Source organism: Sinohyriopsis cumingii, unplaced genomic scaffold (genome assembly GCF_028554795.1).
Source record: "Sinohyriopsis cumingii isolate HCF-2022 unplaced genomic scaffold, ASM2855479v2 utg000426l, whole genome shotgun sequence".
Taxonomy (NCBI): Eukaryota; Metazoa; Mollusca; class Bivalvia; order Unionida; family Unionidae; genus Sinohyriopsis; species Sinohyriopsis cumingii.
The window spans coordinates 9,455,469-9,507,500 of NW_028315897.1; the positions used below are offsets into that span (position 1 = coordinate 9,455,469).

General features: G+C 33.6%; 1 protein-coding gene and 1 pseudogene across 5 annotated transcripts; both read left to right on the forward strand.

The window, feature by feature from the left end:
* Positions 1 to 11,267: 11,267 nt before the first annotated feature.
* LOC149774156 (uncharacterized) lies at positions 11,268 to 23,083 on the forward strand. Of its 5 annotated transcripts, none has more exons than XM_089945779.1 (7): positions 11,268 to 11,383; positions 12,634 to 12,888; positions 14,903 to 15,046; positions 16,980 to 17,401; positions 18,413 to 18,603; positions 18,950 to 19,060; positions 19,463 to 23,083. In XM_089945779.1, exons 2-4 carry the CDS (start codon positions 12,831 to 12,833, stop codon positions 17,126 to 17,128), a joined length of 351 nt encoding a protein of 116 aa, XP_089801905.1. In that variant the 5' UTR covers positions 11,268 to 11,383; positions 12,634 to 12,830; the 3' UTR covers positions 17,129 to 17,401; positions 18,413 to 18,603; positions 18,950 to 19,060; positions 19,463 to 23,083. The 5 variants fall into 5 exon arrangements, with proteins under 5 accessions (XP_089801905.1, XP_089801906.1, XP_089801909.1 ...); XM_089945780.1 differs by having other exon boundaries at positions 18,413 to 18,499; XM_089945783.1 differs by having other exon boundaries at positions 16,970 to 17,401; positions 18,413 to 19,060.
* Positions 23,084 to 29,154: 6,071 nt separating this feature from the next.
* LOC149774157 (small nucleolar RNA U3) lies at positions 29,155 to 29,253 on the forward strand (annotated as a pseudogene).
* The last annotated feature ends 22,779 nt before the right edge of the window (positions 29,254 to 52,032 follow it).

Below are 52,032 nucleotides of genomic sequence, written 5' to 3' on the forward strand. Positions count from 1 at the left end.
CTTTCTTGTCGAATGGAAATAAACTAGGTACAATTGTGAACTACATGGACGGTGAGTCACCTCAGTATACTCATTTAAGATCATCGATGCTCGCGTATGTTTCAATAAATCTATTATCGATGATAAATAAGGTTTCTACGCATGCCGTCAGAGTTGCTACCGATTCGTTTTATATAAGCAAAAAACATTAAATGCTGTTAGAAGGATTAAACATAGGCACTTATGCATCGTGGGGTTCGTGGAGAATAAAAAATGAATATATGCTCGATTATTCCGAATCCGCTGATGTTGCGGTTAAAGATATTTACTGTAAAAAATATCAAACGTTGACAACTTCGTTGTTACCATCGATATACGATCCAATAACTAGACACAAAACGGTTTATCTAAACGGACCTGGCGGCAGTGGTAAAACCACTCGAGCTATCGAACTATTTCAGAACTCGGATATGATCGTGCTAACACCCACACATAGACTCGCTCGAGAGATGAAACAACGCGGTGTTAATTCCTGTACTTATCACAGCTTTTTTCGATGGAAGGGTGATACATGGACATCTTTAAGGATGGGTGAGAAATACATTCCAAGGATTATAATATGGGATGAAATATGCACTGTACCGCAAGAAACATTAAAAACATTTCTTGATTGGTTGTTAACAAGAAATACTGCTGTGATAATGTGCGGCGATCACGGTCAACCACCACCTGTAGCTGGACCATCTCCACATGATTGGCTAAAGAACTTTGTCGACCACGCTGAAGAAATAACTGATGATCATAGAGCACTTGATGCAGCATTAAAGGAATTTAAAAAATTAATCAGACTGCAACCGAATAAAATACAGTGTGAAATAATGCGCGAGATAATTTCAGAAACATCCATGAAAGACTTTATGCAAACGTGGCGACCAAACGATTTGATAGTTGCAAGTAGAAAGATAGTTCGTGATACACTTCAGCGGGAGTTGTTTCAGTTACAACGAGAAAAATTTCCAACGTTGTTAGTTCCACTATGCTATCGACCAGCAGATACGCGACGGCAAAATATCGACGTTGATATACCAGGAGAGTCAAAGAGGAAACAAAATTTTGTATTGAATGATATTGTTGCCGTCGACGTTGATGTTGTTGAAGATGCTCTACGTGCTGATAAATCCCCGTGGACGCTCGGATACGCGATGACGATTCATTCATCTCAGGGATTAACTATTACTGATACAGTTGTTTGGATCGTTGATGATCACATCGAATGGTCGAACTTGGTTTATCTCGCAGTATCTCGAGTTAGAAAAATATCTCAATTGAGACGAATCGTCATGGACTCGTCAGTGATCAATGATGATGTTGACGGTGATATAATAAGAAAAAAATTATATGGTTATAAACAGTGTGATAAAAAAAATAAACGCAATTTTGATCTTGATGTTGATTTTATTAATGCGCTAAAACAACAACAGAATAATCATTGTGCAAGTTGTAATTGTATAATGTTATGGCGGTATCTGAAAAATGATCCAAGACAATTTACCATAGATAGAAAAAATAACAATCTTGGTCATACACGAGAAAATATCATGTTGACCTGTCTTGAATGTAATCGACGCAGAGGCGCCAGTGCTAGTTAAGTGATTTTGGTGGTAATTGTGTATCCGTAGGGATCACTTGTAATTGTTCACGCACAAATCCGCGTTGAGGAGCAGCCGAATCTAGTCTGTAGATTGCGGGTCTACCTGGCGATCTTGTCACGGTGGATATCTTATGCGTGGTAACACTCCAAATAGGATCAGTCGCTCTCGCTTTACCGCCTTCAAGTTCGCCGGGCTCATATAAATATCTAACTGTAACATCACCCAATATTTTTTGTTTTTCAATATCTTTTCGTTGTGTTGGTATATTTGTTTTGGTAATTGCATTAATGGGTTTCATGTTGGTTGTTCGTGTAATCTCATTATTTAATGCAGCTATCACGCTTGGTAATCTTGCCACCCATTCACGAGATCTTTTATCTTGAATCAATTCCTTCGCGTATTGATATCCAAATAACCGCTCAGCGAGTGTTCGATTAAATCGCTCAACAATTGCCTGATCACGATGAATTGCAGTATGCCCTCGTCGTATTTTGGTATTATGTTGTTTCATCAACGATGATACTGGACCAAGAAATTCCTTGCCAGGATCAACCTGTAGCAGCTGTGGCCATCGCAGACCACTTTGTGGTCCACCACCTCGTTGATAAATTCGTTTAAATGCGTCGGCTACTTCAGCGGCTGTTTTAGTCGTTAACGGTTCTGCTTCTTTATATCTACTTGCAACGTCAATGACAGTTAGCGCGTATTTGTACGTTTTTCTACGTACAGTATCATATGGTAAAAATAAAATATCAGCTTGATGAACTTCATTAGGAACACTGACACTGAAATACGCGTACTGAATTTGTTTAGGACGTGGTAGATAAATTTGCCATATTGCCTGCCTGGACAACCACGCGCTAGCGGCAGAATGTTTAACCGCTGCTGCTTCAGCGAGTTTACTAATTGCTGATTTACCCTTCCAGTATCCAATTGGTGAATAATAAATCGATTCCATTATATATTACCAGCCCCTAGCGCTAATTTACTTTTCATCGCGGATCTTACTAACCAATTAGCTAATGATTCTCTGATATTTTTATTTTTTATGGAATTTAATGCATGAATTAATTTCACATCTGCAATATGCCTATCTTGTAGATTTTTACTCTTATAAGCTACATCATGAACATGACAAGCTCGATCAATGGCGTTTATTGGTTCCTCGCCTGGTTTTGGTTGATCCTGATTATCAAGCCTGATATCGAGTCGAGTACCAGGACCGCAATAATTATATCCTGGTAGATGTTTTTCTCCACTGTATTTAGCCCATGGAGCACCTGGAAACTTTGACATCAAATTAGCAATATCACCACCGCGCCTATTAGGTAAAAACGAAAATTTCTTTCTACCGCATACAGAACATTTTCCACCATACGCTATTTTTTTATTTTTTGTTATAACCGTAGCTAAATCAGTGGTTGGAGTTTTAACTTTACAGCGTAAACAATATAAATTCATGTTATAATATATATGGATATAATTGATTTCTCAGCAACTCGGCAGCGAGAGCCAGTTAAGCACCATCCTGCACTACCGAATTCCATCAGAATGATTATCATGGGACCATCTGGATCGGGTAAGACGCAATTATTACTTAATCTGATAATGAGATGGTTGAAATGGGATAAGTTGTATTTGGTAGCACCATCCGCTGATGATCAACGATGTTATGAAGTATTAAAAGATTTTAACGAAAACGCGCGATTACTGGACGAAAATAATGATGTTATAGAGTTTATAACAGATATTGATGAAGTACCGTCCGTTGATGTTTTAAACGGATTTATTAATAATTTAGTTGTATACGACGATGTGATGCTAGATAAACAGTCAAATCCAGCTAGGATTTTTTCCCGTGGTAGACATAAAAATACCGATGTTATTTATGTTACTCAACGATACACACAAATACCAAAAGTGATCAGAGATAACTGTAACATTTTAGTTGTGTTTAATGGCGTAGACACACACACGTTGCGAAATATTCATCAAACCTGGTGCAGCGGTGACATGGATATAATTAAATTCAGAAACTTCTTTTCACGAGCGCAAACTACTCCGCACGGGTTTATAACAATAAATTTGCACGATCCTAGAACAAGATATCGTATTGGACTTGATAAAATATTTGGATAACGGGGGGTGATGATAAAATTAAACTGATATCATTAATATAATGAACAATTGTGCATGGCTGCGTCAAGGAACCACTAACAAATGTGATAAAAAATGTCGTGGAGAATATTGCAAAAAACATAATTATCTTGTAAAGAAAAACCCTCATGCTGGTCCATGAAGATGTGTTGGATGTAACAACGGCGTTAGAGGATTATATCAGATTTGCAAAAATTGCGGTGGAGATCGATACAGAAGTTTGATGATATATTACAGAAAAAGAAAAAACATAAATCCAAAAATAGAAAAACCACCATCAGAACTTGAATATTACTTGAAACATAAAACAAATTCCCAGGATTCCGAAGATTCCCAGGATTCCGAAGATTCCCAAGATTATTCAGAATAACATAGCAGCAGAGGAGGCTCGTCTACAATTATTTTGGGGACAAACAATAATCGTAGACATGGTATTTGACCTCTATGATGGGTCACTATTTTTTTTGTATAACAAGGGTGACCCTTCCCTTAAGTGGTCTGTTCCCCTCCTCTGCTGCTTGATGATTGGGTTGAAATCACTAAGGGTGGTACGGTAGGCTTAGTCACAGGGTTGACGTGTTTAGCTCGGGAAGGTCGTATTCTCTTCGGTCGTAATAAAGAAGTCTAATACATTTGTTTCAAACTTCTTAACTCCGCTAAAATGTCCAACAGTACCGTGACCGTTTGATTTTCACCCTCCTGTTTCTTTGCTGCTACTTCTTCTTGCTGTTGTTGCTGTCGTTTTTTTCTTACCTCTTCTTCTTGCTGCTGTTGCTGTAGGAAAAAAGCCTGTTCCGCTTCCTTTTGTCGTTGTATAAATTTCTCCAATTCTTCTTTCTGTCTCTGTCTAAAATTCTCCACTTGCGGTAATGAAGAAGGTAACGAAGGTTCCGGAACAAATTCTTGCGAGGAGAGAAAATCCACAAAATCCCAATTCACCTCTTCTGAAAGTAAGTCCGGGTTCCCTTGGGCAGTCTCCCCTGTTGGTGCACCCCAATGGATCGTTTTCTGAGTTTCCGTCATGTTGAATCACTGTCGCATAGATTGACTGCACACAAGCGCTAGTGAATGTATATAGACCAACTGATGTCACAGACTGCTCTCTTCGGATTGGATGCGGGCTGACTGAATTTTGTAACGCGTGTTTGGATTGGTGAATGAACTCAATCCGTTTCAATCCTACCTGTACCTATAAATAAGCGCAGTTCACTGCATTGATTCACCTGTTCTCGTTGCTTCAAGATGTGGACCACAGTTGAGTCATCCACCCTTGTGTCTTCCATGATGTTTAGGACGGACATGCTCATGTATGTCCGATCCAAGTGGACCGTTGTCCACAGGACAAACACCAGCCTGTGGATACGTAGGATCTACGTTGAAAGACAAGGATGCCTGAAAAGAGTGCTAATTTACGGACCAACAGTAAGACGCAGCCTAAGGACAAGAAGATGACCAATGCGGTGCCCTTTATGTTAATGAATACATTAACATAAACCCAAAGGCCCTTTTCAGGGCCAGCCATATTTCTCGAAAAGAGAATGACTTTTTCAATTGCCTACCCTTTTTTTTAAAAAAAAAAAAAAAATCCCATATTCAATTCCCTTGTACGTAAAGTGACCCACGATTTATTCCCATGTTAAATTCCCCTTGTCGTTAAACAGACCCACACTTTAGTTCCATGTTAAATTCCCCTTGTCGGTAAAGTGGCCCACAATTTATCGCCATGTTAATTCCCCTTGTCGGTATTCTTACCCACGATTTTTCTCCATGTTAAATTTCCATTGTCGGTATATTTGCCCAGGGGGGTCTGTAATGCTAATTCCCATTGTCGGTATAGTGCCCCCCTTCACTACTGTTACTGTCAAAATATGTTTACATTCATTGTCCTTCCTCATTAAATCTGTTCCTGTCAAAATATTTATACATTCCATATCCTGCCTAATTAAATATATAACTGCAGAAATATGTGTACATTCTATATCCTTCCTCATTAAATATGTTACTGTTACTGTCAAACTATGTCTGCATTTCATATTCTTCCACCTTACAACTATTACTCTCCCAAAATGTCAACATTCCATATTCTTCCAAATTCATTTTATTACTGTCAAATTATGTCTACATTCCATATTCTTCCTGATTAAATTTGTTACTGTCAAAATGAATATACATTCAATAATCTTCCCCATTAAATCTATTACTATCAAACTATGTCTAAATTTCATATTGTTCCCCATTAAATGTATTACTGTCAAAATATTTCTACATTCCATAGTCTTCTCTATTCCTTATTTTTACAACATTGTTGTTTACTTTTCTCTGCCTTTAAATAGACTAGATATATCTGCATATTGCATTGTAAACAGACGTATCTCAATTATAAGAACATGTATCATTTATAAGACCTATTCTATATTTGGACTACTTGGACATCTTTATAAGACCTATTCTGTATGTAGACCTCTTTGCCACATTTATAAGACCTATTCTATATTTAGACCATGTGGCTACATTTGTAGCACTGATTTTATATGTAGACCTCTTGGCCACATTTAAAAGATGCATTCTATATTTAGACCACTTGACCACATTTATAACACATATTCTATATTTAGACCACGTGGCTACAGTTATAAGACCGATTCTATATGTAGACCTCCTGGCCACATTTATAAGACCTATTCTAGATTTAGACCACTTGGCCACATTAATAAGACCAATTCTATATGTAGACCTCTTGGCCACATTTAAAAGACATATTCTATATTTAGACTAATTGGCCACATTTATAAAACCTATTCTATATTTAGACCACTTGGCCACATTTATAAGACCTATTCTATATTTAGACAATGTGGCTACATTTATAACACCAATTCTACATGTAGACCTCTTGGCCACATTTAAAATACACATTCTATATTTAGACCACTTGGCCACATTTATAAGACCTATTCTAAATGTAGACCACTTGGCCACATTTATGAGACTGATTCTATATGTAGACGTCTTGGCCACATTTAAAAGACGTATTCCATATTTAGACCACTTGGCCACATTTATAAGACATATTCAATATTTAGACCACTTGGCCACATTTATAAGACCTATTCTATATTTATACCACTTGTACACATTTATAAGACATGTTCTATATTTAGACTATTTGGCCACATTTATAAGGCCTATTCTATATTCAGATGACTTGACCATGTTAATAAGACAATATATTCTAAAAAAGTAGGTTGTACTTTATGATCAAAATGTGTAAACATGTTTGTATGACCTATTGGCCTTATAATGTTTTGGAAGCAAACTAATGACACATATCCTGGTCATCTTATTGTATGTTTGGTTTGTATACATGGTCCTGAAACAAAATGAATTGTTAATATTCTAGTATCAGTCTAGTGAAAAAAACCTTTAGCTTTCTTCACAATAATGTGAGAGGAATAATTATTTAAATCATTTATTGAAATTACTAAAAATACTTCCTGATTATTGTGAATTCATTCATAAACATTCTGGATTGATACATCAAGACTGTTAATACATTAAGACATTCAAGATTGGAGTTCATTTGAAAGATTTGTATTTGGACTTGTAATAGAACAGTTACGATTATTTGGGATTTAACTTGTTATGCTTTAATTTCCTCATTAATTTTTATTGTATAACAGGGAAAATTAAATTATTTGTGATTTTACAAAACTGTTTGATTTTACTTCTTTGTGATAATTAGTTTAAGACCATAGATTAGTAACATATTACTTTGGTTTCTTCTGCATAATTGTTGCACAGGATTGAAATGTATGCCTAGATTCGATTAACTACCTTCTTGTAAATCTTCTTCAGGGTCCATCATCATATGTGTAGTATAGTGTTGTTGTCTTCTTTACAGTCAATGTTCAATATCAATGTAGCATATTGTGGTTATCTCCCTTGTAGTGTTGGTCAAACATCAATGTATTATTCAACATCATACATTTAGTATACAGTGGTTGTCACCCTTATAGTTAATGTCCAAACCCAATGCATTTAATGCAAATAATTCCTCATCATACATGTAATAAAGTGTGGTTGTCTCCCTAGTATTCAAGGTCCATAATCAATGTATTGTTCATCATTATACATGTAGTATATAGTGGTTGTCTCCCTTGAAGTCAAGGTCCAAAATCAATGTATTATTTATCTTTATACATGTATTATAGAGTGGTTGTCTCCCTTGTAATCAAGGGGCAAGATCAATCAATTCCTCATTATACATGGATTATTGTGTGGTTGTCTCCCTTGTAGCTAGGTTCAAGATCAATGTATTATTCATGATCATACATGTAGTATAGATGGTTGTCTCCCATGTAGACAAGGTTCATGATCAATGTATTATTCCTCCTTATGCATGTAGTGTCTTGTGGTTGTCTCCCTTGTAGTCAAGGTTCAAGATCAAGGTATTACTCCTCATTAAACATGAAAAATACTGACTAAGAGAACTAGACAAGCTAACTTCAACATAGCACAGGTAGTAAAGCCTACCTGACTATTGTCATGGCTGAGGTTCAGGTCAACCCTCTACCTGTTATCAGTTTAAATTACTATAGCACTTCTTAAGTTGGGTCAGTGGATATCAGACTGATAGGGATATCTTTAATGAACAAGATATAATTATTCTTGATTTCAGAACCATTGTATCAGGGGTCAAGGTCATATTTGTATGATGTATTAATAGTTTAGTTCCTTCATATTAATTTTACACTAAAATGAAGGAAGAGAAGAAGAAAGTAATACTGCTTAAATGCTAATAGAGGCAAAACTTCTGTTTCATCTTGGAATGTAAACTAAATATCCCCCATGTTTTGTATAAAAGTCTTAAATTTGATTGGTCAGTGTACCTGCCACACTTTTGTAGAAAAGTCTTAATATTAAAATGGATTTGTCTGTGAACCTACCACACTTTTGTTTGTACAATAACTTCCATAAATAAGTGATTTAACCAAATGTAGTATACTTTCGAGACATGGGGGAGACACATGACGATTATGATTCTCAGGCCTATGGATTGATTAACATGGTTGTATCCCTTGTGTGTTACTGCTGTGCTGTCCTTAGATACATGTAGGTCAATAGACCTGGTCAATTTATTCAATTATTTAACAATTGCAAAGTTACAAATATGTAACATATAGTTGCTTCATTCATTCATTCATTCATTCACTGGGGTCTTGGATGGCAGATTGGTCTATAGTGCTTTCCTTTACCAATCACTGACAACTCACCTCTGTCCTCATGGATTTGAGTCTGGCCTGGCCAATGTTTGCCTTTACGAGTCACTGACAACTCACCTCTGTCCTCATGGGTTTGAGTTTGGCTTGGCCAATGTGTATAATGTGAGATAGCTTGTCAGTTGCTCCTTTTCCTGGTTATTCCTCTACTAACCCTGGTGTGCTGGTTGCTGTATATTTCAGACAATTAGGATTGACATGTACATGACAGTATTGCAATGTGAAGAGCAGATTAGATACCTTGCCCTGTTATGGTTGTTTTACACTTGCTGGTATATCAGTCTCTTACCTTTTATGTTCTGGTGGAATGTACTAAAGTTATACCCTCCATTTGACCCATGGTACCATGGAAACTAAAACTACAGGGTGTTAATCTATTTGAAAAAATGAAATAATGGAAACAATGGGATACAAGAACATTAACATTTTTTAATGGTATCAAAGATTGCAACAGATGACCTGGACACAATGAAAGAAATATCCACACATTTTCTCTGAAAGTCAAAGGCACAGTCAGGCCATATATAATCACTCTTTTTTAATTTTAGTCTCATATATAATTTATTTATTTTTGTTTATTATGGAGATTTTAATTTAGTCTAATATAGAAATTTTAAATGTTAGCAGATTATATAAATTTTTGAATATTAGTCTGATATAAAATTTGTATTTTTTTACAATATTAAATTTATCATTTTAGACTAACAAAGAAATTTTAATTTTAGTTAATGGTACTTTTTTAACTTTTAGTCAAACAGAATTTTTAATTTTTGTTGATTATATTGTTTTTTATTTTATTTCTGTCAAATATAGAACTTTTAATTTTAATCTAATATAGAGTGTTTAATTTTAGTCAGTTACAGGATTTTAAATTTCCTTCTGATTTGGAATTTTTACTTTTAGTCTAATATAACATTTTTAATTTTAGTTGATTCATTTCTTTTACATCATAGCAAAATATAGGTATTTTAATTTTAGCCTAATATAGGATCTTTCATTTAAGCTTAAAATAGATGGTTCAGTTTTAGTTGATTATACAATTTTTACATTTTAGTCCAATAAAGGACTTTTAATTTTATTCTAATATGGAATTTTTAATTTTATTCACGTATAGAATATTTTAATATAGTCTAATAAATATTTTAAGTTTAGTCCAATATAGAATTTTTAATTTAGTCTAATATAGCATTTTTAAAGTTAGTCTAATATCAAATTTTTAATCTTAGGTTAATATAAAATTTATAATTTAGTCTGATACATAATTTTTATATTTAGTCTAATATAGAAATTTTATTTTTTTCTAAATAGAATTTTTAATTTAGTCTGATACAGAATTTTCAGATGTATTTTAATATAGAATTTTTAATTTAGTCTGATATAGAATTCTTTATTCAGCATAATATAGATTTTTTTTAATTAGTCTAATTTAGAATTTTTACTATTAAATTCTAGTAATAAAAGCATTTTTAATGTTAGTCTAATATGGATTTGTAATTTTATTGTAATATAGAATTTTTAGTTTTTTTCTAGTATAGAATTTTTAATTTTAGTTGATTTTAGAATGTTTCATGTTTAGCCCATTATATAATTTGCATATTAAATATTTTGTTATTCTAAGTCCAATATAGATTTTTTACATTTTAGTTTAAGATGGTGTTTAACTTCAGCCTTATATAACATTTTTCATTTTAGTCAATTATATAATTTTTACCTTTTAGTCAATTATATAACTTTTACCTTTTAGTCCACTGTAGCACTTTTAATTTTCCTTGATTAAAGAATTTTTTCATGCTAGTAAAATATAAGATGCTAATTGTGATCTAATACTGGTTTTTCATTGGAGTCTGCTATATAATTTTTAATTTAGTCCAATACAGAATTTTTAATTTGGTCAAATACAGAATTTTTAATTTAGTCTAATATGGAATTGTTAATTTAGTCAAATATAGAATTTTTTTTAAAATAGTCTAAAATATAGTTTTTAATATTAGTCTATTAAATTATATAAATTTAGTCTAATATATAACTTTTATTTTTGGTCTAATATAGAATTTTCAATATCAGTCTAATAGAGATTTTACAATTTAGTCTAATATAGAAATTTTAATTCTAGTCTACAATAGATATTTTAATTTTAGCCTCATATAGAATTTTTTATATCATTCTAATATAAAGATTAAACCGCTCTGGTGGCCTAATGGTTAGAGCATCCGCCTCAGATGCAGGAGATTGCGGGTTCAATCCTAATCCAAGTCATACCAAAGACTTACAAAAATGCTACTAACAGCTGCCTCACTTGGCACTCAGCATTAAGAGGTAAGTGTTAGGACTGTTTGGCCCGTTGTAAGGATAATGTGACTGGGTGGGAAAATCATGCTACATGTCTGTGACATGGTGCCCCATTGTTAGACATCACTATAAACTGCCACAGTGTTGACATCATAGTGATATGACTGAAAAATTGTTAAATCTACATTAAAAATCCAAGTCACATGCACACATATAAAGATTATAATATTGGTCTAACAAAATTTTGAGTTTGAGTCTAATCTAGAATCTACAATTTTAATCTTAAATGAAATTTCCAGTTTTAGTCTAATGCAGAATTTATATTTTTAGTCAAATATAGATTTTTATTTATGTTTAATTTAGATTTCTCAATTTAGTCTAATACATAATTTTTAAATTTAGTTGATTATATAATTTTTATTTTTATTTCAGTCTAATATAGAATTTTTAATTTTAGTCTAATATAGAGTTTTAAATTTAGAACTGTTTATGTAATTTTGACATTTCAGTGCAATATAGGATTTTTAATTTTAATATAATAAAAAATCTTTAAAAATTTTAGTCTAATATAGGACTTTTAATTTGGTTGTATTGTGAAATTAGGGAGATAGATTTGTTTGCTCTTTAGAAGCTCTTATGAAACATTATTATTGTTATTTTTGGCCACCTACATTGTAATATATATTCAGCTGTGCTTTCACATAGACTATTCTGCTTATGATATTTTTATATGGTCATTTCTACTGATCCATAGTCTTTAATTATATATAAAACTTTATTTTTTTTTTCCTTTTACTTTCATACATTTATAACTTACATTCCAGAATTAAACTTTCTTTTGTAAAAATAACCATTGTGACAATGAAATCATTGATATAAAAGGGAATTCCATCTTCCTCCATTATTTTTTCTGAATTATCAACCCCTTGTGTGGATACATTAATATATATATATATATATATATATATATATATATATATATATATATATATATATATATATAGATATATATAATTTCTATTTTAGATTCTTTTGTGCATCTACATTAATAAATATTTGATACATTTCTTGAATATTTTAAGTTTAATATATTTCCCTCCTTGTTTCAGAATTATGGTACAATTTTGTATGCATCTTGTATCCTTTGGCTATTTGTACTGCAATATATTATGAATTATTAATTATTTAGAGCTGGTTTCAGTTTTAGACATAATATTTATCGAATACGTAAAATCAATGTTTTCCTTCATTTATTGTTGTATTATTATGAGTTTCAGCATATACTCTAGGAAGCGAGACAATTGCTGCAAATTCTCGAGAAAGAGCTCAACAACACAGGATTCCGAATTGTTGCGTTATTCCTAGATGGAACCCAACAGTGTGTCATGTGACATAACAAAATGGCGGATCATGGAGACCGGGTAGCGTGTGATAAAAAAAAGAAAAAAAAAAAAAAAGTGATAAGCAATTGAAGATGCCAAATGTTATTTCTCTAATGCCAGGTTTTTACAACACCACAGGCACCACAAACAGTTTGTATAAACACTGTTCTAAAATCATACAGTTATAAAAATAGTATATATGTCATATTTACTAGAGTATTCAGTGTTACGTGAATATTTTTACAAATACTCCTATTTAGTGCTGGTGCGTCTCATATCGGATTAAACACTTTGAATCTACGGTACAGTTTATTATAATCTTAATTTTAACACTCTGATTCTCAGGAAAATTTGAATATAAGTTTAAATTCTTTATAAACCTTTGCTCTTCGTGTAGGCACAGGAGTCTGACGTTTTATCAATAAAGTACGGCGAAATCTCTAACAATATGAAATCCCCTTATCGATAATATAAATATATTATCGATAAGGGGATTTCATATTGTTAGAGATTTCGCCGTACTTTATTGATAAAACGACAGACTCCTGTGGTGTAGGTCATGGAGATTGTACATAGTCAAGTTCAGTTTTTCAACACACACACACATTATGTGGATAATTTCATTTCAGTATTAAAGTCAGAAGTATAGTTATTGATTAGAAATATCACATTAAACACTTAAGACATTATTTCTGTTTTGAATGATTACACAACACACATTTCTAATGGAAATCACTCCTGAATGATCTCATAAAGGAATATCTTTATGGAACTTATAAACAATTGTATTTTTATTTTCCCATACAGTTTATCACATAGGAGTAGTAAAGGTCTTACTTTGTCTTCCTATACATGGGCAGGATAGAGGTGTATTTTTTATTTGATTTTGTTTTAAATTGCATACATGTCAAAGACAATGCCTTTACCAAATATTTTAAAATTCAAAGTTATGGGGTGCAATAATAAATTATAAACTAATACACCAGGTGAAGGTTTCTTTGTTTGCAGCTATAAGTTCTGGTTGTAGTTTAGATAAAAAATAATATATAAGTTAGTATGACGATCACTTGCCCTGAATCTTGGCACAGGTTGAAAATCATGACTTGTTTAAGGTTCTTTCAATTGCTAATAACTTTGCAGTTATAATGAATGAATGTGCCTTGACATAGGTTGAAGATTGTCACGTGTATACGTTTCTATCATTTTCTTACTTTTGTCTTTATTTTTGGGTCTAGTCCCATTAAGGAATAGGTTCAGGAATTAGTAACCATGAAGTAAAAAGCAGATGAACTTTATACCTTTTAGTTTTTTTTATGTTGATAATTTTTTGATTTAAGTTAGTCTGGTGAAACCCCCAAAAATGTAGTAAAATACTGAGCCTATTTCAGGGGACAATATTTTTTGTCTTCCTCTCACAAGCTGTCATTATCTGATTTAAAGGTTTAAGCTGAAATAGCATCATTCTTGCTAGCAGATCAAAATTGTAACTGTGACCACCTCCCCCAATGTATTTGTATGTGTGAGTGTATGTATGTATTATTTATGTTTATATATTGTTATAGGGAGACCAGCCATAATAGAATATATAAAGGGTTGGAGGTAGTTGTAAACTGTTGCATATTCCAGTCTGACATTTTGGTTCGCACCTTCACCAAAGCAGAGTATGTAATATAACTTTTGGGATTTCACTTCAGTCACCTCGGTGTTCAAAGGTGGGAATGGCTGCCCCTGTGTACCTACAGTTGGGGCCATGATGGTGTGTTATTAGAAATATACAGTATACTTTAGATCATGCTATATATATATATATATGTGTGTGTGTGTGTGTGTGTGTGTGTGCCTTCATCATGGAAAAACATTTAAATGACACATAATTTTAAATCACTCTTTATGGGGTAACCCCTGGGTATTAGTTTGGAGACTGATCAGATTTCCACCTGGTAACTGTTTTTAAAAATATTAAAAATTGCAGCATCACATGGGATTTTTTTATTTTTTATTTTCTTTATACCAACATATTATTATTATTATTATTTTACACCAACATTTTATTATTATTATTATGATTTTTATTATATCTTTTTTACACCAACATCATATTACTGTTATTATTATTATTATTGTTTTTTACACCAACATGTTATTATTATTACTATTATTTCAGTTTCCAGACCAAGTAGGATTTATATGTTAGACAATTTTGAAAAATTGGCAATGAATGAATTTGTGCAAATGGAGGGTGGGGTACTTCAGACTGGAGTTAACCAATTACGGGAAGAATGTGGACAGTGCGAGCATAATAAAACAGGTATGGTAAAATCAGGTGACTCATAGCAACATCTTTTCTCTCTGTCCTTTCCCAAAGCACCTGCTCTTCTTTTCCACTCTTTCACTAGATTTTTGTATTTTGTTAGTTTCCTCAGTGACATGGTTATATATATATATATATATATATATATATATATATATATATATATATATATATATATATATCAGAGCTAGATAAGATAGCATCTTAAACTTGATTTTAAAAATTCACCTAGTGTGTATGGGTAGGTGGATATGAATAAAAATATACAATAGAGGTTTATTGGCAGGTGTGGATGGTGGGGTTGTTTGTGACATTTATTGCATTTGTGAAAACGGTAGGGTAATACATTTAATTTCCACTTTTGAAACATTTATGGCTGGAATGAATCTCTGTATCTAAACAATGATACATTAATGTGTCATTAATATACATTATTTCATGTGCCTTATTAGGGTGATAGTATCAAGGTCACTAGACAAGGGTAAACATTCTTCTTGACCTTTCCTTATCCTCATTATGGTGATAGTATCAAGGTCACTAGGCAAGGTTATGGATTCTTCTTGACCTTTCCTCAAGACCTGATAGATATTGGAATGAATCATTAATAAATGTCATGTTTCATACCACTTAGATTTTAGTAGCATCATGGTCACTAGACTTGGTAATTAATTTGTTGTCTCCTCCATAACTACCTGACCCCATGAGATGTTGAAAAGAAACATTGTGTTTATATTGGTAGTACATGTAGGATACGGTTAGGGTCACTAGACAAGGGACCATGCACTATCACTTTTCAGATGCTAAATATTTGAAACATTCAGAGTTGAATAAAATCAAATGTTGATGCATTTATGTCATTGGAATATATCTCTAGTCTAATGTACTGCTTTTCAGATTCATGGTTTTCAAGTACTGTACTTGTATTTTATTTATCAGATACTGTAAATTCGTACAGCAATACTTGGTATGTAATAATGATGCTGTATGCTGGTTGTGGAGCCTTTAATAGAATTTAACCATCATTAACTGTAGACTATTTGTGCCAATGGTATTACGTATATTTACCATAATATCTAAAATCATACATTGGGAACTTTTTCTAACAATATAGACTTTTTGATTTTTCATGCACTTTTAAGATAGTAGATAAATTGTTGCCATTTATTTGGCTTAAATATGTGTATATTTATGTTATAATTGCATCCATTGACTTTATAATCAGTAACATATTTGCTAGCCATGGTTTCAATGTGAGCCCTATCTACAACTTGACCGATCGAACAGATATATTGGTGCTTTGTCATAGCGACATCTATGTGATGTCATGTCTTGTCTCCCTTAATATGTAATGCCAACAAATCGATAGTGTTGTGCATTATACATCAGCCGAGAATTGTTTAGGTGGTTGACCTAAAAGGGATACTTTGTAAGTTTAACAGCAAAAGTATGACTGTGTACCAGAGGGAAGTCATTACATGTCTATATGAGTGAAAGTTATTTGTCCGAACACAGACTCAAGACCAGCAGTGGAAAATTGCTTATTTATCAGTCCATTGAAATTGTGTGCTCCACTTGTCTCATCATCACAGATCCAGTATTGCTGATTCTGGACTTGAGGTATCAACTAAAATTTTGATTGGACGTAGTAGCTTGCTGCCGCATGCAATAAAATTCACAGACCTGAAGCACAGAAGTATCTGCCTGATATGCCAAGGTGTAGATAGGGCTATCACATCGGAATCTTGGCTAGTGAAGATGAATCAGTAAATGCAGTAACATGTTTCCAGGTTAATAACTCCTATTTTACAATATTGTATTACCATTTGGATAAAAACAAACATACTGCAACAGTTATCAACACTATTTAGTGAGTACATAACTTAGTTTGTATTTTACAGTAGTCTTTTATTGAATGTACAGATTGTTTCAGGTACAACATGCAAATGCCAGTATGCAATAGTGAAAGAGCTGTTTGGAAACATAACAATCAAGGACATTGTCATAGTTAGCGACAAGGAGACCATGATGGCATTATCTGTGGAATATCCACACGGACAGATCCAGTATTGCCTATTCTAGTGACAAGGAGACAGTGAAGGTATTATCTGTGGAATATCAACAGATCCAGTATTGCCTATTCTAGTGACAAGGAGACCATGAAGGCATTATCTGTGGAATATCAACACAGATCCAGTATTGCCTATTCTAGTGACAAGGAGACAGTGAAGGCATTATCTGTGGAATATCCACACAGACAGATCCAGTATTGCCTATTCTAGTAACAAGGAGACCGTGAAGGTATCATCTGTGGAATATCCACACAGATCCAGTATTGCTGATTCTGGACTTGAGGTATTCCATTAATATCGGTTTCCATCATATCATACTCAAATGAACCTTTTATGATTTTGAACGATTCTTAAGAAAACTACATTTGTGTTATTTCTCATGTCAACAATACAAACTCTCTTACTATTACTCTCAGTTGGAAGGAATTTTTGTTGTATCTTGATGACCTGATTAGACTTTTGGTCATATAATAACAATGGTTAATTTTTTTAAAATATATTTTTAACTCAGTTCCATGAAAACCTTGTTAGCTAAAATGGACCCAAGTCAGTGAATGGGATAAAATGAAATTCGGTAGTTTATATACATAAGTAGATGACCTGGTTGATGATAAAGATTGAGAAAATGATCTATGTTGCACATAAATATATGGCATTAGGTAATTAAACCTGATTACTATTAGGTCTGAGTGGTCTAAGGCACTTGCCTTTACCATCACTACCATGTCACATCTGTCTACATGAATTTAAGTCTTGGGCTTGGCTAATATGCATATATGAGAAGACTTACTAGTAGCTTCTGTGGGTCTGTGGTTATTCCCGGGGTTTTCACGAGTTCTTCCTCTACCACTTTTATCTCTGCCATGTATAGCCTATCATGTGCTGCCAAATGACGTGAAACTACAAAACTGCAACCAAAATCATGTTTACCAGATTACATTTTCTTCCTTTTATGTCTTGCTTTTGTGACAGTGCACAGCATTATTTGTTCTTATTTCTTTTTATAATTGACATTCATTTTAAGTACAAAATGTCTATATGTATTTCACTGTATTTAATGTGCAACCATTATCTATGATTTATGAAATATTTGGGTACTGTGCACATAAAGTCATGAAAAATAAACAAGGGTAATCATGAACAGCAGGAGAGTTCTATTGTGTATTCATGGGTACACTCATATTTTACATCCATCCATCAATGATGTACATTTTCATGTAAGAGTAGATATGCATCTACGATAGAAATGTTATAACAGGATGACTTCACTGTTTATTTTGTTTTTATTATTTAGGCAATTAGTCTGATGACAAGATGACAGACTTCATGAAAAGCAATGGGTACAGAATTTATCCCACTGTGGATAACTTGGTTGTAAAAGGTACAAAATGGGAATGGAATGTATCCCACTGTGGATACCTTGGTTGTAAAAGGTACAAAATGGAAATGGAATTTATTCCACTGTGGATACCTTGGTTATAAAAGGTACAAAATGGGAATGGAATTTATTCCACTGTAGATACCTTGGTTGTAAAAGGTACCAAATTGGATCTGCCTCAGATTCAAATTCACCTTACATGTCTATTTAAAATTAGATAAAGTTTAATTTTCATATTTAAATTGGCATTAAAATTAACTGTTACTTGCAATATATTTTTTAAATCAGCTTTTTTCATTGTGAGAATCAAATCTCAATATTATGTGTGGCTACAGCCCTAATGTTTATGTCTCTGACACCATTGAACATGTTTAGTTTAAATCTATCATTTTAAGCAGACTATCTAGATGATGAATATATTTCACTGCAATGTATGTATCATTTTTCACACAGCTGCTACAAGAAGATAAACTACCCAAAAAGAAACTGAAACAGGAAAGATGAAAAATGAATTTAAAGAGCACAAGCTACATACTCCAGATTTGATACAAAATGAAGAAAGAGGTAATACAGTTGGGGATTAAACTTTGGCTTCATATTACTGTATTAAATATTTTGTGGATATAACCTTATGCTATATGGGATTACTAAGTACTTATTATTTTCAGTTTATGGTTGGCTTTCTTTTTGGGCCGGGGGGTGGGCTAGAATTTTCATAGGAAAAAAAGGCAACCATTGTTTATAAAGACTGCCAATGCTACCCCCATAAGACACTGAATGTAACACATTACCATTTTATCTTTTAAGTTTTATGCATAAGGGAAACTCACTTGTTATTGAGTACATTTTCATGGCCTCCATGACTAGTGTTATAGTATGTTTAGATGTGTGTGTGTGTCTCTCTCTCTCTCTCTCTCTCTCTCTCTATATATATATATATAATTCTGCCTTTTATTTACCATGCAGTAGAAATCCAAAAGAAGACTCTGCATTGGAAAAGAAAGAGTCATGGAGTTCTGGGAAAATGGTAGAAGTAAGGAATGTGCTGGAGAACAGCTTCATGGGTTCAGATGAGGAAGGGGCAGATGGTGAGCATCCTTGATGGAAATCCTAAGTGAAGAAGATATTGGACCAAAAATACATTGATATATGTTCAACAAGAAGCAAGAGGCTTCTGTTAACAAGATCCAGGAGCATCAAAAAGGTCAAAGAAACCCCTGGTGTCCCAGAAGAATGAAGTAGATAATAGCCAAAAGCATTCAGGGTGATGATGAAGACAGTGTTGAACAGAGGTCTGCTGGATATGGGGGGGGGGGATTTTCCCTTACAGAATTATGCAGTACATAGGGGATTTTCCCTTACAGAATTATGCTGTACTTTGGGGATTTTCCCTTATAGAATTATGCTGTACATTGGGGATTTTCCCTTACATAATTATGCTGTACATTAACCAGTGCATGAAGAAAATGAACTAAACTTGAACTTAATTCATTCATGATAACTACTTGACCTCTGTGACAAACTTTTAGCTCACAAATGTTTTGCTTGCTTATTTTTTGATTTGCCAAAAATAATTATTGTTATGATTGTTGCACCTTGTTTGAATATTGTATATATCTTTGACACGATTTAACAATCATGACATGGGTATTTTCACTTTAGGGTGCACTGACAGTTTATGATATGAAACTGTCCCCAGCACTTGTTGCTCACAGCAGGTGATGCATCATAATGTGTTTTTTCTCTCTGTTTCTCTTTATCATCTGAAGGTTGTTTGCATGATTAATGACTGACAAAGTGGTAAAATTATTTCTTTTATATTTTTTAAAAAATTTAAAGTTTTGATTGTTTAACTCTTAATTTCATTAATTAAACCTTTGTTCTCATGATTATACATAAAAACACTAAATGCTGACAAAAAAATAAACTTATTAGACATTACTGTACATAATATAAACATGCTTTCATGTCATTATGTTAACCTTTTAGTTTTTGAGACTTATTTAGTTCAGGTTATTGCATGGGGGAGTATATGTTGTAAATAACACAGACAACTGGATTTCTCTGAATCAAGAATGTTTTATATTAATTGTGTTATCTCTGTCTCTATATTATAATGCTCATTTCCATCCATCCAACACAATCTCATTGATTTCAACTAGTTTTGATGGACTGCCATGAAAGTTGGTAAATATTATGGTCATGATCAGAAGACAAACATCAACAAATCACTTTAACCTCTGTTCTTTTAGGAGCACCTATTCATTTTGTCCTATTGCTGAATTTAGTGCAAGACAACGTTTTGTTGTAAATGCAATATAACTTGCCTTTGTTATGAACTGCAATTGAACTTTGTTCATACTGTATGATCATCATTGAATGCACATCTTGACAAATCTCTGTCCTTCCTTAATTTATGAAAGAGTTATTGCCCTTTTTTACTTACAGCTTGATGATGTGCATGTCAAATGTTTTAATGCAACTACTATTGTACTTTTTATTGAGTTGCTGTAAAACTATGTATGTACATTGGTGATCATGGGAAAATATGTATAATGGTGATCACCAGAAAATATGATTAAATATTGTATTCACGCAATTTTTACAAGAGTTGTCTTTGGGTTTGGCAATATAGATTTCAATCATGAGGTAGGGCCCATTTGTATGGTTTAAACCAGACCTAGAGTTGGTGTTATATAACTGCTTGGTTTAAATCAGAGCTAGAGCTGGTGTTATATAACTGTTTGGTTTATATCAGAGCTTGAGTTGGCATTATATAACTGTTTGGTTTATGTCAGAGCTAAAGTTGGCGTTATATAACTGTTTGGCTTATGTCAGAGCTAGAGTTGGTGTTATATAACTGATTGGTTTAAATCAGAGCTTGAGCTGGTGTTATATAACTGGTTGGTTTAAATCGGGGCTAGAGCTGATGTTATATAACTGTTTGGTTTAAATCAGAGCTAGAGTTGGTGTTATATAACTGTTTGGTTTAAATCAGAGCTTGAGCTGGTGTTATATAACTGGTTGGTTTAAATCGGGGCTAGAGCTGATGTTATATAACTGTTTGGTTTAAATCAGAGCTAGAGTTGGTGTTATATAACTGTTTGGTTTATGTCAGAGCTAGAGTTGGTATTATATAACTGTTTGGTTTAAATCAGGGCTAGAACTGGTGTTATATAACTGTTTGGTTTCTGTCAGAGCTAAAGTTGGCGTTATATAACTGTTTTGCTTATGTCAGAGCTAGAGTTGGTGTTATATAACTGATTGGTTTAAATCAGAGTTAGAGATGGTGTTATATAACTGTTTGGTTTAAATCAGAGCTTGAGCTGGTGTTATATAACTGTTTGGTTTAAATCAGAGCTAGAGTTGGTGTTATATAACTGTTTGGTTTAAATCAGAGCTAGAGTTGGTGTTATATAACTGTTTGGTTTAAATCAGGGCTAGAACTGGTGTTATATAACTGTTTGGTTTATGTCAGAGCTAGAGTTGGCATTATATAACTGTTTGGCTTATGTCAGAGCTAGAGTTGGTGTTATATAACTGTTTGGTTTATGTCAGAGCTAGAGTTGGTGTTATATAACTGTTTGGTTTAAATCAGAGCTAGAGTTTGTGTTTTGTAACTATCTGGTTTAAATCAGAGCTAGAATTGATGTTATATAACTGTTTGGTTTAATCAGAGCTAGAATTTGTGTTATATAACTGTTTGGTTTAAATCTGAGCTGGAGTTGGTGTTATTTAACTGTTTGGTTTAAAATTAGCTCATCATCGGCAAATGTAAATTAACTAGGTCTTAAGAAGTAATATTGTTAGTTTGTACTTGAGTTGGATAATTACATAATGTATGTAGCTAATCAAGTGATTCATTGATATTATGTGATCCTTTTACAATATAGTTTTGGCATCTGCATTATTGTTTTTTTGATAACTAATGATTGAAAAGGTATTTACATTTTGATAAAGATTGTAACCCAAAAGTGTTCAAGACATTACAATTGTTTTTCTTTTTGTGTTATGAAACACTTTGGTGTTTTGTCAGTGGGAAAGAACTAGAAGACCATTCATATCTTCTGCAATTCTAATTTGCATCATTGAAGAAAATCCAGTGTATTGCTGTCAGATTTTACTATAAAGAAAATCCAGTTTATTGCTATCAGATTTTAGCATAAAGAAAATCCAGTTTATTACTGTCTGATTTTAGTATAACAAAAATCTAGTTTATCGCTGTCCGATTTTAGTGTAAAGAAAATCCAGTTTATTGCTGTCAGATTTTAGTATAAAGAAAATCCAGTTTATTGCTGTTAGATTTTAGCATAAAGAAAAAATTAATCCAGTTTATTGCCAGCTGTCAGATTTTAGTATAAAGATAATCCAGTTTATTGCTGTCAGATTTTGGTAATTGACATCCAACCATTTTTACATTTGAAAGTTGCATATGACTGCAACACTTTACTTAGTAACATAAATATCCAGATTGGCAGATAAATGGACATAGCAAGATGGGATTGTTTATTTTACTGTCCTTTGTGCATGCTATTAGTATTTAATTAGTGGGAAAATTAATGTTGTAATAAAGGATGTTAATGATAACTTGTTCCTTTTTTAGTTTCTTCTTCACATATTTGCTTGATAAACTTTTCGATCCCTGAACCCACAGTCTTGTATAGCAGTGAACAGATATCTCCACAAGCATGAAGTATGTATCATTAATAAATTGTATGTGCATCAAATTACTATAAGTCTTGTGCACTCTAGGGCTGGTTGGAAAAAGATGCACTTTAATGTGAGGGAGATTACAAACGTTAAAGAATGAATGGTAACCACTACTTAAAACAGGGGTTGAACCCAGTGTTATGTATATCTATGTTTTTCTTGTAACTCCAGGTACATGATTTTGTCTAATTTTGTCTAATTTTTGTTCATGGCTGTAAACTTGACTAATTATCGTTAGTTAGTTTTGCCTAACTGACCTGAATATGTTAGGTGCATAAGACTGCATTGGCTTTATAGTTAGAAGCTTAATTGTTTGTAACAATTAAGCACTGTAATCTTAATAATAATTTTGGCTTAATTTATCAGTGACTGATGTGGATTCAGCATTTCTAGAATAATTATGTAACTTCCTATTAGCTAATCTAGGTCACATGAATAGGTCAAATTGAAACAAAATGAGTAGTGTTTTCTGTTCCATGGGGTCTGTTGTGAAATACAGTTGGAATGTATGGTGTGTATAAGGAGAGACTTAAGCAATCAGTTTCATTTCAGTTTTGGAGACATTCACTTATTTTCTTCCTGCTGTAAGTCTGCAGACATGTTTTATGCTATACTCAGATATTATCTGAGAGTAAAAATATTAGGGGTGGGGTGACTTGGACTTTTAACATAGAAACATTTCAGTCATATTGCCATGATGTTTGCAGTGTGGCAGTTTATGAGTGTCTAAATTTGGTGCATCATCCTGCAGACATGTAACATCATGTCCCACCCAGTCACATTATAAAGACACCAGGCCGGCCAGCCCTAACACTAACATCTTAATGCTGAGCGCGTAGTGAGGCAGCTGTTAGTACCATTTGTTTAAGTCTTAGTTATAACTTGACCGGGATTCAAACCCATGACATCCTGCATCCATAGTGGACACTCTAACCACTAGGTTACCAGAGTGGTCCTATTTGTTTTGACTGTTCAGTCAAAATAGAAAGTGCTTATTATTTTGGACTATAATATTATTCTAAAACTGCTATAAACTATTCTAAGAAGTTCTTGACTGTGTCATGGTTCTTTTCAGGACCAGTACATTTCCGGTGTTTGAAATTTATGAGGAACTTTTCGTTCATCTTAAATGAATTCTTGTTGTTCTAGGGTTTAATGCCATTTTTCAGCACAAGATAGGCTACACATGGCAGCCAGTATAACTGGTGGAGGAAGAACCCTGGAAAACCCAGGCAAGAACCACCGACTCACGAGTAAATGAATTCTTAAATTAAATTAAATTAAATTCTTTGTTGAGCTTTACAAAACTTGGGGGATTTTGCCTTTTTTCTGTGACCATATAGTTGTAACAACCAAGCCTTTTATTTGTTACTTAGTTTGTGACCGTATAGTTGTAACACCCATGCTCAGATAGGTGACAATGATTGAGTGTAATGTGAAGCATTATTGCATGATATTACATACAAGATATACACTGATGAATGGAAATCAGATTTGCTTGTTATCAAATTTACAGTGGAAAATACTAATTTTTTGGCCAGTAAAGACCAATAAGAGATAATTCTTCATGCAAATTTCATTGATGTAAAGGTAACTATTGACTACTTTAAAGGTAACTATTGACTACTTTAAAGGTAACTATTGACTACTTTAAAGGTAACTACTGACTACATTAACAGTAAAGATTAGCATTATCAAGTTATGTAAAATTTTAATCAGATTTTACGGCTTAAATACAGTCATTTTCTACCTTTTAAAAAATATAAATGGTTCCCTTTAATTATTTAAAGGAAGAATGTACTGCATCTTTATAAACTTAAAAATCTAATTTTATTCACCATTTGTTCATCAGTAAAGTGGACCATTGGTTTTAATTTCCCTAACATCATTTGTAAATATCATCTTTAAGACCTTTAATTTTCTATACAAATTTGTGTTAAAATCAAGTAAAGGTATGTGTGTGTGATTTAGATTTTTAACATAGCTTTAACAATTTTTCAATCGTATTGCTACGTGTCTGTAGTGAGGCAGTTTTTAGCGATATCTATCACTGAGGCATCATGCCGCAGACATGTAGCATGATGTCCCAATCAGTCACATTATCCTGACAGTCCCATCACTAACGTCTTAAAGCTGAGTACCTGGTGAGGCAGCTGTTAGTACATTTTTTTATAAATCTTTGGTATGACACTGTCGGGGGTTTAAATCCGTGACCTTGTGCATCTGAGGTGGATGCTCTAGCCAGTAAGCCACCAGACTGGTTCAAGTAAAGGTCAAGCAAAGTCGGTCTTTTTTCAGCTTTCAAGTGCTTGTAAAGATATTTGTTTCAAGAAGTGGTTTTTAGTTAAAAAGTTAGGAAAAGATTTGTCTTTGATTTGATGTGTATTTAGTATTGGTTTTTGAAATAGATTGGGTGAGAGAACCAGCATTAACCCAATGGCCACTTTAACAAGGTATGTCATTTGAATCATACTATGTCTGTCTCGGAGTGTTGGTAGACCTAGGTCATCTAACATTTCGGTGGTGCATCCAGCTTCAATGGTTTTATTGTTGTTTGTTGTTGGGTTTTTTCAGCACATGATAGGCTATACATGGTGGCCAGCATTAATGCTGGAGACAGAATCTGGGAAAACCCCAGAAAGAACCACCGAACCATGAGAAGCTACTGGCAAGCTTTTTCACATATCCACATTGGCCGAATCCGAGACTCGAACCGATGCAGACAGAGGTGAGATGGCAGTGATCCGTAATGGAGAGCACTTTAGACCACTCGGCCACTCGGGGCCCCTCAATGGTTTTGTATTTACCAGATACAAATCTTGCTGCCTGGCATTGAACTTTTTCAACTCCTTTAATACACTTGGTGTAATAGGGATCCCTGATGACACAACCATACTCCAACACATTGCTGGATACATGATTGTTATGAATGTCTATCGACAGTGTCTGATGACGTTTATTTTGAAAAATGACACTGAAGAGTTTGGTTTACTGGTCGCTTTGATGTTAAGAGATTCTTACTTGAAGTCTTCAGATAATATTAATCCAATATATGTGTTTTCACTTATTGTAGTATATGATTGTATAAGGTGTAGAGATGACTTGATTTTGTTGTTTTACTGGTCATACTCATGACATAGCATTTAGTGGCATTAAAGGTCAACCCAATCTGCCACCCTTTTTTTTGAGGGCTGTAAGACCATTCTGTAGCATATGGTGGTCAATTTTGTTTTGGGTTGTCCTGTAAAGGAGACAGTCAACTGCAAGCAACCTAATCTGAGATTTCACACAGTCTGGAAGATCATCTAAGTGTCAAAGGAAGAGGAGTGGTCCTAGCACAGTTCCCTGAGGGATACCATATTAAACAGTAACTGCTTCAGATGATTCAGCATCTAACACCACTTGGATGTGCCACTTTGTCAAAACCTCTCTAGCCAGCATTACAGTGGCCCAGTGATTCCATAGTCTTCAAATTTGAACAGTAATTTATGATGAAACACAGTATCTAAAGATTTGAAAAGTCTAGTATAACCATGTCGGTTTGTATTTGTTTGTTATTCTTTTGAAGATGGTCATTCATTATTGTTGCATTTCAAAGGAGTATCCCAATCTTATGCCATGGTTTAATTTAGCTAGTTTTTTTTTTTCTCAAAGTGGTTAAGAAGATGCTTATAAATATATGCTCAAGAAGTTTGCGTGTGGCTGATAAGAGTGAAATTGGTCTCCATTTTTCAACACTGGAGCTACATTTGCATTTAATTTTAAGTTTAAAAAGTCAGCCAACAATTGGTAAATAGCTCACAGCCAAGAGGCGAGTTGGTGGGCACAGCATTTTTAGGATTAAGCTGGCAATGTTGTGTGGTCCAACTATTTTAGAAGTCTTTATATTTGACAACAATTTTCAAACACATTTGTTGTTGTCTTAAGGTATGGTACCAGTAGGTTGTATGTGTAAAAAAATAAAAAATTCTTAGTGTTTTAAATATCTTTGGTGAAAACTGATTTAATTTTACCAATAAGTATTTGAACTTGAACTTTGCTATCATTTACTAAGGTTCCTTCTTTCTTTAGTGGTGGAATGCAGAATTTGTATTTTATTTAACATATCTCCAGATCGGGTATATATTTTTATTGTCAGGTCATTTTTGAATGAATGGTGTTGTTTATATAGTTGATCTCTGCTAGTTTGGATTGTTGCTGAAATGATCTGTATTCAGTCCATTGGTTTGTTGTTGTAGCTTGGTTGTAAAGTCTTGATTTATGTTTTGTCATTCTCTTGATTTTGTGACTAAGCCATGTCACAGATTTGTGTCTATTACAGTTTTGATGAAAATTTTTTTGTCCATCAGATCACAGATGATATTCTTAAAAAAGACTAGATTTTCAACATTTATTCCAACAATTAGTTAAGAGTCCCTTACTCTTCATGTACAAACTAGCTTTATAAACATTTACCTATTCTAACGCTTTACAACATTGTAAAGTAAGACAAGATGTCCAATCATTTAGTTCAGTATTGTAACATGGTAATGTTTTGGCACATCCCTGATGGAAGGCAATATTATGGACAATGGATGTTGATTGAATTTTAGCAGTGTATGTAGATATGCCAAATGACACTGTGTTTGTTCAATAATGTTTTAAAAAATAATGCTTGATTTTATTAACTTATCACTGAAGAAATATATCCTTATGCTATAAAAATATAACTGGCTGCCTGTGGAAATTGTAATAATTTAGCTAAAATTTCTAAAACTCGTCTTTCAAAATTAATTTTGATAGCACTTTCTTGAACATCTTAATAGAATTTACAAAAGATTAAAATCGATGAACAATTTTAACATTGCATCCAGCATTGTCCTGAGAATCTCATACAAATCATGATATGTTGTTGATTTCCTCTTGTCCTGTTATGCTCCAAAATAAATAAATACAGCGTGACCCCGCTATAGCGCGCTTCGTTATAACACGAATTCGGATATAATGCGGTCGTGGTATTGCGCCCGAAATTTCATATACATGTATATTTCTTGTACAAAAGATATTAAAATTCTTAAAATTACGAAAAAAGGTAAAAACTATTATCATTTTGGGGAAGAGATCTCGTATGAATAATACAAAACGATCGTGGCGTGGCTCCTGAAATTTTGTATGTTTTGTCGTACACGAAAAGGTAGTTTTTTCTTCTTAAAAGTATGAAAAATAACGCATATAAAGTGCATTCTGGGATCGCGTAGGTCTTCGCCAATGTCGCAAATTTAGATTGTTTTTCCTTATTGGCGGCAAAACATACCATGTGACGATTTTTTATATTGGCGACGTTGTTGGCTGTTTAAACTTTTATATACAACCATTGGTTTGGAGTGCAGAAATTCAGAGGCCACATGAAAGTAAGCCGCAAACTGGATATAAAATGCACTGAAATGTATATATTGTTACATAAACAAATTCTTTGTCCATATTGACAAACCATTTAAACAGTGCATTGTTGTATTATAATCCGCTTATCATGACATCTAGCACCTCTACTATGTTGTGAAATATCCGCTTTTTGTTGTTGACATTTCTGGTAACGGAGATCAACGGGACGAGACATTATCTCGTAATCTATCTTTCATCGGATTTTCGGCCGCTTACCATTAATTAATATACTTACAAACACTGACATTTGTATGTGGATGGTAAGTAAAATTCATCTTCTTTTCTCTCAGAATTAAATCATTCAGAACACTCACATTTTCTGTAATAATCCCTCTCATCAAACCTGAACACCTGCGTCTCTATCGTCCGTTGACCCTTTGTTAATTTTCAGACGCATGCATGGAAGGCAGCATCACGTTGCTACCACAAACGTATAAAATAAAAATAATAAAAATAATAAAAACTACATTTTACGTATTGATTTATTCAAAAGACATGGAGGGACATTAACTAGAATAGTCCAAACGACGATCATACTGTTAGGGATCATTTCTATAGTATGATGCGCCAGGTCGGCGGGTAAAACTGACGAGAGCGAAAACCATGAACCTAAGCAAGCAAGTGGGAGCAAAGTGATTAACACTCAAGACAGGTCAGATGTTTTTGTATAACCTTTGTATTATATTAAATTGCACTGTGTTTTGTTTCCCCCTTGTGGGGAAACAAATACTTAATTTTTTCTTGCTATATCTTTTTTTACATTCATTTTGGACTAAATTCTATATTTGTGAACTCGGGACCCTGAGCGACACAAACATCTGAATTGACAATCTAGTGATAAAAATATTGTGCACAAAATTAGTTCACATTGACTGCCTTGTTTCTTTCGAACCAATGAAAAAGTATACTAACTTCTAATAATAGTGGTGTGAGACCTCATTGTGCAACTACAATCAAAATCTGAGTAATATTCAAAAGATAAAATGGATCAGGAAAACATGGACCTAGGCATAATAGGCGCCTCAAGCAAACACAGTGGGTCACAACTGAGCGACTACTTTCAAACAAAAGTGGAAAACAGGGTTTTATTGGCTTACCACCACCACCACTCCCACCAACCCGGCTGCCAAACTATTAACTTTGGAAATATAAGCAATGCTCCCAAGCAAGGGGAGATTTTAACTGCCCTCAACACAATGGGAGTAGATATCGGAAAGATTGACGGTTTGCAGAACGGAGGATACAATAAATATGTATTGTATCCTAAGGAATACAAGGTACCATAGCTCACATGGAAAACTATTGAGGTGAAAGGACTGACAGCACAGGTAGAGACAACTCCGCATTTAGCAGACAAATTGAAGAGAAGATCATGGCAATCTTTGTATCAGGATTACCGCTGGAAATCGGTACAGAAGAAATAAAGAAAAGATAGAGAGGAAATTGGGAACTAAGGTCAAAACACACAAATTTGCAACCATATGGGGCTTTGGACCCATACAGTCCGGGGTGAGAATACTCATAATGCCAAAAGAGGAAGCACGGAAAATACCTACCTACTTCTATGTTATGGGGTTTAGATTGAAATCTTGGTATAGAGGGTGCGAAATGGTTAGACCATGCCCCAAATGTAAATCAGTCGAACATAATCCAAACCAATGCAAGGCCCAGCCTAGAGTATATAAAGAACCCACATACGCGAGTAAAGCAGCAACACCAACATCAATAGTTCAACAACAAGAGAGTAAAGCACACATAATATAACTAATAGCACAGACCAGAAAAGATAATGAAATAACAAGCCCATGTAGAGAAATTGAACAAAGGGAAATAACCAGTCCAACAGAACAAGTACAAGAAAACAGAATGAGCAAACATAGTGAGCCCAAATGAGACTGGCACCCAAGCCTTCCCCAATAAGGGGCAAATTGCTCTAAAAAAAGGTTTGCACTCCTGTAGGAGGAAGGAAACTCACTACAGGAAGAGAAAGAAACGGAAGACAAATTAGAGATCTCTGGGATGACCCTGATAACGTCAACACCAATCCACCAAACGATGGAGAGGAAAAGGAAAGTACTATCAGGATCAAGTTCATCACAGGATGGAGTGTTCGAGGAAATAAGAACTGACACTCCAGAAACAGCACATAACAACAATGAGGAGAAACTCTTACGAAATACAACACGAAAGAAAAAGAAAGCAGAATGGAGAAATGACACAGATGAACAAACGGATAACAGAAGTGACAGCGATAGCGAAAATGATAGTGAAATAGAAGATGAAGAAGACAGCGACGAGAACAACGGAACTGGGTCAGAGATTGAAAGTGACATGGACGGAACGCAACAAACGGAAAACACAAGGGAAACGATAACAGACATAGAGACAGTATGCATTATAGATAACACAAATGAAACAGACGAAAACCTGACAGATACTCCGCAAAACAGCACAATGAAAACCTAAATTTTGATATCTTGCTTTTTCAAGAAACACACAAAGGATTTACAAATGAACTGATATCAGTATGTGAGGAAAAGTTAAACGGAATTTTAATAAAAAAATAATTTTACTGGTAACGACTTGAGAGGGGGAGTGGCAACTTTGATAAAAAGTAAAAAAGGGACAAAATGGGAAAGAAAAGAGGAGGGACTATTTTTTACAGGGCGATTATTGCATATAATAATTGAGGGAACACATTTTGTCAATGTTTATATGCCAGCAAACAAATATAAAAAAACACGAATTCATAGACAAACTATCTAAATATCTCGAAAAATATACTACAGAGAATGTAATTCTAGGGGGAGATTTTAATTGGGTGGGGGACTTAATAGACAGGACAGGAAATTTAACAACCAACGATTTAAGATTCAAACCAGAAATATAATTTGTTTTTAATAAACACAAATTTGTAGATAATTATAGAAAATTAAACATGATAAGACGGGAATTCACATATGAATATAAAACAAATAAAGGAAGCAGACTGGATACATTTATGTGTACAAACTTCGATACAAAGATTTACTAAAAGGCAGGAAAAGTAAATTTTAAAGTATCAGATCATAAAATAATATACTTAGAAATAAAGATAAAGCATATAAACAAATGGGGTAGAGGGACGTAGAAATTAAATAATAAATCATTAGAATTCATCAAAGAAATAAAAGAAGAAACAAAATAATTCGTAGAGAAAAGAAACATAGAAATCATTCAAGAATGGGACAAACTAAAAAATACTTCTACAAAATAGAAATAAAATATTCAAAAAATAGATTAACTAAACAAAAAATGGAGAAAGAGACAATAGAAAGACAATTGATAAAAAGAGAATACACCAGAGCTGGAAAAAAAATACTAAAAAATAAAACAAGAATAATATTGGTGGAAGAACAAAAAAGTAAAGAAATAAAAGCCGGGAAATTCACCACAATCTATAAAATGGCAGAGGGTCTGTACAGAAGGGAAGAACTCAGAAGAAGGGGACATAGATGTATAGAAAGCCTAAAAATTAGAAATGGGAAAATAACAGAGAAAAAAGAAATTTTGGAACATGTAAAAAAAATCTATACAAACTTATTTAAATCTCGGGGAAATAGAAGATAAAATAATAGACAAGTATTTACAACATGCAGAATGCGAAGTGATCTCATCAGAACACAAAGGCTTGTGTGATGATTTAATCTCGAGAGAGGAAATAATGAACACTATAAAAATGCAAACCAAATGAAAATCCCCAGGTGGAGATGGACTCGCAGCGGAATTTTATTATAAATTCTGCTGCGAGTTGTCGTCCATCTTAGAAGGGTTGTTTAACAATATCCTATTAAGAAACGACACCTTGACAAAATCTATGAGGGAAGGGATTATTACATTAATATAAAAGGGGAAGGGAGATAGAGAGGATCTAAACAAACTGGAGGCCCATCTCCCTCCTAAACACAGACTACACAATTTTATGTAAACTATTATCAGAAAGAATCAAAATGGAAATGGGAACAATAATAAATATAAACCAAACATGCGGTGCTAAAGGGAGGGATATACAGAACAACATATTAAGTAAAAAAACAATAATAGACTACATAAATGAAAGTGGATCAAAAGGTGCTATGGTACTTTTTAACCAGGAGATAGATTGGAACATAACTACATACAAAAAGTATTAGAAACATTTGGTTTTGGAATAAATTTTTAAAAATGGACTAAAATCCTGTACAATAAAATAACTTTAAGAGTAAAGGTTAATGGAGCCAGAACAGAGCAATTTGACATTAAAATATCAGTTTGGCAGGGATGCCCACTATCGATGCTATTATACTTATTAGCAATAGAAATTTTTAGCAATAAAATAAGACTGAACAAGACAACAGAAGGTATTTAAGTTCCAAAAATAATGGAGGAAACAAAAATGCTACAACACGCTGACGATTGCACAAACTTTATAAAAGACCCAGAATCCTTCATACACCTCGAAAAGGAATTTGAAGAATTTGGCAAAGCCTCAGGGTCGAAAATAAACCAGGAAAAAAATGAAATTCTTAAAATATGAAGCTGGCAGGGCAAACACTTTGGTTTACCTACCCAATTAATTAAAGAAAAAGTCAAAGCATTAGGAATTTACTTCGGGAAAGGAGAAGAAAATGAAAATTATAAGAAAATGATGGGAAAAAAATAAATGAAAGTGTAAATATCTGGGCGTTGACGCCACTTGGCCTCCTGGAACGGGCCCAAGTTGCCAAAACATACATGTATGCAAATGTAAACTTCATATTAAAATCCATTGATATAGGTAATAAAATATTAAATAAAATTGATAATCCAATAATATAATATATATGGGATTTTAAAACACATTGCATATAAAAGAAGCACTTTACAAATCGAGGGAAAGGGGGTGGGGGTGGGGGCTAGCAATACCGAACCCGACAATAATTAAATACGCGAAGATATTAAACAGATTTAAAAAATTATCGGCAGAACCAAAATCACCATGGGAGGGAATATACATATATTGTTTGTTTTGTTTTTTTTTTGTTCTTTTTTTTAAGAAACAGAAAATACATACCAGAATAATAAGTTAGTTAAACAACTGGAAGTAACAAGAAAATTTAGGGGAATAAAATAATTATTACAAAAAATATGGGGATATCAAAGAGCTGTGGGAGGTGGATGAGAAATTAACTTTCAAATGGCTAAGGGACACAATCATTAGCAAACAAAAAAAGACAAAGTAGAACAGGAAAACTTATATGTAAATTGGGAAAGGGCTTGGGGAAATTGGATGAAATTAGGTTCGCTTAAAATACAAAGCCTCTGCTTCAAATACATGCATAATGCGTGGTTGACAGGAGAGGTTGCAGTGCGACGGCATATGATCAGAAAACCGCCGAAATGTCCGGTGTAAAAAAGCAATGTTTAGCAAAAAATCATACAATGATACAACGTGAAGAAAGGAAAGAAAAAAGAATAAAGCTAATAATTGAAATATGTAAGAGGGAAAAAGAAGATACCAAAACATATTATATTTAGAAGGTAACTTTGACAACAAAAAAAAAAACACTCTATGCAGTAACAGAATACATAATCGATACAATGAAAGCCTGTGGACAGGTAATAGTCATATGAAAATGAAACAAGTAACACTTCTTTAGAACAACACTTTTATAGAGACGAAAGAGAGGGACAGCTATGATACTAGCCTGAAAGGATATTACCCGAAAGGGAAATAGCTTTTCTTGTTTAAGTTTTTTCTTTTTCCTTTCAAATAATAATCTATCTTGCGGGTTCATTTGGCTCAAAATAAAAACTGAAAAGGCGGCCCAACTCGAGCGGTGAGAAATACAGAGGAGTAAAAATGAGTATGGATCCCAACTCGAGGCCTGCCGACCTAATATATTTTAAAAAGAGAAATTATAACGAAGAACGACACATATTAGCACACATATACAACACCAGGCTTTATTTTTACAAAAATTAACGCACCGTTCTTCGGCAAAATTCTAAAGTTATAAAAAAAAAATTATATAAATATATAATAATTATATTTTCCTCAAAGAAATAAGACAACTGGGTAAAATTTGAAATAGATGGCTATCCCAACAAATACATCATATAGCATACAAACAATATAGCATTATACATATATTGCACACACGGGATGTTGGGTACCTCTAGCCAAGGTCAACTAGAAAACCTGTGATGACATTTTGAAGACGGTGAATGAAACCGATTCGGAAAATCAAACCTGTAGAAAACACTAGGGCTCTAAAAAATACCCCGACAAAATTTACTCTAAACATATTTTTGTTCGGAATCCTTTTCTAAAGAATACAAGCAACATATCGGGGGCAAACATACGCACATAAAACAACTTTACTCTTTGGTAAAGTCGGGGGGGGGGGATCTGTCTGGTGCCCCCCCCCCAAAAAAAAGACGGCCAATTCCTTTTTAAAAATGTACCCAGATAAAATACTTTGCTGAAATTTAAAAAGAAAAAGGTTACCTTTGAAGCACTGATTTTATGAAAACGTACTCGGCAAATGGAAAAAATAAATCGGTCACAGTCATGCAATATAGTCATATGATGTTGCCGCCACAATAAGAAATGGACATGTGTTTGGCTTTCCAAAGCTGTCCTTTATTGATGACTTCAATAACGCATGCACCCTTCATCAAAGAAATCCGACCTCAATCTTTCAATAAAAACAAAGAACTTTTTATCAAAGGAAGTCAGTATCACACTGAAACGAAACTGATGGAGTGACGGATTTTAGCATTGTCCAACGTGAATGGAACACGTTAACTGTGCCGTGGAAGTTTTCTTTTTGTAGGGAAAATGTTTATGCTGACGAAGGGTACCAACGGCGGCTTAAAACTCAAACTAAATTTTACCGCATTGGAACGTACTGAAAAGTAAACGTGCTTCTTCGTTCGTTACGTGACTGTGCTATATTTTTCCACTGAATTCAGACCAATATGACCTGTGACAAAATTATTGAATATTTTAAAGCTGTGTGTGTGAATATTTTCGATGGAATCACTTGTATTGTGGATTCAATGTATATGATGAGGTTTAAGGGTGAGTAAACGGTGTTGATACTTTAGACATGCATATGTACCAGTTCGTGGTTCTCTAAATAAAGTAAACTATTATATATGTCTTCTGTTTTCACTACAGGTGTATTTCTCATTTAATATGCATCAATTTAAGACGATAATTGTGCCGATGAAGCACGTATTTTACAGCCCGCATTTATAACCTACACCCCCTCCCCGCAATTTTGTTTGTGGGTACATGCATAATTTTCTTAAGTTAAATGACCTTGATGCTTATAACACGGTTCGGTCTATAACGCGGTCGGGTTTTATGACTCCCAACTACCGTGTTATTGCGGGGTCACAATGTAGTGGCATATTGCTATGTCATCTTATACTTGACTAGTAATAATATGGGATTATAATAATAGTAGAATGGAAGATAGTTTTTTTATTTTATAAATAGGATATCAGGGTAGTATGGGAACATTTTAGACGGAGTTAGCGATGTTGAATTTATTTATAATGAAGTCTATAGCTTGGTACCAAAGACATGGGGAGATTATATCTTTTATTGATGGGTAACTAAAATTCTGTCTTATAAAGTTCTTTTACATCATACCTTGTGAAGGTAGTTTTGTTTAAAAAGTGTGGATAAGGATATTATAGAAAGGAAGATATAGAAATTAATTTTGTTTATAAGGAATTGTAAAATATGTATTCATGTTCTGTTAGACCCTGCCTTGTGTAAATGTTTTTCTTGGTATAAAATAGGTGAGATGGATGATATTATAAAAGGCCTAGGGGTTTCTTTGTTTATAATAGGACAGATGAGGGAAATGTTAGAGAGCATTTTGGTTTCAGAGGAGGGTGGGGGTGATTGTTTATTTTATATAAGAAAGATGGTGGGAATTATAAAGTGCCTAGGGGTATTTTGGTTTAAAATAGGAAAGATGGAGTAGACTATAAGTAACCTACGGGTATTTTATTTGTTTAAAATCGGACAGATGGGGGAAATTATTTTTCGGGGGGGGGGGGGGAATATAGGAGAAATGGAGACAGTTATAGAGAGCCCAGGTTTCATTTTTAAATAGGTGACATGGGAGAGTTTATGGAAGGCCTAGAGGCTTTTTGTTTCAAATAGGAGAGATGTGGGAAATTATAGAGAGCCTATATTTTTTTATACATTTTGTATTAGATATGATATAGGGAAAATTATAGAGGGCATATCATTTTTATTACTTTAAGAGGGGGTCATATTGATGTTAGCTTGTTTACAAAATATGTCATATTTATATACAACTTCCTTTGCATCTTACCCTATGTGAATTGTACAGTAATATTGTGTAATATCGGATTGATTGGGATGGTGGGTGCATTCAATACAGATTAGTTCTTATATCCCCATATTCCATGTTTAGAAATGCTGACAAAAGTTGCTTGAAGAACATTTATATTTTCATTAGCCCAAACTTTAGTGTGCACTGATGGCAAAATGACTATCTGCTAAACGATTGCAAATCTAGTCTTGCACTACAATGTAGTCAACGTTGAAATTATGTTCATGCTTAATATTTAGTAGTTGCACATAACCCAGGTATATCTTGCAAAAGAACCACTTGCATAAAGTATATTCTTTAAGCACATTATGTTATACAATTTTAAAAAATGGTAGATACCAAGCATTCATTATACTTACATAAACCTTTATTTCTAATTAAATCCATTGCTGGACTTACATGATGGTGGACATGTGGTAGGCAGATTAGTTACTGGAACCAGATTTACCAGGTTCGAGTCCTGTTGTATCAGAAGAACCTGTGTTTATGAACAACATTAGCATCAGTATGCCGGGCATGCTGCTATACATTACATGTGAGCTTGGTCAATGCAAGGGTAATATCGGCATAATTTACTTTGAAATATTAACCTACTTAATATTTTAATCTGATGTTAAGCATAAGGATAACAGCTTTGTTTAAATTGTGATGAAATTTACTGTACATGCGACTTGTCAAGACGAACTCAGGCATGGTTCGATCACGAAATCGGTCAATTGCACATTCAGAATGACAATGAGCTTAGAACAATCTCGAAAATATGCACTATATCTGACCGTGAACTTAGTAGTTAGGTTACTTTGATTGATGTGTGTGTGTGTGTGTGTGTGTGTGTGTGTGCTCCACAGCACATTATGGTCACCAGCTTGTGTGATGTCATACCGGCAGGCAAGTTGTACAGGAGAAAGTACACTCTTCATGTCATTTCTGTGATAATACCAGTCTAAAATAACAGTTGCAATGGCTGGTGTTAAATATGTATTGTCTCCTACTACAAAGCTATATGAAGAAACGTATTTAGCGGTGCCAGCTATGATCAACAAAATTGCTAATCCAAGATGGAGGATGTTTGACATTCAAAAGACAATAGAGAACAAGATCATTGTGTATGGGCTTTCTGTATTCCTATTTTTGTAGCCATATTGGGCATTTTCATCATATACCTGGCCAGGACAAGATGCTAGGCATGCTAATATTCATATTATATATCATGAAAATGGAATGGATAAAATTAAACAACTTGATTAACATGATGGAATGGGAGCAAAAAGAGCAAAATAAGTACAAAGCAATAAAAATACCAGAACATGTAACTGGAGTACATGTACATATAATTGAAATTTTAACTGATGGGTGCAAACCCCTGGACATAAGTACAATTCCAACACAATCTTGGGTAGCTATAGTGAATGGAGGGAACTGATTTCAATGTCAAAATGCAAAATACATATTGATTTAAGTGATTTTGTTAAAAATTATTTACTTTTTACATATTTAAAACAAATCGTTCAATTGTGTCTTACAAATGTACTTTACTGGACAGGTAGGACAAAATGCCGTATCATAAGATCTACACATAATGAAAGTGAAGGCTATCCATGTAACATAAGTATCCACTGACTTTATACTATATATTTCCTTTAACTTGTAATTATATTTTTTAAAATAATTTTTATAGCATATAATTTAATATAATATAAGTTCTAAACGTATAAGATAGTACATGTAATGAGTGAGAGCATAACAAGATAATATATGTTATAATAGACTAAGTTGAGGAAAGTATTCCTCTCCCCCCCCAAAAAAATAAAATAAAAATGAAAATGCGTTCTTTGGCAGAATTGATTATTTATGCTTCATTTCATAGATATCAGATTTTGTTTCAAGTTGCAATAAATGAGATAATTTGAACAAAGAGACACATTATTTAATATAATCGAAAAATTAATAAATTAATTAATACAATATATTCATTAAAAAATTAATTAATGCGATATAAATGATAATCTAGTTTGTATTGTATCGCCCAATAATGATTTAAATCAATGACATGTGTACATATCTTTCATGCGATGTTACAATCTATTGTTGCAGTATATTAATGAGACACAGCATCAATAAACAATTGTCTGTGAACAATTTTAGTATTCTCACCAATTATTTCTAAATCTATTGGCCTTAGAAGGATTATATATATGCTTATTTTAGCTGACATATTGCACCTGATGAGTGTAAAGAGGTTACTTTTAATTATTATTTGAATAGGATCACAACCGATATCAATATCGGAAGCTCAGTACAATTTCAGAACTAATTTGTATATAGGACAGAGAGGTTATGAGACCCATTGTGTGCCAGAGTTACAGAGAGGTTATGAGACCCATTGTGTGCCAGAGTTACAGAGAGGTTATGAGACCCATTGTGTGCTACAGTTACAGAGAGTTTATGAGACCCATTGTGTGCCACAGTTACAGAGAGGTTATGAGACCCACTGTGTGCCACAGTTACAGAGAGGCTATGAGACCATGTGTGCCACAGTTACAGAGAGGTTATGAGACCCATTGTGTGCCACAGTTACAGAGAGGTTAAAGACCCACTGTGTGCCACAGTTAAAGAACATCATCTGCTCATTAGACAAATAGGAATTTCAAATATTATAATGAAAACTAGACAATGCAGAACATGTTGGTTTTATGAATGGCATGTTGTGGTTCCCATTACCACTCAGCACTGCATAAAAGTGGACTGCTTTCATAACTGGACCAACATGGTGGATTGCATGTACATAGGCCATTCTTTTTTATTTTGTCGAATGAGTGGTGTTGCTGCAAATGGTGTTGAAATCATTCATGCAAAAATGAGTTCGTTAACTTAGCAGCACTTTGAGACACTAATGTGAAGATGCACATAACTACAGATGCATATATCATTTGCAATTTTAAGTTAGGTGAATTTCGAGTTAACTGAGTCTGTCGGAAGCTTCCTGAAAATAGTTTTCTCATTGCCATAGAAATGATCAATTGTATTGCCTGACATAAATGTCTTACATATTTTGATTAACTTTTGCACATTTGAAGAGTACATGATCCATTATTATTGATGGAATTTTTGTTTAAGAAAAAAGATGCAATATTCACTGTTTAATTTGTTTTGAAAGTAATGGATTAAAAAAACTGAAGATATAGATTTCTTTAATAAACTATATAATGGCAGGAGGAAAGCGAATTTAGTACAAGGATTTCAGATCACAGTATAAAAGGACGGGAAATGCTGATAACGATCATAGATGCTTAGGTTGTGGATTTATTCACTTCTGCAATAAGTATTCACTTTTCTACCTAGCCTTGGTATTATTCTATACTTGGATGAGTCATAGGGTCAGTCGAAAGAACACTTGAACACAGTTACCATCTCAACTAAAATATCAACCATACAAGTGAACAGCTCTAATTAGCAAACAAGGAACTTTAAGAAACCCGTTCTGTGGTCTGACTCCACGATGACTAGATAAAAGCATATCACACTGGATAAATAAAACAAATATCGCACAAATGAATAAATCCATGACGTGAGTGCCTGCGATAATCATGTGTTGAATTGTATGAATGAACAAGACACAGGAAATAGCTTTTGCGTCCCTTTTTTCTCTTTCTAAATGCCTCCACTTTAGACCAGGTAAGGATCATTGGGCAACATATATTACATTTTGGCAATAAACACTGAATATAACTGTGCCCGATACCTTGGCTAATCCCTTAGCTGGGAATCTGCTATGGTCGGTTTCTGATCTTTTCTGAATCATATGCCACCGTCAGTCTGACTTTTTTAAACCTGGAATAATGAGTCTAGTTAGGGATATGCTAAGCTCAGTTATAACACAAATTCGGATATTACACGGTCGTGGCGTGGCTCTCGAAATTTTGTATACATGTATTTTTTCTCCTACACGAGAAACAATTGTTCTTATAAGTACGAAAAAAAATGTTCATTATCATTTTGGGGAAGATATCGCTCATTAATAATACAAGACAATCGTAGCGTGGCTTTCTGAAATGTTTTATGTATTTTAGTTGAACACGAGAAGATAGTTGCTTCTTCTTAAAAGTACGAAAAATAGCGTGTACAAAGTTTATTTTGAGATCGAGTAGCGCTTCGGCAGTGTCGCAAACTGCGATTTGTTTTCCTTATGGGCGGCAAAATTTACCATCTGGCGATTTTTGTTTTATTGGCGACATTGTTGGCTGTTTAAACTTGTATATACAACCATTCGTTTCGAGTGGAGAAATTCACAGTCCCCATGAGAGGAAGCCACAAACTTGATACACAATGCACTTAAATGTATATATTGTTACATAAAGAATTTCTTTTGTCCTTATTGACGAACCATCTTATCATAAACCGCTTATGTTGACGTTGATCATGAGTACTGTATTGTGTGAGATATCCGCTTTTTTGTTGTTGACATTTCTGGTAGCGGAGACCAACCGGACGAGGCATTATCTCGTAATCAATGTTTCGTCGAATTTTCGGCCGCTCCCTAGTAATTGACATATTTACATAGACTGACATTTGTATGTGGATGGTTAGTTAAATTCCTCTTCATTTCACTCAGAATTAAATGCTTCAGAACACTCACATATTTTGTAGTAATCCCTGTCATCAGACCAGAACACCTGCGTCTCTATCGTCCGTTGACAATTTGTTAAATATATGACGCATGTTTGGAAGATAGCATCGTTCCGCTACTACAAATGTAAAAAAAACAACAAAAAAAAAAAACAACAAAAAACAGAAGCAAAAAACTAACAAAATGTTACTTGTTGGTATATTCAATAGGCAGGGAGGAACAACAAATGACGGCCAATTCCTTTTTTAAAAATATACCCAGAAAACAAAGAAAACAGATTACCTTTCGAGCACCGATTGTTATGAAAACGTACTAAGCAAAAGGAAACAAATCAGTCTCAATCATGCAATACAATTATTTGATGTTGCCACCACAATAACAAACGGGCAAGTGTTTGCTTCTCCAAAGCTGTCCTTTAGCAGTGACGCATGCACCCTCCATCAAAGAAAGCCGACTACAAACTTCAATAAAGACAAAGCACTTTTCTTCAAAGGAAGTCAGTACCAAACTCACATAAAAGCAATGTAATCTGATGGGTTTTGTTTTTCATTTTCCAAAGTGACTGGAACACGTTTACTGTGCCGTGAAAGCTTCTTTTTTGCAGGGTAAAGGTTTATGCTTATGAACGCTAACAACGGCGGCTTAAAACGCAAACTAGTTTTTACCGACTTAGCACGTACTGAACATTAAATGCGCTTCATCATTTGTTACGTGATTGTGCTATGTTTTTCCACTGAATTCAGAGCTATATGACCTGTGACAAGATTATTGAATATTTTAAATCTGTGTGCATATTTTCGATGTTATTACTTGTGTTGTGGAGTCAATGTCTGTGATGAGATTTGCGAGTGAGTACACACTGTTGATACTCTATTCATGCTAATATATTTTACATGTATATATAAACAGTATACACGTATATGTAGCAATCCGTGGTTCTCCAAATAAAGTAAAATATTATATATGCCTTCTCTGTTTTCACTACAGGTGTATTTAATATCCATCGATTTAAGATGATATATGTGCCAATGAAGCACGTATTTACCGCCTGCATTTATCATTTACCCCCTCCCCGCCACAATTTGTTGGGGTATTTTCTTTACCTAACTGATCTGATTGGTTATAACACGGTTCGGTCTATTAAAAGGTCGGATTAATTGGCTCTCAACTACCGTGTTATAATCGGGTAACACACACGCACACACACACACACTATATATATATATATATATATATATATATATATATATATATATATATATATATATATATATATATATATATATATAACTCTAATAGCTAAAAATTGAATGACGGGAGATGAAGCCACAGGGAAAGAATTTTCAGAATCATAAAATTTTATCCTGTAGGTATCATATACTTTTTTTTTTCTTTGTATACTATACGCCAATCATTGCACATAACGGAGTCTAAACAGAATTGTCTTTACCCAAAAAGTCTGTTTCGTTTAAACTTGTCTGGTGTTTAGAATGTTGACTATTCAACGGATATTTAAAAAGACTATTACTGCAGAGATAACTAATATTATTATTATTGTACAACTCAAAATCAGGATTATTTTTCACTAACCTATCGGATCACTATAATAAATCTTTAACTAAGCCTACCACAGGTTCACTGAGCTTGTGAATATCAAACAGAAGCCTGTTCATCTTCTAATTCAACATTTAATATTCATTAGGATGAATTCTAAACAATAAAACCTTCCACCAACAAGGCTAATGAAAAAATGAAAGTTGCTGTTCAAGCTTTTTCAAGATGATATTGTTCAAAGCTGCTGCGAATTTAATGGAACATCTGATGAACCATTCGTCAGTTTATACTTTATGTATCCCTCTGAAAGTATGTGTAGGCTATATCCTGGGGGTATCGCATACATTTTATTTTTTTAATACTATAATCATCAATATTTGTGATTCCAGTAATTTCAATAGAGATAAAGGTGCACAAAATCGCATCCTTTCCTGAGTAATCATTCATCTGCCCAACGTTTCTAGTACATTCTTAATCTCTTCTCTTGATCGTATTTTTGATGATGCTGTCCCTCTCTAATTTCTGCCATGTTGTGGCGGCTATGCACATTGTGAGTCGTTCCATATCGTCTACAATTGTTACAACACATTAGACTGGATAGAAGAAGAGAGTTAATGTTTTATTGGTATTAAGAACATATACATATGGTTCAGCTATAGGGTTGACCATTCTCCGATGATACCTTTCAAATTACACAATTTATTAAGGGACTAAGCCTTTGGACATTCAATAACTCATTGCTAAAAAACAAAGTATACATAGAAAAGGTAAAGAGAAATTAAAAGAAACAAATTTACTGTACTGTATGCTGCTACTACTACTACTGCTACTAATATTTTTACTGTTAATATTGATATTTACTGATATTAATAGTAACAACATCAACGATAAGAACAATAATAACAATATGGTAATATGGATGATCAGTTATTCTTCGAAATTCTCCATTTTAGAAACTGACAATTGAACGTTCTTCTTAGAGAGAACAGGAAAATAAAAAGAATTATTAAAGGAGTTTGAACATTCGGAAAATGTATTAAAAACAAATTGGAATACAATGAGATCAGACTAATTTGAACAAAACAATAAAAGAGTGATAGATGAATTAGGGCAAATAATCACTGATCACTTTAAAGTTTGAATGAGGTGAAAAAGTTATGTGAAACATTATTTAGTAAACAAGATACAAAGTCAATTAAAACTAGATGGTATGCTGAGACGATTTTAGGTTCCTACCTTTGACAAAGAACGAATCAAAACAATTAGAGTATTAAATAACTCTTTCGGAAGCTTCGAGATGCCTAAAGAACACGAAAAATTGTAAATGTTCAGGAGTGATGGATTCATTATTGCATTTTATAAATATTTATGGAATGATTTAGTACACTTTTGATACATTCACTAAATCATAGATTCAGAAAAGGGATTTTAACTGTTATACAGAGGGAGGGAATTATCACATAATGCCAAAGGAAAACAAATGTAGAGTAGTTTCTTTTACAAAATTGGAAACCTATTACCTTTTTAAATATTTCCTATTAAATATCATTGCCAGTTACAGCTAGCAAAATAAACAAATAGTTACCCAATACAAGAAAATCAAAAAGGCGTTATGAAAGGTAGGTATATGGGAGAGTTGGTCAGACTGATTATTCTTAATATATGATTTACAGAAGAGAATAATACGAATGGTATAATTTTACAGGTTGATTTTGAAAGAAATGTTCACTCTTTCTCTTGGAGTTGTATACAGAAAGTGCTTTCTTATTTAATTTTGGTGAACAGTGAATTATTCGATAATCCAAAATTGTGTGACTCAAAAGAGGTTTTCGCGCAGTTTAGTTTTGTTTGTTTGTTTGTTTTGGGTTATATACATAAATGTCTGCATAATTATATATATATATATATATATATATATATATATATATATATATATATATATATATATATATATATTGGAAGTGGTTGTTGTCAAGGTGGTCCCCTATTTTCTTATTTTGTTTTATTAATACCATAAATATTAGGATGTATGATTCGTAAAAATAATGACATTAAATGCATATTGATAAAGGGATATGAAAATAAACTGGCACAAAATGCTGATGACACGTCCTTCATATTAGATTGATCGGATAATTCATTATATGCCTCAGAAGAAACGCTAGACGCATTTGTGTCAATGTCGGGGCTAAATGTGAATATCAACAAAACAAATTATGAAAATAGGGGCATTTAATAATTCAACGACACAGATGTCTACAAATTTTGGATTTGATTGGGTATCTGATTCTTCTCTACTTGGAGTTGACTACGTCAATGTTGGCCGGTGTGCTTATATATGCATATCTATGTGTGTATAGACAAATGTTTATGTATGAGTATATCAATATTTTTGTACATAAGCATGACTGTTTATGCATGCTCTCATATTCTTTTATGTAGATATACTAACAGTTTCATATATACATTTTATTGAAATTATAACGCAAACTATTTCATTTTCTATTCATTAGTCTGGCTCTCTCTTCTTTATTGCCATTTTTCCTTTTATCTTCCTCTTGCATGTATTATGGCTTAAATAATGTATTTGTCTTTGTGTCAATTACAAACAACAACTTTGACTTGTCCGAAATGTCACTTTTTTTCCTATGTTAGATTATGCATTGTATGCTGTAGAACAAGCAAACGAAATTGTGACAAACATGTTTATTTCTTCAGAGGGTTTAATTTTGCTTATATTTGTTTGCTTGTTACGATATCATATATGCATTATGTTACGTACAATTAAAAGGCTCACTGCTTTCCCTCAGCAAGAACTGAAATGAATTTACTGGAATTCGGACATTCCTTTTCTTATTCTCGCAAGACTTCAAGAGTTGACACAACAAAGTCTCTACCCCCGTGTCTGTTCGTGTATACAAGGACCAAGTTTAAAACAGCTCTTCTCCTGGAGCGCACATACCATTGGTATATATGGAATCAGAAAATTGTTTTCAATACTGGTATCTAGTGTATGTTAAAGAGAATTCTATTTTATTATTTCTTGTTTCATTCTCATTGAGTGTTTAAATGGCTTTTCTAAGTATAACGTGAGCAACCCTGTCTTCAGGGATATTCTACGAATGCTGGCTATTACAGTGCACATACTTTACTGCACGGGATCTGTAAGGTCTAGAAGTATCATCCTTCCACTATCACGTGAATTTCCTTTTATTAAAGTTCTTTAGGACCTTCCTTGCAAAAATGTAGTGAATTCATTTTATACAAGACAGACAAGATTTTCTCGTTTGAGCGCTACTTCTAGTAGTGTAATTATAGCATGTATCTTGTTGTTTAAATGTGAAAGTAGAATGTCCCTTAATTAGAGAAACAACACGTTGAAGTTGAATCACTGTATAATCAGTAAAAGCAAAACAACTACATTTTAATTACTGTCATTTAGTGCCAACGTTTGCTGCAGTCAAAATGATGATACAACATATATTAACAGGCTAATTTATGTCTCTAACCAGTGTGTTTATCAAGCGAATATAGTGGTAAACTTGTAATAATTCAGGAAGCAAATTCATGGTTCAAGATCAAATTGTGCATTAGTCTGACTCTGGACGAACAATTTAACGTTCGAACCAACAATCAACAGTTTTAGAACAGAAAATGACTAGGTGTAATTTGCATCCATCGTATTTATCAAGTTGTCCTTGATATTGAAGACGAACAAATATACATTTGTATTAAAAAAGATGCATGAATATTTGTTTGACATTAGATTATTTTTTGCGAAATCAATACTAGTTGACGGTGAACATGGTAATATTATTTTACCCTAACATACAATTAAGATTGTTTTGTTTGGTCTCTGGAAATAAAACTTAACTACAGTTACATATGACTATTTTAGAACGTTCATTAAATTCGGATCTCAAAAATAGTTAATGCTAATTTGAGTTTCATAATGGCTGGACTTTAATGAAAGGTTAGTACGCCAGCCTTTAAACGGGAACATATGTTCTTTAGTTTTTATTTAATATTTACTGATCCTGTCAATTTTAGATCACATATCTTCATTTCCACAACTGAGTGCCAACAATCTTGATTGAAGTGTGGCCTAATCATGACTCAGCTGCTGTATATAATGCGTTATTGAAAGGTGTGGATAATTTTACCAATGATTTTGTTAAGCTAATTACCGCCATTTATAATTTAGTTCTACTGAGTTATTAAACAGTAGCTTACCTAAATTTACAAGATTATCTTGCCACGTGAAAAAATAGATTTTTGTTTCATGAAATCACGCATAAAAAACTGTAAATAACTCCAGTTCATATCCGTATTAATGCTCTTAAAAAATCGTTTTTGAGAAATCATACATCAACGAATGTTCATAACTCCAGTTCAACCAGACCTATGCTCTTACAATCTTGTCTGAGAAATGTGCACGTTGTCAGTGCGACAAAAGAAACATATTAGCTGCAGACGTAGCGGTAGTAATTGCAAATTAACATAAAGAGAATGCAAAAACTTCGGAGCATAAAATATGATTCTGATTCTTCCTTAACACTCAACCAAATTAGGAACATATTAATCAGTTGTAATAATGAATTTATGGGAAGAAAATGGAAGCCTCTATCAATGATTGGCAAAATCGAAACTAAATGTCATCCTATAGCGTACCAGTTTTGTGGTGGAAGGGTAATTTAATGTTAACATGTTCATGTTTAACATTATCGGCGACTACCATGAGAGAACGGAATTTAACATTTTATGATGGTATGGGGATATTCTGAACATTGACATTGCTGAACGTATGTGAGAATGGAAATGTAATGTTGACATTACTGACCAATACCTATTAGTACATAACGATCCTTACTGACCATCACCCATCTTGACTGACCAGAAGCAACACCTATTGATCATCATCCAACGCATACTGGCATCCACATAGTGGTACTGATCAAGAGTCATATGACAAAAGAACCACTCATTATTAATAATCCATAGTCACTGACCAACATCCTCATTTATTAATCAGCACATAGATTTAATGATCAACACCCAGAACTTACTGATCAATACAGACTCTGTTATCGTCACCAACACATAATAATAGTTATACCTTCTGACCAACACCCACGCTAACTGACCAAGAGTTTAACACTACACTCCTACTCATATAAGCCTGATCTTACTGACTGGCATTTACACTTATTGCCATCGGTTATATCAACAAAACATAGAGTGCACAGATACATTGAAAGTTAAGAAAGATAATCACTTTTACAAACCAAACAGATGTAAAGAAGATATATACTAGTCACCGATTTGTAAGTCTATATTGTCACACCCCAAACCATTTCACAATCCTGCCATGCTATGCCATCACATTGCCAAGCTTGGCTGCAATTTGTCGATCAATTTTTAACATTTAATCCTTACATACTTTCCATAACAATCCAGAACTATTTATAGATAAATATACTGTAACTGCTTTTCTTATTGGCAACATATTGTGTTTGAGAACCAATCTGATTGGCCCTGGTGACTTATGTGGTGTGTCCATCGACATTGCGGTGTACTAGAATTGCGTAGGCACTAAATAAACTGCCGATTTATATTGCAAGACTCGAACTTAAATCACATCAAGCCGTTTTTGTTGGCATGCTCTAAATAACCATTTCATAAATTAAGCATATATTTAGTATTTCATATATATTAGTATGTCGCTAGATACGTGTCAATACCTGTTCATCAGTATTATATTTTTAGTTAGCTGGATCCTTCCGATTTGGAGATACATGTCTATGAAACTTTGCCTAATTTGCGCAGTATCTGCACCACGATTGAACTCAAATAAAATAAAAGGGCAAACGCTGCAGCTATGAGGTTAACCAGATATGTAAGAGAACATACAGATCAACATGATAGGCACATTCATCTGAGGTCCAATTTTCTGTCACATCAATACCAAATTAAATGCACGCCGACCTCATTAAATTTAATAGATTTATTTATATGTATTCTTGTTTCTAACTAAACCATTAAAAACGCTATAACACCATTTATAAATAACATGATCTTACTGATAATGGATCGTGTCCCTACTTACCTCTTTAGTCCAAAACTGAGAGAATTGAAAACAATGTGGACCGCTATCCTACCACAAAACTCAAAAGTTACATAAAAGATTTTTAAACCGATTCTATACAATTTACTAAGAATATGGTGAGTACATCCCTCCGGTGCGAATTACACGGTACTATTTTCAAACTGGGCTTAAAAAACATTGCTAACATAGCATATCTATTTTTATTGTTTTTCCTGGAACACTACCTTTTGCAAACATTTCTTGGTGTTTACACCTGAGGCTGCTTAAGTGAACGTTTGTTAAATGTTCAACATCTATATAAAAGACTGTCATGCATACCCTAATAATTTACTGCATAATGCAGATCAAGACACAAATAAATCTCCTACTGCTACTGAGCATGATACATGTTTGTGGATATATTTAATGAAACATACATTACTCTTTAAAAATAATGCACTTTTCGTCTCGTCCAATTCATGACTGCGATGTGGACCATCACTCTGCTCCATGCCTACTGTTTTGTTTCGGCAATTAGTTTTTCATTTTTCTATATTCCCTACTGTAATATAAATATATGCTATATTTTAAAATTATAATATTTTCTTAAATTATGCAGCTAATCTATTGTTCACTTTCTCACATATGGTTCATTGGGTTTTATATTATAAGATTTCTTGAGAAAATAAAATTTTACCGCCCTTGTAGCAAAGTAATGTCACTTATCAACTGCTTAGAACTTTCGTAATTTTTTATGTAAGTCGCCTATTGTCAAGACTTTTCTCTACTCTAAATTTTGTAATGTTCCTCTGAGATTCTGAACCCTCAGATTTTTAATTCGTGTGTGGTTTTCTTTTTGCATTTCCGTTATTGGCTTATTTCTGGGCCAATATGGCTTCTTCTGCAGTATTAATTAGTGTTGCAGGGATCTCTCCAACACTTGTTTCAGTTCATCTCACTTGATACTTTATTTTAAGCGTTCACACATTTCAGTAATCAACCCGAACACGTGATACATCCCCTAACTGGCTGCCTGCTACATATTTAGACCAATGCATCAGCCTCACTGACAGTATTCCTACCTTGTTTCCTAACGAATTTACAAAATCTGAAAATTTAATTTACTGTGACAGATCGTGTCAATCCAATCCTATAACTTTCTTAAATCTCCTAAATTTATATGATCAGGCTACGAAAGGGGTTGGGTGGCTTTGCGAACGGGGGTGGGTTCATGTTGTGCTGAAGAGTGAATTTAATCGTCTAAACTTTGATTCTGGAGCAAGTTTGGTATATAATGAAATTAATATTTTTGTCTTCGTAAATACCTGATATGTTTCATATTGTTGTGCCTAACACTACATGTTTAACTCATGGCTTCGCCAGCCGTTAGAACATCATGTTTTTTGCACCTCGTGATGATATATACCCGGTATTAACGTAGGAAAAGAAAATGTTCTCAACATGTTTTTCAGAAGTAAAATTTTAGGTACTTTATGTCATATCAGAGTAACAACGTCCCAATTTGCATTACTACAAGAAATTATATTCCGTAAATGAAATTCGGATTTTAGACATTCATATATATGGGCAAGGGAGAATCCAGCATTTCTAAATTTATGCACAATTTAAATGCTAAATTAAATTAAAATACCACTTAAATCACGTGGACATGAGATCAAGTATAATATTCCCTTGTTTTACATAGTATTTAACTGGACTTGGTAGTTCAGGATATGTCGTTCTGCAGTCTCTACTTTTATTTATGGTTGATAAAATATAAGCGAGATAAAGTCTCCTGTTTCATTTCAACAAGAGACATACAGTTAATTTTAATATCTTCAGCTGAGCAATTTTCATTTCATATCCCAAATCAGCCTAGGATGTGAGACCATGTCTTGTAGCCTTCTTTTTTTAATATGACACACTTATAGCGCTTAACAGGCAAAGATAAATTGTCTGGCTTTTACAAGGATTGTGTTCGGATGATGAAGTTGCTCTCGATCTATTTCGAATGAAATGAATTATTTTCTGTTCTTAATAGAAAAACACACATACATGTATGCATTAGTTTTAGTGTCAAATTACTTCAATTGGACGTGAACGTCATTAAGATCATTATTTAATACAAGTTTCTTGATCTTTTCTAACTGCAAAAACGAACAATTCCTGATCCACTTATTTCTTAGATGGAACTAAAACTATTTTAAAGTCGTATGTAAATTGGGTCTGCAATCATGGGCATTTGGCAGTAACTTGGCTGTATATACGGCTACACGGATTACTTGGCTAAACATACGGCTACACAGATTACTTTGCTAAACATACGGCTACACGGATTACTTGGCTAAACATACGGCTACATGGATTACTTGGCTAAACATACGGCTACACGGATTACTTGGCTAAACATACGGCTACACGGATTACTTGGCTGCATATACGGCTACACGGATGTCGTATGTCATAACATGCAGCTGTTTTCAGTCCTGAAACAGAGAACATTAAATGTGATAACTATCACTTTGATAGTAACAACCACATTGTCGAATCCGTTCCTGAAAGCTTGAAAAACTATGGCTTCCAAGAAAGAGAGAGATAGGATAAAAAATAAATAAAACATATGTTTGGGTCATATAATATTTATACTATAATAATAATATTATTGGGTCATATGTTCAATATAAGGGCACAATACTGAACGGAATATTCGATGTATGACAACTTCTCATTTCACTCGAAAAAAGACAGGACTCGGATT

What these genes read in the sequence shown, in the direction of transcription:
- LOC149774156 (XM_089945778.1), top strand. Translation starts at nt 12,831, where the DNA reads ATGCCAAATGTTATTTCTCTAATGCCAGGTTTTTACAACACCACAGGC. An exon ending in CACCACAGGCACCACAAACA is followed by an intron (nt 12,889 to 14,902) that starts GTTTGTATAAAC and finishes CTATTATTTCAG; the next exon opens with TTTCCAGACCAAGTAGGATT. An exon ending in GTGCGAGCATAATAAAACAG is followed by an intron (nt 15,047 to 16,979) that starts GTATGGTAAAAT and finishes AGATTGTTTCAG; the next exon opens with GTACAACATGCAAATGCCAG.